At 41.1% G+C, this 66,628-nt stretch overlaps 1 protein-coding gene across 1 annotated transcript; it reads right to left on the bottom strand.

Annotated features, from left to right (window-relative positions):
* Positions 1-6,414: 6,414 nt before the first annotated feature.
* ntmt1 (N-terminal Xaa-Pro-Lys N-methyltransferase 1) lies at positions 6,415-34,636 on the bottom strand. The gene is made up of 5 exons (XM_080742996.1): positions 34,552-34,636; positions 21,022-21,192; positions 15,171-15,290; positions 9,865-10,000; positions 6,415-8,373 (listed from the first exon to the last, which is right to left on the bottom strand). The coding sequence occupies exons 1-5, from the start codon at positions 34,609-34,611 to the stop codon at positions 8,102-8,104; spliced, it is 759 nt and encodes a 252-aa protein (XP_080599122.1). The 5' UTR covers positions 34,612-34,636; the 3' UTR covers positions 6,415-8,101.
* Positions 34,637-66,628: the final 31,992 nt, after the last annotated feature.

Here is a 66,628-nt window from a genome sequence, read left to right as displayed (position 1 = left end):
TTTTTTTGTTTGAAAGCTGTGAGCAATGTGGACACACGTGGTGCATTATCTAGGCATGGGTGTGCATGATCCGTGCACTATGAATTACATGGAAGTCTATGGAGACGAATGGCAGTTAAAGAGTACGAAGGTATTGTTAAATGGCAGCATATGAGTTAATATGTCCAGTTTAATATGGCCAGTTTAATATGGCCAGTTTAATATGGCCAGTTTAATATGGCCAGTTTATGTCCTGTTTAATATGTCCAGTTTAATATGTCCAGTTTAATATGTCCAGTTTAATCCAGTTTAATATGTCCAGTTTAATATGTCCAGTTTAATATGTCCAGTTTATGTCCTGTTTAATATGTCCTGTTTAATATGTCCAGTTTAATATGTCCAGTTTAATATGTCCTGTTTAACACATTCCCCGCCATTTAACAATACCTTCGTACTCTACCATGCCTCCAGTCTCCATAGACTTCCATGTAATTCATAGTGCACGGATCATGCACACCCATGCCTAGATAATGCACCACGTGTGTCCACATTGCTCACAGCTTTCAAACAAAAAAATCCGAATGGAAATCCGTTCAGGCATTCATGAGATAGAAGCCATTATGTTTTCCTAAAATGTAAACAAAGATGGCTGCCATGTTTGATAGATGGGGTTGCTATGGGGGTTAAACATGCAATTTCGCGATTTCTATCATCCTACTACATTTTTTGGGGTCAAATTTTTTTTTGAAAAAAAATAATTTTTGATTTTTTTTTTTTTGATTTTTTTTTCAAAATGGCGGAAATTCTCGGGACTATCGGGCCTGGCAGGGAAAGACATTGAAATAATCTCGGGACTATCGGGCCTGGCATGCAATGAGTTAAAAACTCATACCCTGCCAAACCCGAGGAACCCGAGAATTTCGCGATGTCCCTCCCTGCCACGCCCGAGGAACCCGAGAATTTCCGCCATTTTGAAAAAAAAAAAAAAAAAAAAAATTCAAATTTTTTTTTTTTCCAAAACATGTTTTGGGACCCCAAAAACGTTAGTAGGCATGATAGCGATCGCGAAATTGCTTGTTTAACCCCCATACAACCCCCATACAACTCAGGTAGCAGACCTCCAAGCTCACAACAGTGTAAAACATAATGGCTGCTATCTCATGAATGCCTGAACGGATTTCCATTCGGATTTTTTTGTTTGAAAGCTGTGAGCAATGTGGACACATGTGGTGTATTATCTAGGCATGGGTGTGCATGATCCGTGCACTATGAATTACATGGAAGTCTATGGAGACGAATGGCAGTTAAAGAGTACGAAGGTATTGTTAAATGGCAGCATATGAGTTAATATGTCCTGTTTAATATGTCCAGTTTAATATGTCCAGTTTAATATGTCCAGTTTAATATGTCCAGTTTATGTCCAGTTTAATATGTCCTGTTTAATATGTCCAGTTTAATATGTCCTGTTTAATATGTCCAGTTTAATATGTCCAGTTTAATATGTCCAGTTTAATATGTCCAGTTTATGTCCAGTTTAATATGTCCTGTTTAATATGTCCAGTTTAATATGTCCTGTTTAATATGTCCAGTTTAATATGTCCAGTTTAATATGTCCAGTTTATGTCCAGTTTAATATGTCCAGTTTAATATGTCCAGTTTAATATGTCCTGTTTAATATGTCCAGTTTATGTCCAGTTTAATATGTCCTGTTTAATATGTCCTGTTTAATATGTCCAGTTTAATATGTCCAGTTTAATATGTCCAGTTTAATATGTCCAGTTTATGTCCAGTTTAATATGTCCAGTTTAATATGTCCAGTTTAATATGTCCAGTTTAATATGTCCTGTTTAATATGTCCTGTTTAATATGTCCTGTTTAATATGTCCTGTTTATGTCCAGTTTAATATGTCCTGTTTAATATGTCCAGTTTAATATGTCCAGTTTAATATGTCCAGTTTAATATGTCCTGTTTAATATGTCCAGTTTAATATGTCCAGTTTATGTCCTGTTTAATATGTCCTGTTTAATATGTCCAGTTTAATATGTCCAGTTTAATATGTCCTGTTTAATATGTCCAGTTTAATATGTCCAGTTTAATATGTCCAGTTTATGTCCTGTTTAATATGTCCAGTTTAATATGTCCAGTTTAATATGCCCAGTTTAATATGTCCTGTTTAATATGTCCAGTTTATGTCCAGTTTAATATGTCCTGTTTAATATGTCCAGTTTAATATGTCCAGTTTAATATGTCCTGTTTAATATGTCCAGTTTATGTCCAGTTTAATATGTCCTGTTTAATATGTCCTGTTTAATATGTCCAGTTTAATATGTCCAGTTTAATATGTCCTGTTTAATATGTCCAGTTTAATATGTCCAGTTTAATATGTCCAGTTTAATATGTCCAGTTTATGTCCAGTTTAATATGTCCAGTTTAATATGTCCAGTTTAATATGTCCTGTTTAATATGTCCAGTTTATGTCCAGTTTAATATGTCCTGTTTAATATGTCCAGTTTAATATGTCCAGTTTAATATGTCCTGTTTAATATGTCCAGTTTAATATGTCCAGTTTAATATGTCCCGTTTAATATGTCCAGTTTAATATATCCTGTTTAATATGTCCAGTTTAATATGTCCTGTTTAATATGTCCAGTTTATGTCCAGTTTAATATGTCCAGTTTAATATGTCCTGTTTAATATGTCCTGTTTAATATGTCCAGTTTATGTCCAAACATGAAAGGTTTGTTCAAATTTTCAGGGGATTTTGAAAACTATATTTTTGGAATCAGAAAATCCATGAATCCATTTGCAAAATCCACAGGGGAATTTTTGTCAGCTGCTGAAAGTTTGTGTCTCATTCACTTAATATTCTATAAAAATAAAATAAAACATCTTTAAGTAGCATGTGAGGGGTGAAACTAGGGTTTTTTTAATGATTCTGAATCCATTTGTTTTGCATGAAAAACATTCCTTGGGCTAAAAACGGACGATGAGTTTCGTGGGGGCTGTTTTTAACCCAAGGAATGTTTTTCATGCAAAACAAATGCTTGCATTGGATTCAGAATCATTAAAAAACCCTAGTTTGACCCCTCACATGCTACTTAAAGCAGATTTTTTAGGGGGTATTTTTTTCCTTTATAGTATAGTGTATAGTAAGTGAATGAGACAAACTTTCAGCAGCTGTCTAGGGATTTTGCAAATGGAATCATGGATTTTCTGATTTGTTCTGTTTCCAAAAATATATAGTTTTCATAATCCCCCGAAAAAGTTAACGAAATTACACAAGCGACTTGACTAAATTTGGGACTTGGGGATTATGGTGGGTTTCTATTGTTTTAGAGATTCTTATTTCAGTGGTTGGGGGCATGCATACAAGTGGCTAAATATTACATTTTACACAGAATAAGCCCATTCCCAAGATACAACGCAACCTTTCATGGTTGGATGTGACTTATGGGAGCTAGAAGTGTTACTGTAAATAGCAATAAAGAAACTGCTGGCTTATTGTGTCTAAAAATACATGTGTAGCCACTTGTACGCATGCCCCCATGCGTATGCATGCCGCACATTTTAGCACGGTAAACGCAATAAAACAATAGAACGAAGCAAATGAGAACATTTTAACACTCACTTTTTCTTTTCTCTAATTACAATCTAAAATATGAACCCTTAAAAAAACAAAGTTGTCCTTTAAGCAAACAACTAGAAAACACAAAACAGACACATTTCCATCTATGAAGCCAAACCTTATTGAACAAAACATAAAAAAGGTAATTCCATTGTCTTACCAATAAATGATTTGTATTTGTACATGAATGCCCTGAAGTGATAAAACCTGTAAAAATACACCGTTAAAAACACCAGAGGAGAGGTGATAAAATACACTGTTAAAAACACCATGGAGGTGATAAAATACACTGTTAAAAACACCATGGAGGTGATAAAATACACTGTTAAAAACACCATGGAGGTGATAAAATACACTGTTAAAAACACCATGGAGGTAATAAAATACACAGTTAAAAACACCATGGAGGTGATAAAATACACTGTTAAAAACACCATGGAGTTGATAAAATACACTGTTAAAAACACCATGGAGGTGATAAAATACACTGTTAAAAACACCATGGAGGTGATCAAATACACTGTTAAAAACACCATGGAGGTGATAAAATACACTGTTAAAAACACCATGGAGGTAATAAAATATACTGTCAAAAACACCATGGAGGTAATAAAATACACTGTTAAAAACACCATGGAGGTGATAAAATACACTGTTAAAAACACCATGGAGTTGATAAAATACACTGTTAAAAACACCATGGAGGTAATAAAATACACTGTTAAAAACACCATGGAGGTGATAAAATACACTGTTAAAAACACCATGGAGGTGATCAAATACACTGTTAAAAACACCATGGAGGTGATAAAATACACTGTTAAAAACACCATGGAGGTGATAAAATACACTGTTAAAAACACCATAGAGGTAATAAAATACACTGTTAAAAACACCATGGAGGTGATAAAATACACGGTTAAAAACACCATGGAGGTAATAAAATACACTGTTAAAAACACCATGGAGGTGATAAAATACACTGTTAAAAACACCATGGAGGTGATAAAATACACTGTTAAAAACACCATGGAGGTGATAAAATACACTGTTAAAAACACCATGGAGGTGATCAAATACACTGTTAAAAACACCATGGAGTTGATAAAATACAGTTAAAAACACCATGGAGGTAATAAAATACACTGTTAAAACACCATGGAGGTGATAAAATACACTGTTAAAAACACCATGGAGGTGATAAAATACACTGTTAACTCATTTAGTGCCACCCCTTTCACCACTAGAGGGCGCCCAGTGGCCATAGAAATCCATGACTTGCCTGAACACTTTCCTTTGTGCATGTACAGGAAGAGGATGAAGTTAGCTTGAAGTTAGCTATTGGCTACCAAGCATTTTAGAAGCCTTATTTTCGTCAACTTAGCCATGATTAAACCTTGCACACCTCATGCATGGGAAAAAAACAGAGAAGAATGAGCTCTAAAAAATCCAATGCAATCCTGGATTGCATTGGAGTGGATTTGTGCAGTTTGTTCACAGCTTTCAAACAAAAAAATCCGATTGGAAATCCGTTCAGGCATTCTTGAGATAATCGCCATTATGTTTTACATGTTATGTAAACAAACATGGCTGCCCTGTATGTTAGATGGGGTTGTATGGGGGTGGAACATGCAAAATCGCGATTGAAATCATGTTCACCAGATTTGATGGGGTCCAAAAAAAAAAAAAAAAAAAAAAAAAAATCAAAACATTTTTTTCAAAAAAAAAAATAATATTTTTTTTTTTTTTTTTTTTTTAAAGCCGAACTTGTTCGGGATCGGCACTCTGCGATACGATAATAAAGCCGAACTAGTTCGGGATTGGCACTCAATGAGTTAAAAACACCATGGAGGTGATCAAATACACTGTTAAAAACACCATGGAGGTGATAAAATACACTGTTAAAAACACCATGGAGGTGATAAAATACACTGTTAAAAACACCATAGAGGTAATAAAATACACTGTTAAAAACACCATGGAGGTGATAAAATACACGGTTAAAAACACCATGGAGGTGATAAAATACACTGTTAAAAACACCATGGAGGTAATAAAATACACTGTTAAAAACACCATGGAGGTGATAAAATACACTGTTAAAAACACCATGGAGGTGATCAAATACACTGTTAAAAACACCATGGAGGTGATAAAATACACTGTTAAAAACACCATGGAGGTGATAAAATACACTGTAAAAACACCAGAGGAGAGGTGATAAACCAAGGTAACTTTATTCGTTCATGTTTACAAAACATTGTTAAAAGCCAACATGTTTGGACCAACTGGTCTCCATCAGAGTGAGTATGATATATAATATAATATAATATAATATAATATAATAATATATAATATAATATAATAATATATAATATAATATAATAATATATAATATATATAATATAATATAATATAATATAATAATATATAATATAATATAATAATATATAATATATATGATATAATATAATATAATATAATCACACAGTTTGATAAAGTATCAACAGAACATGTTTTGATTTGGTAGAAGCTCAGCTCTGGTCCACGATGTTAAAAGTTAAAGCAGCGATACGTCGTTTGACTGGAGAACCAGTGTCCACTTTGGACACAAATAAACATGGCTGCCAAACGTCTTTGACTTCATTACCCAGGAGTCTTTGTAGCATGTCCGGCGAGGACGCGCTGTGATTGGCCAGGCAGACTACAAAGAACCTTAATGGAAACGAGCTTGTTCAGCATTCCTTTGTTTATAGTTTGGCTGATTTCATTCTTATCAAACAATTCAGAACAGGTACACATTATTGCGATTCATTATTTTATGCTTTAACTATTGAAAAATAGCAGATATACAAGCTCACAGGTGCCGCGCTGTGAGCTTGTAGATCTGCTATTTTTGAAAAATTGTGAAAATTAGAATTTTGACCCGATTCTATAAGTGTCTTTTGAATCCTTGTTTCTATGTCAGCAATCTGGCCAGCCATCGTCAAAGAAAAGGTCCTTTTCACTTAACTGGAGCTCAGTTAGTCTGTTCTTGAGAGACTACTATGTCAGTGGTTCTCAAACCTTTGTGTGAAGGACCCCCAAAATTATATTTATTTGGCCACAGACCCCCATCTCAAAATATTTAGTTCCAGGGACCACCCAGAAGCAACATTTGAGTTACAGACGTTTGCTTTGAAAAATACACATTTTCACGACTTTTTCCAAAAAAATTGTAGATCTACAAGCTCGCTATTTTTCACTGGTTAAAGCATTCAATAATTCTAGGCCCCAAATGGGTTAAACAGCAAGAGGTTTTGCATTCATCAGTGAAGCCTGTTCAAATAAATGGACAGAATGCCAGCATCTTTGCCTACGGACCCACAAGGGGCTTATTGAATATTTTACTCAATCGCTGGCCTCGGCATCCACACTTCAAGAAAGAGAAGCCTGGGCTAGCGGCGCCCCTGTAACTGTGGCTCACAACATTTTAATTGTATATAAAATAAATGTAGCCGTTCAGATATCTTATTTGACATCAGTATTGTTCATGTGAACTGGTTGTTTAGGTTTATCCATTATAATGATACAATCGCTATGATTTATCACTGGTTTTCCACCGCGGATCACTTCCTCATTTACTCAAAGCAGAGGCAGCAGGAGTCGTGTCCCCCGCCGCGTTGTGTCCCCCGCCGCGTCCATTCAGAGACACCAGAGAGGGCCTTGTCCATTCTTTTGTTTACAGTTTGGCTGATTTAATTCTTATCAACACAATGCATATCCAACTTAATTTAATTCATATCAAACTTGATTTAATTCATATCAAAATTGATTTAATTCATATTTAATTCATATCAAACTTGATTTAATTCATATCAAAATTGATTTAATTCATATTTAATTCACATCAAACTGGAGTCCTTAAATTTAAAAAGTCTGATGATTAGAGTAACATCGACCTATGACCTTTCACCCATCCATGAGGGCCAGTATGTGGACTTGTAGATATCCTATCTAAGTGCCAGTGTGTGTGTGTGTGTGTGTGTGTGTGTGTGTGTGTGCGTGTGTGTGTGTGTGTGTGTGTGTGGTCTTGTAGATCTATCAGAGGGCAGGCTAGATGGTAGATCTATAGATCTATCTGAGGGCCAGGCTGTGGACTTGTAGATCTCAGAGCCAGGGAGAGTAGACAGAGAGAAAGCTGTAAAGACCTGATTAAAGGCTGTACCAAACTTCTCTCAGTTGATTCTTAGGTATTTTTCCTGTAGAATCCATTTCTGCAATGCATATTATTGTATTATGCGTAATGAATTAGATAATTAGCATATTTGAGTCAAATACATCAATTATGCCATTAATTATGCACAAAAGTGTACATTGCAGAAATGTATTCTACAGGAAAGAATACATAAGAATCAACTGAGAGAAGTTTGGTACACCCTTTAATCAGGTCTTTACAGCTTTTTCCCCGTCTAGTGGACTTGTAGATCTCAGAGCCAGAGTGTGTACTTGTAGATCTATAAAACATCCGTAGCCCTCAGAGCCAGAGTGTGGACCTGGTAGATCTCTTTGGGGAAGTCTTTCTGCTGCTCCTCGTAAACGATGCGTAGCCCCGCATCGTGCACCAGGGACCGCACGATGTCCAAGTCCCGGCAGACGCTGCTGTCCGTGTCGTCGGGGACCACGCCCTCGAAGGCCACGTTGTCCTTGACGACCACCACGCCGTTGGGACGCAGCGCCGCGCCGCACCGACGCAGGAACGCCACCAGGTGGTCGTTGGTCAGGTGACCTGGGGGGGGGGGGGGGGGGAGGGGTTACAGTTTACAATGCTAGTTTAGTTTGTTAGCATTGTTAACACTGGAGACGCCCGGTAAACCAGGAAATACAGATATGGGCGTTTCCTGCAACATTTAGTCAAATATTAGACAAATATTCCACAATCTCCGAATGCTATATAGAGTTTGGAACGGCAGCTCCCGAACGGCGAGTATCGGAAGTAGCCGCTGCTGCACTGAACTGTAGTCCCATTGGAAACATAACAGAAACACACTAGTACAGACAGAGTCATTCTAATGAACTGTAGTCCCATTGGAAACATAACAGAAACACACTAGTACAGACAGAGTCATTCTAATGAACTGTAGTCCCATTGGAAACATAACAGAAACACACTAGCACAGACAGAGTCATTATAATGAACTGTAGTCCCATTGGAAACATAACAGAAACACACTAGCACAGACAGTCATTCTAATGAACTGTAGTCCCATTGGAAACATAACAGAAACACACTAGCACAGACAGTCATTATAATGAACTGTAGTCCCATTGGAAACATAACAGAAACACACTAGCACAGACAGTCATTCTAATGAACTGTAGTCCCATTGGAAACATAACAGAAACACACTAGCACAGACAGTCATTATAATGAACTGTAGTCCCATTGGAAACATAACAGAAACACACTAGCACAGACAGTCATTATAATGAACTGTAGTCCCATTGGAAACATAACAGAAACACACTAGCACAGACAGTCATTATAATGAACTGTAGTCCCATTGGAAACATAAGAGAAGCACACTAGCACAGACAGTCATTATAATGAACTGTAGTCCCATTGGAAACATAACAGAAACACACTAGCACAGACAGAGTCATTCGAGCGGCCTATTCTTGTTATGGGTGTATAGTTTAAGAAAACGTTTGAAAACATCATGGAGGTAACACCAATAACACCAAAGAAAGACGAAATAACGCCCCCAGAAATATTGAAAGGGGACATAACGCTTCCAGTAGGACATGTTATTGCTACTGCACCAAGGGAGCGGTTGCGTCACATCCGCTTTATCTCGCACTCATCATTTCTATTCCGGTTTGCCAGACTGTATGCCGGGAGCATTTGGCCAAATCACGGAGGCAACAGTCTGGCCACGCGAGACTATGCAACATTTAACGTGGGAGTGGAAGGAGATCACGCCTACTTCCTGTTAAACCGGATCCCGTTATTTTACAGCAGATGCAAAACAAAGCGATTATTAATTACATTTAATTTAACCACTCATTGTGGAGGTGAACTGTTCCTTTAGCCTAAGGCTCCAGTGTGTGGACCACTCATTGTGGAGGTGAACTGTCCCTTTTGCCTAAGGCTCCAGTGTGAGGACCACTCATTGTGGAGGTGAACTGTCCCTTTAGCCTAAGGCTCCAGTGTGAGGACCACTCATTGTGGAGGTGAACTGTCCCTTTAGCCTAAGGCTCCAGTGTGAGGACCACTCACCGATGACCCACTGTACCCAGATGACGTCGTATCGCCCCGGCTCGGGGACGAAGTCCTGCAGACCCTGGCAGAAGTAGTTTCCCACACGCCGGGAGTCCTCTGGACCGAGGTAGGAAGGAGCCTGGTCCAAGAACTCCTGAAGAGAAGATGTATTATCATTATTACTACTACTAATAATACTACTACTACTAATAATACTACTACTACTAATAATACTACTACTACTATTAACTACTACTACTACTACTAGGAGTCCTCTGGACCGAGGTAGGAAGGAGCCTGGTCCAAGAACTCCTGAAGAGAAGATGTATTATCATTATTACTACTACTAATAATACTACTACTATTAATAATACTACTACTACTATTAACTACTACTACTACTACTACTACTAGGAGTCCTCTGGACCGAGGTAGGACGGAGCCTGGTCCAATAACTCCTGAAGAGAAGATGTATTATCATTATTACTACTACTAATAATACTACTACTACTAATAATACTACTACTACTAATAATACTACTACTACTATTAACTACTACTACTAGGAGTCCTCTGGACCGAGGTAGGAAGGAGCCTGGTCCAAGAACTCCTGAAGAGAAGATGTATTATCATTATTACTACTACTAATAATACTACTACTATTAATAATACTACTACTACTATTAACTACTACTACTACTACTACTACTAGGAGTCCTCTGGACCGAGGTAGGACGGAGCCTGGTCCAAGAACTCCTGAAGAGAAGATGTATTATCATTATTACTACTACTACTAATAATACTACTACTACTACTAATAATACTACTACTACTAATAATACTACTACTACTATTAACTACTACTACTACTAGGAGTCCTCTGGACCGAGGTAGGAAGGAGCCTGGTCCAAGAACTCCTGAAGAGATGTATTATTATTATTATTACTACTACTACTACTACTACTACTACTACTACTACTACTACTACTACTACTACTACTACTACTATTATTAACTACTACTACTACTATTATTAACTACTACTACTACTACTACTACTAGGAGTCCTCTGGACCGAGGTAGGAAGGAGCCTGGTCCAAGAACTCCTGAAGAAGAGATGTATTATTATTATTACTACTACAACTACTACTACTACTACTACTAGGAGTCCTCTGGACCGAGGTAGGAAGGAGCCTGGTCCAAGAACTCCTGAAGAAGAGATGTATTATTATTATTACTACTACTACTACTACTACTACTACTACTACTACTACTACTACTACTACTAACTACTACTACTACTACTAGGAGTCCTCTGGACCGAGGTAGGAAGGAGCCTGGTCCAAGAACTCCTGAAGAAGAGATGTATTATTACTACTACTACTACTACTACTATTACTACTACTACTATTACTACTACTACTACTACTAGTACTACTACTACTATTATTATTACTACTACTACTACTATTACTACTACTACTACTACTATTACTACGACTACTATTACTACTACTAATACTACTACTACTAATACTAATACTACTATTACCAGTAAGACTCCCTAATCGGGAGATAAGCGACCGTAGGTCACTTATCTCCACAAATAGGGCAAAAATTAGTTTTTCCAAAATCTTCCTGATCCATGTTGATGACATGAGTGTAGACATACTGTGTAGTGATTTTCGTGATTTTAGGGCAAAATCTGTAGGAGCAGTGTCCAAAAATGTCTTTTTAAAAATCGGCCTGGAGGTGGCGCTATATGGGACAGATTCATGTTGATGGGATCAGTGTAGACATACTGTGTACCGATTTGCGTGATTTTAGGGCAAACATTTTAGGAGCAGTGTCCAAAAATGTGTTTTGCAAGAATCTGCCTCATGGTGGCGCTAGAAGAGGGCCATGTGAGAAATGAGGGGTGGGGTCTCCGCGCCGCCAAGGCGGACGAATAGGTACCGGCCCCGGCTGTCCCGGTCGCTCCTAGCCGGAGTTACGGCATTTTATGTGAGCTGCAGTGTAGGGGGTCCTCCACTGGGGGCGCCACCACTTTTGCATCCGTTCTGGAGCACCAGGAGTCGGTGGTCCCCGGGAATTCCCCGTGAGCAGCCCCGTTGGGGTGGTCATTTGGTCAGTTTAGCACATTTGGTCATTTTTTACATCTGGGGGTCCCCCAGGGACCTGGGGGTCCCTGGAGCTCCGGGGGTCCTTGGATGTTGTAGTTTGGCAGGTAAGGAGTGTGTGTGCAAAATTTGGCATGGATCGGGGCAACGGTTGCGGAGATATGAGCAGGGCAAGAGTGTGACGTGTGACTGACGGACTGACTGACTGACTCACTCACGGACAGCCTGTGGAGGTTTGGATAGTACCAGTAAGACTCCCTAATCGGGAGATAAGCGACCGTAGGTCACTTATCTCCACAAATAGGGCAAAAATGTGTTTTTCCAAAATCTTCCTGATCCATGTTGATGACATGAGTGTAGACATACTGTGTAGTGATTTTCGTGATTTTAGGGCAAAATCTGTAGGAGCAGTGTCCAAAAATGTCTTTTTAAAAATCGGCCTGGAGGTGGCGCTATATGGGACAGATTCGCCCCGTTGTCGGCGGCGAGAGACACCCCGGTGGAGGGTTGGCGTGAGTCGGCCACCCTGCGGGAGTGCGGGGGTCTCACGCCGCTGACCACGGGGTGACCGCAGCGGAGGTGAGATCAGCCAGGGAGGTGAGTCAGCCAGGGCGGCTGACTCACTACTACTACTACTACTACTACTACTACTACTACTACTACTACTAACTACTACTACTACTACTAGGAGTCCTCTGGACCGAGGTAGGAAGGAGCCTGGTCCAAGAACTCCTGAAGAAGAGATGTATTATTACTACTACTACTACTACTACTATTACTACTACTACTATTACTACTACTACTACTACTAGTACTACTACTACTATCAATTTTTAGTGCACGGATCGTGCACGCCCATGCACCATATATGCATCATATGTGTAGTACTTTTTAACAGCTTTCAAACTAAAAAATCCGCTTGGAAATCCGTTCAGGCATTCATGAGATAGAAGCCTTCAAAGTCAGACAAAACAAACACTGCCATCTTCCTAAATTTCTAGTGCACGGATCAATTTTTAGTGCACGGATCGTGCACGCCCATGCCTAGATCATGCACCATATGTGTAGTACTTTTTAACAGCTTTCAAACAAAAAAATCCGCTTGGAAATCCGTTCAGGCATTCATGAGATACAAGCCTTCAAAGTCAGACAAAACAGCCATTTTTGACATTTTGAAAGATGTGTTTGTTATGGGGCTAAACATGCAATTTCGCAATTGCGATCATGCCTAATACATTTGAGGCATTTTTAGAAATTTTTTTATAAAAAAAAAATTTGAAAAAAAAAAAAAAAAAAAAAAAAAAAAAGGTTTTTTTTTCAAAATGGCTTCCAACTCGGGAAACTCGGGCTGTGGCAGCCTGGGAGTACTGTAATAACTAGTGAAACTCGTGCCTTGGCAGTCAATGAGTTAATATAGAAACTATTTACTGTATTATTATTATTACTATATTAAAATAAACGATTTACTATATTATTAATATAGTAAATAGTTTCTTTTAATAATATTCTTAAAGAAACGTGTTATTTTCCTGTGTTCAATAAGAATTAATAATCCATGTCGTTGTAGTATTCTAAAAACGACTGGGCACCGGTGGCTGTGTTGGGTGGCGAAAACAGCCGATCTACAAGCCCACAAAGCGTTGCGCTTGCTTGCGTTGTGAGCTTGTAGGTCTGCTGTTTTCAGCACCTCCAAGGCCCGCCTCCTCCATGATTCTATTGGATGCTATGAACCTTTCTAATCCGCCTCCAGCTCCTCCAATGCCCGCCTCCTCCAATGCCCGCCTCCTACTGAGTACTGCAATCAAACTCTTATGGAGAAATGAGGGGTGGGGTCTCCGCGCCGCCAAGGCGGACGAATGGGTACCGGCCCCGGCTGTCCCGGTCGCTCCTAGCCGGAGTTACGGCATTTTATGTGAGCTGCAGTGTAGGGGGTCCTCCACTGGGGGCGCCACCACTTTTGCATCCGTTCTGGAGCACCAGGAGTCGGTGGTCCCCGGGAATTCCCCGTGAGCAGCCCCGTTGGGGTGGTCATTTGGTCAGTTTAGCACATTTGGTCATTTTTTACATCTGGGGGTCCCCCAGGGACCTGGGGGTCCCTGGAGCTCCGGGGGTCCTTGGAGGTTGTAGTTTGGCAGGTAAGGAGTGTGTGTGCAAAATTTGGCATGGATCGGGGCAACGGTTGCGGAGATATGAGCAGGGCAAGAGTGTGACGTGTGACGTGTGACAGACAGACGGACTGACAGACAGACGGACTGACGGACTGACGGACTGACTCACAGTTTGTGCAGGTTTTGATAGTAAGTGCGACCTACGGTCGCAACTACTATTACCAGTAAGACTCCCTAATCGGGAGATAAGCGACCGTAGGTCACTTATCTCCACAAATAGGGCAAAAATTTGTTTTTCCAAAATCTTCCTGATCCATGTTGATGACATGAGTGTAGACATAGTGGTTTTCGTGATTTTAGGGCAAAATCTGTAGGAGCAGTGTCCAAAAATGTCTTTTTAAAAATCGGCCTGGAGGTGGCGCTATATGGGACAGATTCATGTTGATGGGATCAGTGTAGACATACTGTGTACCGATTTGCGTGATTTTAGGGCAAACATTTTAGGAGCAGTGTCCAAAAATGTGTTTTGCAAGAATCGGCCTCATGGTGGCGCTAGAAGAGGGCCATGTGAGAAATGAGGGGTGGGGTCTCCGCGCCGCCAAGGCGGACGAATAGGTACCGGCCCCGGCTGTCCCGGTCGCTCCTAGCCGGAGTTACGGCATTTTATGTGAGCTGCAGTGTAGGGGGTCCTCCACTGGGGGCGCCACCACTTTTGCATCCGTTCTGGAGCACCAGGAGTCGGTGGTCCCCGGGAATTCCCCGTGAGCAGCCCCGTTGGGGTGGTCATTTGGTCAGTTTAGCACATTTGGTAATTTTTTACATCTGGGGGTCCCCCAGGGACCTGGGGGTCCCTGGAGCTCCGGGGGTCCTTGGAGGTTGTAGTTTGGCAGGTAAGGAGTGTGTGTGCAAAATTTGGCATGGATCGGGGCAACGGTTGCGGAGATATGAGCAGGGCAAGAGTGTGACGTGTGACGTGTGACTGACGGACTGACTGACTGACTGACTCACTCACGGACAGCCTGTGGAGGTTTGGATAGTATAAGTAACTGCGACCTACGGTCGCAACTACTACTACTACTACTACTAGTAAGACTACCTTGGTGACGTCTACCAGGTCCACGGTGGAGAAGAGAGGCAGCAGCAGACGCTTGGTGATACGACCGATGCCCGCTCCGCAGTCCAGGGCACATCCAGTCCCTGTTTTACCTTCTCCTTCCTGTGGTTAGAGGATATAAAGGACAGTTAGAGAAGTCCGCTCCGCAGTCCAGTCACTGTTTTACCTTCTCCTTCCTGTGGTTAGAGGATATAAAGGACAGTTAGAGAAGTCCGCTCCGCAGTCCAGTCACTGTTTTACCTTCTCCTTCCTGTGGTTAGCACTTGGGTGACTGAACTGAAAAAACTACCCCTCCGCCTGCATTTACCGTTCATTTAGACCGTTAGATTTTCTCCCTTTTGGCCGAGCTGCGCAACACCTCCTCCCCCTGCTGCCGGTGGGGGTTCTATTGTCTTCCAAATGTGAATTAGCATTTCAATTGACCTCTCAAAATACGACGGGACAACAAGCTCACCAAAGCCACACAGTTTGTGAGCTTATATAATTAAACATTTGTTTGGCAAAGCTTTCATATATGTCCCGACTTTATTATTATTATTACTAGAAATTGATATAAGTTAGTTAATTATAAAGAGAACGTTGATCAGTAGGCTCACTAGAGCGAAGCCGTGGCGAGCGAAGCCGTGGCCCAACACAAAGTTAACAAAGAAATTACATAAACAAGGGAAATAACAAATAAAGAATGGTCTAAACACAACTTATAAAGCAACGAAAATAATAAGCTAAATAAGAGGAAACGAAAAATACAATAACTTAGCCAAACAGAACCTTTCCGAAGCGTTCAGAACTCAACAAAAACTCAACACATCTTAAAAATAAATAAATAAATAAATCCCGTCCTGTCCCACTCCTGTACAAGGACTCCTCATACCTGGAGTTGTTGTCTTATGTCTTTCTCTGCTTTACTGTAGCCTACTCACTACTCAAGACACAAGTTCATAGGACTACTCTTCTCGGACCACGAAAACTTTAAAGGTAGAAATGTATTTTATTCACGGCTTTTATGCGCAACTCTATTGTTGCGCTGACGGCGCCTGGTTTGTGCTGCGTCAGCCTGCGTGCATCTCTTAGTTTTCACTTGAGTTGAGAAACAAACCACTTCAATATGATGGACGTTATGTAACATTTTGTCAACAATCTCTGCACCTTTGGAGTAATATAAAAGTTCACTTTGAGTCTTTGACACTTATTTATATCCATCGCGCTGTTCAACTCTGCACAACGCGGCACAACGCGTTGCAGCGTGATGCGATCTATAGGCCTATATAGAGAGAAAGAGAGAGAGAGAGATAATTCACATTCTCTTCACTCTGTAAAATGTTCACGTAGTGTTTTTTGCTTAGGCATGTACAATAAAAAGCAAATGATTATCCATTAGAAATTAAACGTGCAGGACACAAGTGTCGGGTGCCTATACTGTTTGATCGCACCCATGTCACCGTGACATGCGTGCCGTCTAAAAGCCGTCTCCACTCGGACAGAACAGGCGCAGCGTGTGCGCAGCGTGTGCCGTGTGTAGGCATATCTATACAAGATATTAATTTTGGCCGATAACTTATAGATCACCCAGTTGTTCTTTATATGTATTATTAGCTGAAATGATGCTTAGCTTTTAGAAACACGCTGTGCAGTGGCAGCAGCGTCGCACTTCTCCCGGTCAGCAAGAGCATCATCTCCCCGCAAATGATTGCTCATGCACGGCTAAAATAATAATAGGCCTACATTATATACACCATAGCGATTCTCATAATTAATATTATATTACTATTTATGAAATAAAACATTTCCAGGTAGTGGTTTTAATGTCTTTGCTAAGCTGACAGTGAAATGCAAATGATCCATTACCTTGAACAAAGGCGCACAACGGGAGCGCTAAACGTGTGCATTCTCTTAGGAGGGGGAGAACTGGGGGAGAGCGGTCTATTCTGCCGATAATTACCGTCAGAGTGGTATAATTGTATTTTATTTCATAATTAGGAAACGTTTCAGAAGGGAAAAAAAAAACGAGAACATATATCTTGAGTATTTAGGAAAAGTCATGGAAGGGGACATTTCTGAGACCTTCACAGGGAGAGTTATTGCACTTTGAAATCTCAAAATCGGCCTAAAGGACCGGTTAGTCACCCGTGTGTTAGAGGATATAAAGGACAGTTAGAGAAGTCCGCTCCGCAGTCCAGTCTCTGTTTTACCTTCTCCTTCCTGTGGTTAGAGGATATAAAGGACAGTTAGAGAAGTCCGCTCCGCAGTCCAGTCTCTGTTTTACCTTCTCCTTCCTGTGGTTAGAGGATATAAAGGACAGTTAGAGAAGTCCGCTCCGCAGTCCAGTCCCTGTTTTACCTTCTCCTTCCTGTGGTTAGAGGATATAAAGGACAGTTAGAGAAGTCCGCTCCGCAGTCCAGTCTCTGTTTTACCTTCTTCTTCCTGTGGTTAGAGGATATAAAGGACAGTTAGAGAAGTCCGCTCCGCAGTCCAGTCTCTGTTTTACCTTCTCCTTCCTGTGGTGAGAGGATGTAAAGTCCAGGGCACATCCGGTCCCTGTTTTACCTTCTGTGTGCAAATCTTTGAATATATGTATTTTTTAAGCGGACATTTGTAACTAAAATTTTTGCTTCTGGGGGGTCCCTGGAACTAAATATTTTGAGATGGGGGTCTGTGGCCAAATACATATAATTTTGGGGGTCCTTGACATGAAAAGGTTTGAGCACCACTGACATAAGCCATGTTTCCATAAACTTATTTGAATTAGGGAAGCGAATTATCAGAAATATGCATTAAGACAAAGCGAATTTAGCATGTTTCCATTTGCGGGTGTCATTCGAATTAGCGACGGTCGCAAGAGTTGATCGGGCTGATTTTTTTCAGACCGAACCTGAGCACTGCACCGTCTGCACGTCTGACTGCTGTGACTCGGTCACTGTCTACCTACTGCCCCAAATAACTTTTAAATATATTACAATTGGCGACGAGTCTCTTACGAAATTGGCAAGAGTTCGTCTCAATACATAAAGCTACCGGTTTACCGGGAAAAACGCGGTCGCGTCGCTGCACAGTGCTCATCCTGCGAGTTTCAGCGTCCTCTGGAAGGTCAGGTGGCCGATCTGCAAGCTCACAACGCGGCGCGGAGACGTGGATGCGAGCTGCTGTGAGCTTGTAGATTGGGCACTTCAGGCACGCAACACTGTGTGATGAGGAAGGGTTCGCCACGGATGGCTTGACTCCGGGAGGTGAAAACGGGAGGGATTTACACACGTCCGTGTCACTCCGTGTGTAACAAACAACCGGTTTGTTTTGTGGGCTAACGCTATACCATGGACGTTAAGCGGCAGGGGAAATGGACCTAGAACGTCATAATCTATTCGCATTTATTGTCTGACCCGTTTCCATTCACTTATGCGCATTTAGTTTATTCGATAAAGGATCAAAATCCTCCTCCTCCAAGCGGATAACTTTTTTTGCGGATAATGAAAGTTTATTCGCATTTTGAAGTGTTTCCATAAAAACATTTTGCGAATAAGCCGTTAATGGAAACGCCACTATTGAAACATTAGAAGGATTTGATTTTTTTTTTTGTACAAGACTTGTACAAATCTTCAAGATTTTAAAAAAATAGCAGGTATACAAGCTTGTAGATCTGCTATTTTCCAATAGTTAAAGCTACCAGTAAGACTCCCTAATCGGGAGATAAGCGACCGTAGGTCACTTATCTCCACAAATAGGGCAAACATTTTTTATTCCAAAAACTTCCTGATCCATGTTGATGACATGAGTGTAGACATACTGTGTAGTGATTTTCGTGATTTGAGGGCCAAAACTGTAGGAGCAGTGGCCAAAAATGTGTTTTAAAAATCGGCCTGTAGGTGGCGCTAGAAGAGGGCCATGTGAGAAATGAGGGGTGGGGTGTCCGCGTTGCCTTGGCGGACGAATAGGTACCGGCCCCGGCTCTCCCGGACGCTCCTAGCCCGAGTTACGGCATTTTATGTGAGCTGCAGTGGCAGGGGGTCCTCCACTGGGGGCGCCACCACTTTTGCATCCGTTCTGGAGCACCAGGAGTGGGTGGTCCCCAGGAATTCCCCGTGAGCAGCTCCGTTGGGGTGGTCATTTGGTAATTTTTGCACATGTGCTCATTTTTTACACTTGGGGGTCCCCCAGGGAGCTGGGGGTCCCTGGAGCTCCGGGGGTCCTTGGAGGTTGTAGTTTGGCAGGTAAGGAGTGTGTGTGCAAAATCTGGCATGGATCGGGGCAACGGTTGCAGAGATATGAGCAGGGCAAAAGTGTGACGTGTGAGGTGTGTGTGACTGACTGACGGACGGACGGACGGACGGACTGACGCACAGACACCTCGAGCAGCTTTCTGTAGTAAGTGCGACCTACGGTCGCAATGAAGAACATTCATGGGGGGCCCGCAGTGAATCCTTGTACCCAGGGCCCAGAGGTTGGTGTGACACCCCTGGTTCTGGTTCTAGCCTATCATGTCCAAGAAGACTGTAGATACATGTAGATACTGTAGATACATGTAGATACTGTAGATTATCCTAACCCTAACCCTGGTTCTGGTTCTAGCCTATCATGTCCAAGAAGACTGTAGATACATGTAGATACTGTAGATTATCCTAACCCTAACCCTGGTTCTGGTTCTAGCCTATCATGTCCAAGAAGACATACAGTATCCTTGTTTTTTTATTATTATTAATTCATCATACAAGACAGCAGTAAAGTGTCACCACGGTGTCGCCAAAGAGACCACACATTAAACCGTCAAACCGTTCCAAAGACATCATCTCTCTAAGGGGTCCCTGCTTCATCTCTCTCTCAGCTAAGGGGTCCCTGCTTCATCTCTCTCTCAGCTAAGGGGTCCCTGCTCCATAAGGGTCCCTGCTTCATCTCTCTCTCTCAGCTAAGGGGTCCCTGCTTCATCTCTCTCTCAGCTAAGGGGTCCCTGCTTCATCTCTCTCTCAGCTAAGGGGTCCCTGCTTCATCTCTCTCTCAGCTAAGGGGTCCCTGCTTCATCTCTCTCTCAGCTAAGGGGTCCCTGCTTCATCTCTCTCTCAGCTAAGGGGTCCCTGCTTCATCTCTCTCTCAGCTAAGGGGTCCCTGCTCCAGGCTAACTTACTCCCAGGAACCTCAGTAGGAAGGTCTTGTATCCGTTGAGGGTTAGGGTTAGGTTTAGGGGTGGTTCTAGGATAACTTACCCCCAGGAACCTCTGTAGGGTTAGGGTTAGGGTTAGGGTATCTTACCCCCAGGAACTTCAGTAAGAAGGTCTTGGATCCGTTGAGGTCGATGTTGGAGATGCTGCCGTATTCTCCCAGCATGGTTTAGGTTCTAGGGTTAGGGTTAGGTTCTAGGGTTAGGGTCTAGGGTTAGGGGTGGTTCTAGGTAGGATATCTTACCCCCAGGAACTTCAGTAAGAAGGGCTTGGATCCGTTGAGGTCGATGTTGGAGATGCTGCCGTATTCTCCCAGCATGGTTTAGGTTCTAGGGTTAGGGTTAGGTTCTAGGGTTAGGGTCTAGGGTTAGGGGTGGTTCTAGGTAGGATATCTTACCCCCAGGAACTTCAGTAAGAAGGTCTTGGATCCGTTGAGGTCGATGTTGGAGATGCTGCCGTATCCTCCCAGCATGGTTTAGGGTCTAGGCTTAGGTTCTAGGGTTAGGGTTAGGTTTAGGGGTGGTTCTAGGATAACTTACCCCCAGGAACCTCTGTAGGAAGGTCTTGGATCCGTTGAGGTCGATGTTGGAGATGCTGCCGTATTCTCCCAGCATGGTTTAGGGTCTAGGCTTAGGTTCTAGGGTTAGGGTTAGGGTCTAGGGTTAGGTTCTAGGGTTAGGGTATCTTACCCCCAGGAACTTCTGTAAGAAGGTCTTGGATCCGTTGAGGTCGATGTTGGAGATGCTGCCGTATCCTCCCAGCATGCCGTCCACGGTGGGCGGGACTTCCCTCCAGTAGTCCTCAGCCTGGCTGTAGAACCGCTGCTCACCTCCAGGGGGCGCTGTGTCTGAAGCACTCATCTGGAGAACACACACAACACAACACAACATGTCTGAAGCACTCATCTGGAGAACAAACACAACAAACATCTGGTGACCAAACACAACACAACATCTGGTGACCAAACACAACATCTGGTGACCAAACACAACAAACATCTGGTGACCAAACACAACAAACATCTGGAGAACAAACACAACACACATCTGGTGAACAACACAACAAACATCTGGAAAACAAACACAACACAACATCTGGTGACCAAACACAACAAACATCTGATTCAAGATTCAAGATTCAATAACTTTATTGCCATGTCAACAAGTTGATAGGAATTTGTCTTTGTTCACTCTCAAACATAAAACAAGGACAGTGCACAAACTGCACATAGACGGACATCCATAAACACACAAGAGTAAACAACAGGGAACAATCCCCAGCAGCAGTTTAAAGTGCTGTATACATAAACAGTATAATTATGTTTAAAGTGCTATATACATACAGTATATATGTTTAAAGTGCTATATACATACAGTATATATGTTTAAAGTGCTATATACATACAGTATATATGTTTAAAGTGCTATATACATACAGTATATATGTTTAAAGTGCTATATACATACGGTATATATGTTTAAAGTGCTATATACATACAGTATATATGTTTAAAGTGCTATATACATACAGTATATATGTTTAAAGTGCTATATTAATACATAGGTATATATGTTTAAAGTGCTATATACATACAGTATATATGTTTAAAGTAAAAATCAGAGGTGTGATATTCCCTGATAACAGACCGCTCTGCTCTATAACAGACCAATAACAGACCACTCTGCTCTATAACAGACCAATAACAGACCGCTCTGCTCTATAACAGACCAATAACAGACCGCTCTGCTCTATAACAGACCAATAACAGACCGCTCTGCTCTATAACAGACCACTGTCTAATCAAAGTCTCAGAGCACCTGCTGCAGTCAGGCTGCACTGTGTGAATCTTGTGCTGTAACCAACATGTCAGCCATGTAAACAAACACACAGCGACATTTACAACTAAACGTTGCTCTCAAGAATGTTTTAAAAATATTTTAAGCGAGAAATAGACAACTTAGTATCAGAAAATGGACTCTATCTAATCAGCACTTCCTTGTTTCCCTTCGGCCTGATAACTCCCCTCGGCTAGTAGAGATGGGATTTATGGCTCTTTGAAGTGAGCCGGATCTCTGGATCCGTTCCTTTCAAAGAGCCGTTCAATAGACAAGATCATTCTACTAGTTATTTATCTCTGGATCCGTTCCTTTCAAAGAGCCGTTCAATAGACTGGATCATTCTACTAGTTATTTATCTCTGGATCCGTTCCTTTCAAAGAGCCGTTCAATAGACTGGATCGTTCTACTATTGTTATTTTGTAGATTTTTATTATAATTACAAATAACTTCAACCCTATAGGCCTACATTTATTTCGGACATATATAGTTACAAACCTGTCATTTGAAAATAGCAGATCTACAAGCTCACGCGACGCATTGTGAGCTTGTAGATCTGCTAGTTTCAAAAGATTTTTCTACATTTTACTCATTGGAAAACCTGTGCAACAGGACATTCTGCACAATGAGTTCGTTCTATTGGTACTTTAATAAGTACATTTTTGATACCAATACTTCTTTACTTTTACTCAAATACATTAACATTGCAAACTTCTACTTGATTGCAGTATTGATATTTTTACTTAAAGGGGAAGACCACCCATTTTCAATATTGAAATATGTCATTAATATAACTTAGAGGAGTTGTGTGGAAATAGAAAAAAAGTTCCCCCCTGTGTTGCCTAGAACTGGAGGATTGATTTTGGGGTTTGTATTGTAAAGTACAATGTGTGATGTCATCAAGTTGTACTTTACAATACAAACCACAAAATCAATCCTCCAGTTCTAGGCAACACAGAAGGGGGGGAACTTTTTTTCTATTTCCACACAACTCCTCTAAGGTATATTAATGACATATTTCAATATTGAAAATGGGTGGTCTTCCCCTTTAAGTAAAGAAATGTAGTACTTTTCCCACCACTGTTCATTAGAAAGGAACTGCTCCCTACTGTGATTCAATCAACCAAATCCTATCGTTCATTTCAAAGTGCCGTTCAAAAGACTCGAGTCCCACCTCTATCGGCTAGCGCCTCGGGGAGGTATATTAATGACATATTTCAATATTGAAAATGGGTGGTCTTCCCCTTTAAGTAAAGAAATGTAGTACTTTTCCCACCACTGTTCATTAGAAAGGAACTGCTCCCTACTGTGATTCAATCAACCAAATCCTATCGTTCATTTCAAAGTGCCGTTCAAAAGACTCGAGTCCCACCTCTATCGGCTAGCGCCTCGGGGAGCTATCAGGCCGTCGGTCTGTTATTTATCGTCATTCACCGCGGAGCCATTCATTATCCCTTACTTAGACAACAAGAAGCCAGAAATGTCTTTATTTCTATTTACAGTAACACTACCAGACCCCATAAGTCTTTACAGTAACACTACCAGACCCCATAAGTCACATCTGGCCATGAAAGACTGCAGTGCATCTTGGGAATGGGCTTGGGCTTATTGTGTCTAAAAAGACACGTTTAGCTGCTTGTACGCATGCCCCCCCCCCCCCCCCCCCCCCCCCCCCCCCCAAATGAACACAGCATTGTTAAAATGGCTAAAACGATAGCAAGCAGAAAATGAAAACATTTTAACACTCATATTTTCTTTCTCTAATTACAAGCTCACAGCGTGGCACCGAGTGCCGCGCTGCCAGCTTGTAGATCGTAGATAAGTCGTGGATAAGTCGTGAAAATGTGTGCAAATCTTGTTGAATGTATGTATTTTTTTAAGCAAACATTTGTAACTCAAATTTTGCTTCTGGGGGGTCCCTGACTCCCTGGAGCTAAATATTTGGAGATGGGGGTCCGTGGACAATATTCAAAGACTTGCACAAATATTCACGAATGTTAAAAAATAGCAGATCTACAAGCTCGCAGCGCGGCACAGTGTGAGCTTGTATATCTGCTATTATTCAATATTTAAAGCACACAATAATGCGTAATAATGCGTTCCAATGCAGTCTAAATGTGTTAAACCCCCTCCCCTATGAAGAACATTCATGGGGGGGCCCGCAGTGAATGCTTGCACCCTTGATACAAAACATTCTACTGCTGTGACATCATAACGATCCTCTAATAAACAGCATCCATTAGAGCACTGTGACATCATAATGATCCTCCAATAAACAGCATCCATTAGAGCACTGTGACATCATAATGATCCTCCAATAAACAGCATCCGTTAGAGCACTGTGACATCATAATGATCCTCCAATAAACAGCATCCATTAGAGCACTGTGACATCATAACGATCCTCCAATAAACAGCATCCATTAGAGCACTGTGACATCATAATGATCCTCCAATAAACAGCATCCATTAGACTCTAATGGATGCTGTTTATTGGAGGATCATTATGATGTCACAGGGGGGTCGCCAAAAAATTTGGGGGGGTCGCCAGATTTTTTGGTAAAAAAAAAAAAAAAAAAAAAAAAAAAGTTGAAAAAAAAAGAAAAAAAAGAAAAAGAAAAATGCCTGGAAAACATTTTTATAAAAACATTTCATAGCGAAAAATCGACAAAGTGGAATGGATGTGTGTGTGACAGTGTGTCCTTGGCCTGGCTATGTATACATGCATTGTGTGTAGCAGCACGTGATCCTCCTCCTCCCTTAACCCGGAAACTCACTAATCTCAATTTAACTGGACAGCCACGCACATGAGCGAAATGCACCCAGGTAGAAAATAGATAAAACATTGTATGACCACGATATAAAAGCACTGGCAGCTTCTTTTGAAGTGGCACATCTTGTGGCCAAACAAAAAAAAACCATACACAATCGCAGAAGAGCTCATCCGCCCAGCAGCCCAGGCAATGGCAAGGCATATGCATGGAGACGCAATAGCAAAATCATTTGAGACCATCCCGTTGTCAGATGACACTATGTGCAGGCGTATTGGTGAAATGGCAAATGACATTAAATGTCAGGTCACTGAGCGAATGAAGAAAAGTGGGTCGTTTTCACTGCAGATGGACGAATCAACGGACGTTGCCAACTGCGCCAATTTGCTTGTCTTTGCAAGGTACAGCCACGAAGGAAAAATAAATGAAGAGCTGCTGTTTTGCGTGTCCCTGGAGGGGACGTGCACGGGACAGGACATCTTTAATGCAGTGGACAGTAAACTGCGCGAAGAGGGACTAAGTTGGAAACACTGCAAATCTGTGTGCACAGATGGAGCTGGTGCTATGCAGGGATCAAGAAAGGGATTAAAAGCCAAAGTTAGGGAGGTGGCGCCCCATATTAAATTCACCCATTGTATGATTCACCGCGAATCACTGGCGAGTAAGCCCCTAACCCCAGAGCTGCAGGAGGTGCTACAAACGGCAGTTAAAATAGTAAATTTTATCAAATCCCGCCCTTTACAGTCCAGATTATTTGCAACACTTTGCCAAGAAATGGGATCTGAGCATGAAACCCTACTTTTCCACACAGAGGTGAGGTGGCTCTCACGGGGCAGAGTACTGACCAGACTGTTTGAACTGCGTGAGGAGGTGCGGGTGTTTTTAACAGAGCATCAGTCTCCCCTTGCTGCCCACTTGAGTGACCCTCGCTGGGTTTGTGCCCTGGCATACTTGGCTGGAATATTTGATAAACTCAACACACTAAACCTGTCGCTCCAAGGCTCAAACAATAACATTCTCAATATTTCTGATAAGATCGCTGGGTTTCAGAGGAAGCTGGAACGCTGGGCAACGCGAGTCAATGAGGGTAATATTGACATGTTTCCAGAGCTCGAGGATTTCATGGATAATTATGACATAAATAGAGACATCATAAACGGAGATATCATCTCTCATCTGAGAGGTTTGACTGACTGTTTCCGCAAATATTTCCCAACAGATGACGCTCCAGAAAGATATGATTGGATACGCTATCCCTTTACCGAGTCCACGGGCGCACACTTGTCATCAGAACTGCAGGACGCGCTGTTGGACCTTTCAGCCGATAGGACATTGCAGATCAAGTTCAAATCATCCACACTGGAGGAATTCTGGCTATCTAAAACTGTGGCTGCGCAATATACTGAACTGTCAAAAGCAGCAATGGATGTTCTGATTCATTTTCCGTCCACTTACCTATGTGAAAAGACGTTCTCATGCGCTCACATATATAAAATCAAAATACAGATCACGACTCACCAGAGTTGAAGATGATCTCCGTGTTGCTGTGAGCAATATTGAGCCTAGATTAGCACTTCTCTGTTCAAAGAAACAAGCGCAGCCATCCACTAACCTCAAAAGGTAGGCATATGCCAAAACAATTCATAAATTGTTCATAAAAAAAAAGTGCTGTCAAGATGTTATGCCGGTTACATTTAATAGTGTGGATGGAAACGAAGGTGAGTTCACATATAGATGTAGGCCTATTTGTTTCCCTTTTTGTTTTCTTTTTTGCTGGACAGTTTAATGTAAAATGTTAAGAGCATATGAATGCAGCTGTCAGTGCTGTCAGATACGGTTACATTATATTGTTTGGAAACCAGTGCATAGTCTCCCATATTTGTTTCCCCTTTGTTTGCTGGACAGTTTCATGTAACGTTACGAGCATAATTAATGCAGCCGTCAGATCCAGTTAAATAATATATTGTTTCTACCTTTTTTTTTTGCTTTTATTGCTGGACAGTTTCATGTGGCTAAAAACGTTAAGAGCATAATTAATGCAGCAATAAGAAAATAAATGCGTCATTATTCATATCACGTGTCAGTGTTGTTTTCTCTGCATAACTTTAAGACGTAGCCTAGTAGTGAAAACAGCCGATCTACGAGCTCACAATGCGGCGCGGTGAGGCGGGGCGGGGGGGGGGGGGGGGGGGGGGGGGGGTCCGTAAGGGCCGGGGGTCGCGAGTCAAAATGTGATTATTTTGGGGGTCGCGGCCAGAAAAGGTTGAGGACCCCTGCATTAGAGCACTGTGACATCATAATGATCCTCCAATAAACAGTATCCATTAGAGCACTGTGACATCATAATGATCCTCCAATAAACAGCATCCATTAGAGCACTGTGACATCATAATGATCCTCCAATAAACAGCATCCATTAGAGCACTGTGACATCATAACGATCCTCCAATAAACAGCATCCATTAGAGCACTGTGACATCATAACGATCCTCCAATAAACAGCATCCATTAGAGCACTGTGACATCATAATGATCCTCCAATAAACAGCATCCATTAGAGCACTGTGACATCATAATGATCCTCCAATAAACAGCATCCATTAGAGCACTGCTTCCCAAACAGTGGGGCGGGACCCAATTCACTCTTTGTCAAGTCCCACCCCATGTCGCTCTGTTAACAGGTGGGACAACAAAGCCAGGGAATAATATTTTTATAATGGAAGTGAATGAAAAAAAAATAATTAATAATTCTGCCCATTTAAAATACATGTACCAATCGAATCTCTTAGTTACATCGATATCGTTCATGTGAACTAGTTTGTTGAAGTTTATTCATTATACTCATCGAAATCGCTATGACCGCGCAGCGCCGTACCGCACCGTGACCTTACCGCGCATCACCGCACAATGCAGTGTCTAGCAGGAGACTTCTATGCAAGACTAGTAATTTTATCATTTCAACAAATATTCACTGTGTATTCACTCCATTTTGTTCCAAAATGTTCCTATTTATCATGACAAAGCAAAAAATAAAATATAAATGGCTGACCAAATGGTCAATTGTGGGTCACGATCCCAGTAAAAATGTACTATTTTCTTTTCCTAAAAATCTTTTGAAATGTATTATTTTATTTTAAGAAATAAAATCATTTTGAAGAATTTTATAAAAACAAGCAAACACATCTAAGAGATTCCATAAAATAAAACAATAATTAAGAAGCAGTGAAAATAGCCCAGCTGCAAGCTCTCAACGTGGCACGCCGTGAGCTTGTAGATCTGCTGTTTTCACTAGTTTACGTCTAATTTCTCTTTTTCTCTCGAACTAAAAAGGTTTGCGAACGTTCGATCCTGGGCTTTGAGCAAGACTCTCTGAACCCCTAAACTGCTCCTGATGAGCAGGTTGGTGCCAAGCAGGGTTTCCTCTGACATCGATGGGTGGATGTGTGTGTGTGTGTGTGTGTGTGTGTGTGTGTGTGTGTGTGTGTGTGTGTGTGTGTGTAGGTCTTGAGGTGACAGTTCAGTATAATGTATAATCCTAACATTAAAGGAGCTATAGTCAACTTTTTCTTGAAAAACGGATGCTACAATATAAATGTTTCGAAAATATTTTATAAAAAAATACGCTTCAAATATGTGTTTCTATTCAAAAATGACTACAAAAAGCGTAAAATAATGATAAAATAATAATTTTGGCCATTGTCAGACCGACACTTTGTTCACATTCTAGTCTATAGACTAGGATGTAAAAAAAAGTGTCGGCCCGACAATGAAAAAGTTGACTATAGCTCCTTTAATCCCAACTTGAATGTTTTTCTAAAGGTAAAAAAGTCTAAAAATATTCTCTCAACCATGAAAGGAAAAGAAACTTCCTCACATTTGGTCCTGACAACTGTAGACCGCACACACACCCCAAGCTGTCAGCTGTCATGTCAATCACATCACCCAAAGGATCCTAAATTAGCAGCACACACACACACACACACACACACACACACACACACACACACACACACACACACACACACACACACACACACACACACACACACACACACACACACACACACACACACACACACACACACACACACACACACACACACACACACAGTGGTTCTCAACCTTTTCAGGCTGTGACCCCCAAAATAATCATATTTTAATTGGGGACCCCCCACCCTGAGTTAAAGGCATTACATTTTTTATGGTTCTATTGTGATGCTTGTAGATCTGCTATTTTCACAATTTCTGCCTCTAATATTTGACAATTTGTCCAGTGTTTAATTTGTAATTTTAGAGGTGTTAAAAAGTCCTTAAATTGTCACTTTAGAAATGTGCAGATACCCTCTATACCGGGGATGGGCAACTTTGATGATGGTGAGGACCACTATATTTCCACCTTCACTCCAGAGGACCACATTGCATATTGCTACGTCCTACTTTGTCCTTCTAGTAACTCATACAAAGAAGCAAAACATAGCAGATCTAAAGCTCAAAACGAATCACAGATCAGCTATTTTTTGCTTCTTTTGAATTGGAATCCTGAATTATTATTATTTTTTATTGGAATCCTGAAATCTAACATTTTGATTTAATTTCAAACGCATTTAGTTATATACTCATGTTAACTTTATGAACTTAAATATAAATACATTGGACATAAAAAAAATGATTTTAATACTACTATACTAGTCATTAAGATACTAATATAGACTGACGGAATTAAAGCAGGTCATGTTTTGAATTGTAACAGCTGAAATCAATGACATATTCAGTATTCTGATATTAACCTGTGGGCCGCATTAAGTGCCAGTTGCCCATGTATGCTACACTTAGACTTTATGTTGGTTTGTTTACTGTTGAGAGAGAAAACAATGTTGCACACAGAGTTAATCATCTGGGTTGTTCCCGGATGACTGGGCTCTCCTAGTCTCAGGCAGAGATGTATTGCAGGTTGAAAAGGCCCTTAACTGTGAACTAAACATGATCTGCACCTGCTGCTCAATGACAACAGACTTGGTAAAACTGAATGTATCCTCTTTGGATCCAGTCAGAAACTCAGCAAAGTTGAGAACTTCACAATTAAAGTAGGTGACACTGTGATAACAAGAAAATAAAAACACATCTGCTACCTGGGTTGCATCCTGGAGGCTAACCTATCCAGTGAAAAAATTACTACCAAGGTAATCAATAAAGTCAACCGACAAATTTGTTTCTTGCAAAGGGTTGCCCCGCTGATCAATATTAAAACACGAAAGACTCCAAGTGATGCCCTTATTGGGCCTCTCCTTGAGTTCTCGTCTGGTATCGCGACGCCCCAGCTGCCTTAAAGTTAAAGCTCCAAACAGTAGGGATGGGTATCGTTCACCTTTTAATCGATACGATACCTTTTTCGATACCTGGAAATCGATACAATACCATTTTCGATACCATTTTCGATACTTTTTATTTATTATTATTATCCCACAACCTAATTAGGATCGCCCCAAAAAATAGTGTGTTTTTCCCTTGGTGTTTCCATCTGTAACTCCACGCTCAGCAGTTGTTCAATTGTCTAAAAAACATAATACAAAAATCAATAACGCATGTACCTTGCCCAACATCAACTTTATCACCTTCAGATGTGTCTCTACTTCTCATATAATGCCAAAATGTTTAATTTTTTTTTGCCATATATTGCACGAGCCGGAGTTGACCGACGACGCGATTTGCGTCACAAATGGGCGTAAACAAACGCTGCCTGCAAGCAGAGATGGAGCGAGGGGGAGGGGAGGGGGGCAGTTGAGAGAGAGCAACGCACAGTATAAAATATATGATAGGAATAGCGTGCTTTACAGGTTGGAAACGGTCGCATTTCCCTCGGAAACACTTCGGAACACGGGACTGTAATCATCATGTGTATAACCCGAGAGCACCTGTTAGGACCCGTACTGTGTGTGACGTGTGTGTACTTTCTGCTTTTTATGCAAACTATAAAGCAAGCAAGCAATCAATCGTGTGTGTGTGTGCGCTGGCGTGCGCCGCTGCACTATGATCAGGATACGGAACGAAGTGGAGTTGTGTTTAACGTGCGTGCTGTGCTGTGTTTAGGCTGACCTGGGATCAGATTCAGGTCCGTTATTACTATTAGCCGCGAGGCAGCGACATCTCACAGCTGTAACTGTCAGATGATAATGCTGGCAAGATCAGATTTACAGCAGGGAAAAAAGAGCTTGGTGCGTAATGCATGCGTGTGCGTGATGCGTAGCAGCTTCTGCTTTCGGTTCGCTTTTTTGGACCCGTGAAGACCTCTACTCAGAACGGCTTTGAGAGGGAGAGGGTTAGAGGGGTAGAGGGGCGGCTGATTCGAAGTATAACAGCAACATCCGTGGATGCTGAGTTGCAAAACTACTCAAATGTTTTTACTTAGGTAAAAGTACTCTCCCTCCCATGGCCTACTCGATCCTATACTATCCTAAGCTATGAACAATAAGATGTGTGTAGACATTACCTAAAACAAACAACATGTGTGTAGAAGTCACATAAACATCCTACTGTGTCCCCTGCTGGCAGGGACAGTGTAGTGCAGACATTTAAGATACACGTCGCACAGCAGCTCCGTAACGTTACGTGTTTGTGCACAGATATACATTTCTCTCTCTCTCAAACAATAAAGTAACAGAGAGAGGGGGCCACCAGAGAGAGAGAGAGAGAGAGAGAGAGAGAGCAAAGTAACAACACACTATATATTAAATTTCCTCTGTCTGTCTGTTCGTTTGTCTTTTTGCTGATATTGCCAGAAACACTGCTACTTTAAAACAGTTCTGTGTCTTCAATGACTATGATCAAATATGAGCGCCCGTTAGGGCGCGATTTCTAGATATGAGCGGCCGCGCCAGCGGCCGCGAATTTCTAGTTATTATAATTATTATTTGCCTTTTTCTATGGGCTATTTTATAGAAGTTGGATCATTGTCATAATAAACATTATAGGCTATTCTCGGCTATTTTCACAGTAACGAGCGTAGCCTACTAAAGCAGTCATTAAACTTTCAGTAGCCCAACTGTTACAGACGCGACAGCCGAGGGGTGCAGTCAAAAGTATCGAAACAAGGTATCGTTCGTTTTTACGTGAACCGATACTCGATAGTATCGAGTCAGTGAATCGATACCATTAAAAGTATCGCAGACAATACCCAACCCTACCAAACAGCCCAGAACAAACCAATTAGGGTCCTGCTTGGTCTTCCTCCTCAGGCCCACCTTACTGATCATCACCACGAAAGCGTGGGGTGGCTCAAAGTAGCTGACAGAGTACAGCATCTTGCAATGGGCCTGGTGTACAAGATACACTACACCTCCAAGATACCCATGTACCTGACTACTGGTCTACAAGATACACTACACCACTAAGATACCCATGTACCTGACTACATACTGGTCTACAAGATACACTACACCACTAAGATACCCATGTACCTGACTAAATACTGGTCTACAAGATACACTACACCACTAAGATACCCATGTACCTGACTAAATACTGGTCTACAAGATACACTACACCACTAAGATACCCATGTACCTGACTAAATACTGGTGTACAAGATACACTACACCTCCAAGATACCCATGTACCTGACTAAATACTGGTCTACAAGATACACTACACCACTAAGATACCCATGTACCTGACTAAATACTGGTGTACAAGATACACTACACCACTAAGATACCCATGTACCTGACTAAATACGGGTCTACAAGATACACTACACCACTAAGATACCCATGTACCTGACTAAATACTTCCTAAAGGTCAAGGATGTCCACGATCACAACACCAGAGGCAGCTCAACCAGTCATGTTCAACCCAGATTTAACACTAAACAAGGCTCTAATTCGTTCTCCTGCTATACTACCAACATATGGAACGCCCTCCCACCTCCTTCAAAATTGGTCTGAAAAGTCACCTTCAAATGGTTGCTACTCGAAACTCGTAAATAGACTAAGCCCATTCCTACCTCCCCTTTTCCTTTGTAAATACTGTATCTGTTATTTCTCTTTATTACTATTATTGCTTTTTCCCCTTGTTATTTTAATTGCTTTTTTATTTCACCCCCTTTTGTTACTGACAATTCCCTAAGCAAATTACTGTGTTCTATCAGTCTGTCATTCAATGTTATGAGATACATAAAGTACTGTGTTCTATTCAATTTTATATGAGATACATAAAGCACTGTGTTCTATTCAATGTTATATGAGATACATAAAGGACTGTGTTCTATTCAATGTTATATGAGATACATAAAGTACTGTGTTCTATTCAATGTTATATGAGATACATAAAGTACTGTGTTCTATTCAATGTTATATGAGATACATAAAGTACTGTGTTCTATTCAATGTTATATGAGATACATAAAGTACTGTGTTCTATTCAATGTTATATGAGATACATAAAGTACTGTGTTCTATTCAATGTTATATGAGATACATAAAGTACTGTGTTCTATTCAATGTTATATGAGATACATAAAGTACTGTGTTCTATTCAATGTTATGAGATACATAAAGCACTGTTCTATTCAATGTTATATGATATACATAAAGTACTGTGTTCTATTCAATGTTATATGAGATACATAAAGTACTGTGTTCTATTCAATGTTATATGAGATACATAAAGTACTGTGTTCTATTCAATGTTATATGAGATACATAAAGCACTGTGTTCTATTCAATGTTATATGAGATACATAAAGTACTGTGTTCTATTCAATGTTATATGAGATACATAAAGTACTGTGTTCTATTCAATGTTATATGAGATACATAAAGTACTGTTCTATTCAATGTTATATGAGATACATAAAGTGGTTCCCGTGTAAATAAGCTGTGAGGCTTACTAGGATCTCCTTTTAGTTGACCTTGTACCAGTGAACTGTACTGTCATGAAACTGTATTTTTTCCTATGCAAGCTGACAATACATTCTTCAATCAATCAATCAAGCCTACTTTTTACTTTTAGTACTTTAAGTATATTTTGATGCAGAGACTTTTTGTACTTTTAGTAAGACAAGAGTGTTTCTCCATATCAGTATCGATACTTTTACTTTACATAACAGTATTGATACTTTTACTCATAGCTGTATCGATACTTTTACTCCTGTGGAAATAAGCCTCGGCTTTCTAGGATCTCCTTTTAGTAGACCTTGTACCAGTGATTTGTGCTGTCATGAAACTGTACTTTTTTTCTTATGCAAACTGCTAATAAACTCTTCAATCAATCAATCCTCTAAATAACAGTATTGATACTTTTACTTAATGTAGACCTATAAATATCCCCTCCACACACACACACACACACACACACACACACACATGCATGGCAGAGAAAACAACAGCCGTGGTGCTTCGATGAGCTTGTAGATCTGTTCTGTCTCTTTGTATTGTATTGTATTGTATTGTATTGTATTGTATTGTATTGTATTGTATCGTATTAACAGTTCCAGTGATAATAAATCAGACCATGTGTTGACTTGGAACACGTTGTTATGATCATCATCACACTGCTTTCTAATGACACACATCCATATAAGGTAATAACAACAGTAGTGTATGGTCTTTTAGCTCACCTTTAGAGTAGATCTCACAGCCCTCCTCCTGCTAGACGAGCAAACACGTTGTTGAAACATTGAAGTCTGGATACATGGTGACCGACGTCATTTCCTTATTTGGTTACGTTGGTCGGCGAAGGGGCGGAGTCAGACGTTCTTTTTTTGTTTATTTGTTTTAAATAAATCTTTATTGAAACGGTCAAGGAGACACGCAGCGATGTACAAACACGAACACATTTAGGTTATTAATAGTTTTATATTATTTAAAAAAAAAAAAAACATATAGGTCTATATTTACAATATTTTGACACTGAAGGACAGTTCCTGTAGCTTTGTTTAAGCATTTAGATTTATGTATATTGGAATTTGGCTTGCCTAGAATAATTATCACATTCATTAACATCAAGTAATTATTATTATTAATTAGTATTTATAATTATTACTGTTATTTACTACTATTGTTGAACCAAACGTCCTGGGTTTAGGCTCAGTGGGGGTGGATTCTCTTTACAGTGTATTGCATATCCGGTGTAGAACGGATACGGAAACGGTCAGTGTGCAAGTGTAGAAAGTGACATGGATCTTTTCCGACGCCGGGGGAAAAAGGCCTGTGATTGGCTAGGCTTGATCACGTGGCATTGATTGATTGATTGAAGACTTTATTAGAAGTTTGCATAGGAAAAGGTACAGTTTCATGACGGTACAGTTCACTGGTACAAGGTCTACTAAAAGGAGATCCATGAAAAGACTAAGCTTATTTCCACTGGAAACCATTGAAGTATCTCATATAACATTGAATGACAGACAAATAGAACACAGTACTATGCAGTAGATATGTAAAGAAAAACAAAAAAAATACAGTAAGTCTAAAATAAACAGTATACAACACTGCTTACGCCACACCACAGTCAGTTCCCTATAGAACTCGGTTACCCCTGCCCTGCTGCGTGATTATGGATCCAACTGGGAAAGATGGATAACCACGCCCCGGACTCATTTTTGAAGCTTGTGATTGGCTGAACCGGACGTAGGGAGCGCTCCGTTGTAGTCACTTGGACCGCGCGAGGTGCACCAAAACCCAATTATCATGGCGTTTATCGTGCGCTTGCCCAGGCCAATATAACGATTGCATTCACCACGGCTTCGTAACTCGCGCGGCGCTCCGCCGGCCACGCGGCCCTGGCCCGCTCTTCGCGGCCACTCGCGCCTGCGGCGCTCGGGGGCGAAGAGCAGGACCAAGGTCCGCTGGCCTTCGCGCCGCTTGCAATGTCGTGGACAATAACTGAAAACGAGCGCTCTATGCCGTTTCCATCCATCTTTCCCAGTTGGATCCATAATCATGCTGCCCTGCTTGCTCGCTCACCTTCATTAAAGCGGATCATATTTCTGTGTAACACCAGGACGCAGACGCACACACAATTCAATTCAAAGGAGCTTTATTGGCATGAGAAAACATACGTTTACATGGCCAACGTAAGCAAAACTATAATAAAACAGTTGAAACAGGGAACATATATTGATTGATTGATTGATTGATTGATTGATTGATTGATTGATTGATTGAAGACTTTATTGTCAGTTTGCATAGGAAAAGGTACAGTTTCATGACGGTACAGTTCACTGGTACAAGGTCTACTAAAAGGAGATCCTAGAAAAGACTAAGCTTATTTCCACAGGAAACCATTAAAGTATCTCATATAACATTGAATGACAGACGAATAGAACACAGTACTATCCAGTAGATATGTAAATAAAATAAAATGAGAGAACAAAAAAGAAAAAGAAAACAGTAAGTCTAAAGAAACAGTAAGTATAAGAAGGGGCAGGGGAGGGTAGGGTTGGGTTAGTTTTTTTCTATTTAAATAAAACCATTGTTAGAAAATGGAAATAAGGCATTTAATGTATTTATTCTGTAATAATAATAATAATACATAATGAGCATTCATGATGCAGCGCATCCTGGAGAGAATGTTGAAATGTAATATTTATTCTGCACATTTTTACACCATTGGAAAACATTAAGAATGTTTGTGTCCTCCTACAAAAACCATATTAAAACAAAACAAATATTTTTACCCCCATCTTTTTTCCATTTTCATACACTTTTGAGAAAGCTCCAGGGAGCCACTAGGGCGGCGCTAAAAGCCACATGCGGCTTTAGAGCCGTGGGTTGCTGTAGCGCTTTGGAGTCCAGACGTGACCGGACGCCGTGTGGTCGGAAAAATTCCCACACGGACGCACGGACGGCACCGAACGGTGCGCGAGTATTCCTACCATAGGAGACGCGTGTGCATAAATTAGAAAGCGCGGCCTGTGATTGGCTGGAGCGGAGTTCTGGAGCGCTCGGCTGTGGTCACTTGGACTGCGCGGGCGGGTGTGAATGCGTTTATCGTGGGCTTGCCCAGCTTACGGCCTGGGCATAAATATAACGATTGCATTCACCACGGCTTCGTAACTCGCGCGGCCGGCCCTGGCCTTCGCGCCGCTTGCAATGTCGTGGACAATAAAACGAGCGCTCCTTCCGCACGCGTCTCCTACGGTAGGAATAATAGCGAACGGCGCACGACCGTGTAAACGCGTGCATTCCCCCCGCGAGAGCCGCGACAACCCCCCACCCCGCAAATCCGCGATAACTACAAGCTGTACTATAATCAGTGGCTACTACTTTGTATAACAGGTTTTTAGTGGTGAATGTGTGAGCGTCTCAAGCCCCCTCTATTCTACTTTAACACCAGGGGTGGGCTGGGCATCTGGCATACAGGGCATTTGCCCGGTGGGCTGGTAGGCTAGGGGGCTGGGGGGGGCTGGTGTAAAAAAGAAAAAGAAAATCGTCCTAATTCTGCCCTGCAAGCATTGTTTCAGAGTCTCAGTTTGGTGTCTGTGTCATGCTCTAGTATATAACATACAGTAGCCTATAGACAACATTCCTGGCCGATTGCAGGAGGGACGCCCCGCCCCCAAGTCGAAAGGGAACTTCCGGGTTCTCTCTGTCAGGCATGCATATAAACGTGTTGCCAAGTCAATTTATTTACCTAAACTATCTTGTTTTTTTTGCTTATTTATATTGCAAGAGTTGGCTTGTTTGGCTTATTTCTCTCACAAATTTTGGCAACACTGCCCAGCGCTGCAGTAAAAGATTATGACAATGAACTGAAAGGGTTAAACCAACGGAGGTTTTTTTTTCAGCTGTCAGATGGTGCGGTGACTGCGGTCATGGTCTCTTGATATGCAAGCGCACCGCTATCTTCGATGTTTTTATTCTATCTACACCAGTTAATAGTATTGATGACATCCTTAACATATCCTAAACTCAGCAAACTCCCCAGAGAAGCAGCACGACTCACAACAACAACAACAACAACAACAAGGTAAAACTCTCATGCTAGCTAATTAGCCTTGTTAGCTACGATCTTTTACTGTATGGGGACTACTCTTGTTACAACTAAGTACAAGTTATTTTCACTTGTGACAACACAACATTGATTATAATTGAAATACAAGCTCTTCGCTGTTGTGTTGTATCTGTGAATGCAATTGTTTTCTGTCTTTCAGACCTGTACTGTACGTCCAGGACCAATGAAGCCAGATGTGAGGGTCTCCTCATCATATTTATTGCAATAAAATATTTATACACACTTTTCTTTGACTTGTCCATGCCTTTTTTTTTTAACTGTTGAGGGTTTCAAATGTTGTACTGTATATTGTGTTATTGAGATAAGGAATGTTCCCAATGATGCTTTGAAGGAATGCTTTTAAACACTTGTCATTTTCAATTAATCCAGTTTGTTTTTGTATCTATTAAAGCCAAATGTATTCATTGTTTTGACGTGACAGTTTAGGATTTAATGATTAAATGAGCATTAAATATGAATGGATATTTATATTGCCTTGATTAGGATTAAATCGATGATTTACAGTGATATAGTGAAATGAACACAGCATAGGATGCACATAATAGGTGGGCTAATGTGTATTATGTCTATTCTGGAGTGGGTTGAGTTGTTGACAGGCCTATTTGTAAAAACATTAATGCATATCACACAACACAAGCCAACTGTGACTTCATCCCAGAACAGAGGAGAATGGAGATGACAACGTTTGACATGATCAACCAGCGTTCTGAAGGGAAAAGGTTTGCTAGCTAGAAATCATACAACATTCGCTTCCATGAAATACTGATTAGGTTCAATGCTTGCTTTCAAATACACAAATCTGTTTATTTGTAGGCCTATATCAATTCAATTCAAAGGAGCTTTATTGGCATGAGAAGACATGTTTATATTGCCAAAGCAAGTGTCAAATAAAATAAAAACAGTTTAAAATGGCGAACATATAATATGACATGCAGTTGGAGGGAGTACAGCATTGTGTAAAAAGCTATGTCGCATTGTGACATTTTATATATATATATACAGGGTATAAAGCTTTTGAAACAATTTAAATAGCGTTATTTTTTAAGAAGTTTGCATATGAAAAAAGGTAGTTTCATGACAGTACACTAGTACAAGGTCAACTAAAAGCATACGCCCAAGAAAGCCTATGGCAATTGTTTCAATTGAGATCTCTTTTTTTTTTCCTCCAACTCATAACATTGAATGATGGCAGAACAGGTGTGTATCGTCACAACTCATTTATTTATCAGCAGAGTGGATGAGTGTTGCCATTAAGTGACATTGTTAACATAAGTTACAAAGTAAAATTACAAAGTAAAACAATCCCGTCTCATTAGTTAAGAGGAGAATCAGATCAGATGAACGTAAACAGGAAATCGCGCTACGATCAAGCCCAAAAAAGGGCTTCCGGTCGGAAGTAGGGGGCGTGGCCAGGCATGTTGTCTATAGTCTACTGTATATTGAGCAATCAAATACAACTTGTTTGTCCAATTCTCAGATCAATATGCTTATTTTCCATTTATTAGCTAACTAGCCAAAGTTCTGACATTTTGGCACTAAATCATGTTCATACTCCGCTTGTTGGTGGTGAGAACTGTACGCTAACTTATACAATGTATGGATTGTGTGGTTGTGTAGTTATCATTTATGCAATCTGGGAACCCATCGTCAATGAAGAAAGTGCGACACCTATCGGTCTGTCTCTCTTCCTTAGCGTTCTCTGAGGCTGTCTCGAGAGATTATCATTTATGTTGTCTGTAAAAGTTGTGGTATTAAACGCTTGTGTATTTATATGTGCCGCCCTCGACCGGTAGAGTATCTTCGGGCTAACCACTGCACAGGTTGCAACCTAATTTGAATATCTTGAATATCGTTACCATGGATTTAATCAATCCTGTTACTGTAGCCCTTCTATTAAATCATTTTGGGGATGTTGATGTTGATGTTGATCAAAATAAATGGGTTGAACAAGTCATATTTCACAATGGTTTGTAAAGCAGGTTTTAACTTGCATGGTAATTGCGACCGTCAGGGAGCAGTTTACTATGAAAACCTCCACCGGCCGTCCGTCGGTCGGTCACACGTCACACCTTTGCCCTGCTCATATCTCCGCATCAGTATATAGGGCTTGTTTGTTTATTGTATGACATCACGCCACATCATCAGCTGTGGACTCTGTGATGTCATCGTATCGCATCAGTATATAGGGCTTGTTTGTTTATTGTATGACATCACGCCACATCATCAGCTGTGGACTCTGTGATGTCATCGTATCTCCATATATGGCCATCTCCGTATATGGAGATATAAGTCGTCCATGCCCAAGTATGGGCTGGTGAGGTCAGACTTTGTGTGATGCGTAGGTTATCTCCATATATGGAGATTCAACATTCCAGGCAATGCTCTCTTCCCTGGTGAGAATTGCCCCTTTATATAGGGCTTGTTTGTGTATTGTATGACATCACGCCACATCATTAGCTGTGGACTCTGTGATGTCATCGTATCTCCATATATGGCCATCTCCGTATATGGAGATATAAGTCGTCCATGCCCAAGTATGGGCTGGTGAGGTCAGACTCTGTGTGATGCGTAGTTTATCTCCATATATGGAGATTCAACATTCCAGGTGTAACTATGGCTACCCGTATGACGTGAGAGGTGGAGGTTGTGATATTTGTGGAGATAAGCGACCAACGGTCGCTTATCTCCCGATTAGGGAGTCTTACTGGTTAGTTAGATCAGTGCATAAATGAGTGGATATTCAGGTTTTGTAGCAATGTGTTGTCAGGCTTGTCTTTCAGCAAGGCTGGACTGGGATATAATATTGGCAAATATTTAACAGTGACATTTATTTTATTTATCCCAAGGGTGATCTAGCGATCAGTTAGTTGTATCTGGGGGTTTCCAAAGTGGGTGACGGGGCACCCTGGGGTGACGGGGCACCCTTGGGGTGACGGGGCACCCTGGGGTGACGGGGCACCCTGGGGTGCCGTGATGGCAGTCCAGGGGTGTCGCGAGATAATTGTCTCCACCAGCCGAAGGCAGGGGGAGAGTATGTTTTTGCCCCTGTCCGTCCGTCCGTGCGTCCCTCCAGTTTGTTACCAGCTAATCTCCGGCGCCGTTGGCCCGGTCACTGTCAAAATGAGCACATTTCTCAAATGGCCTTGTTCTAGCACCACCATGAGGCCGATGTTTGCAAAACACATTTCTGTACACTACTCTTAGAGATTTTGTCCACAAATCCTACAAATCGGTAGACAGCATCTCTACAGTCATGTGATCGACACGGATCTGTCCGATTTTCCATATTCCATCCTGATTGGCTACAATTGGCTTCCAAAATGTACAAGATTGCTCTGTTTTGAACAAGATGCCTCAAATCATGAACACAGTGTGCAATCTCTGTGAAATTTGCCATATTTGCCTTTTATAGCGCCACCAGGAGGACAACTTGTGTAAAACACATTCTTTCCTATTACTCCATCAAATGTTCTCCAACAATCATGCAAATCAGTACACAGTATCTTTATAGTCATGTGATCAAGTCCGATCCGTCTGATATTTCATATTCCATCCTGATTGGCTAATATTGGCTCCAAAGTTTGCCGGATTGCTCAGTTTTTGAACAAAATGCCTCAAATCATCAACGCAGCTTGCGATTAGCGTGAAATTTGCCACACATATTCCCACTAGCCTACGTCAAGGAACAAATGCTATACCCTTTTCACATTGGCCAGTTATAGCGCCACCAGCAGGTAGACTTTAGCAAAACACATTTTTGGAACAAAATGCCTCATATCATCCATGCAGCGTCCGACTGCCTTGAAAGGTCTAAGATTGGTGAAGAACACATGCCAGCGAGGCAGAGGCAGAGAGGAATGTAGAGAGGTATGTAGAGTTATGTGGAGAGGTTTTGGACAGAGATAATTATGGTATGAGGTAACAGTCAGACACATTGTTTTCTCCACCTTTGACCTTCTCTTGGAGAGGTGAAGCTGCAGCCGTGCTGGGAGTGAAAATGATGAAGCCTCAGATGAAGATAATATTTATAGGAGCCCTGAGACAAAAGGTTTAGGAAGCCCTGATCTATGCACTTAAACCTTGTTGTTTTGTCAGCTGTCAGTCAGTGAGGATTAAACCCTACAGCATCCATATCCATATTCTTGAACCCTAGCAGCCAAAAATAGCAGATCTACAAGCTCACAAGAGTAGGGATGGAGCCCTAAACAAGGGTAGCTCGATAACCTGATAACACATTTATTGATTCCCAGGTATCAATAAGCTTTAGGCTTATCAAGCTTGTTATCCAGCATAGCGGCCCATGATGTCATGTTTAAACAATCAATACAAGACATTATTACAGTACTATTCATAATATAAAGCCATTTAACACTTATTGCACACTAATGAATGATTTTTTTTTTATGATATTTAATAATATGTGTTACTTTTGTCAATTATCATCTTCATAGATGTTGGTCAGCAACAAACTCACAGTCACAACAACTGGCCAATAGAAAAGATATCAGAATGTGTCGTCTCATATCTTTGCACAAAATATCATAAAAGGCTCAACAGTGGGCTGATAAAAGCCTGGATCAATAAGCAGGATCGATAAGGTGATCGTTATCAATACTAATTAACCAGCTCCATCCCTAGTTGTGAGCTTGTAGATCTGCTATTTTTGGCAACAAGCTTTGGAGGGGGAGAAGAGCAGAGAGTGAAAGGTCAAGTTTATTAAGTATTGACGGTTCAAGTGGTTAAAAATCGGAAAACACAAATTGACATGAATCCAAAATACACTGATGATTGTGCTGTCAAACAATGAAACTATATGGAATCTATGGACAGGTTGTGGGGGTCCCTGCTTCATCTCTCTCTCAACTAAGGGGTCCCTGCTTCATCTCTCTCTCAACTAAGGGGTCCCTGCTTCATCTCTCTCTCAGCTAAGGGGTCCCTGCTTCATCTCTCTCTCAGCTAAGGGGTCCCTGCTTCATCTCTCTCTCAGCTAAGGGGTCCCTGCTTCATCTCTCTCTCAGCTAAGGGGTCCCTGCTTCATCTCTCTCTCAGCTAAGGGGTCCCTGCTTCATCTCTCTCTCAGCTAAGGGGTCCTTGGTCTGAAAACATTGAAGACCCCTGGACTATACCATATAATCTAGATTAATTATTATTATTGTTATTTTGTATTATTCCTTACATTTGGTTATATTTTTGTTAAGCTACTGTTAAGTTTTTAACAGTTTTCTTTTTGTACTGTAAAGCGTATTAATGTGTTGTAATGTAATAGATGTGTGTGGACCCCTGGAAGAGTAGCTAATGGGGATCCAAATCAACAATACCAAATTTAATATAAGTACCAGCCCAACAAAGTGACATGGCTTCATTTCAGCTGACTATTATCCTCTTAACTACCTCTGATATGATATATACAGCTGAGTATTATCCTCTTAACTACCTCTGATATTATATATACAGCTGAGTATTATCCTACCTCATGATTTATTGCAACTGTAATATGTTAATGTTCTCTTTAAACTTTGTGAATAAAACCTTATTTTGTAACGTCATCATTTCATCAATAAAGGTGTATTCAGTGATAATGAAAGTGACCGGGGGTCATCTTGTCCCTTACTGGCCTTACAGCGTGGAAATGTTTAGTTCTTTATAGATCTTTTACACCATTATAATGTTCTCGTTTTGATCATTAGACCCAATCACTGAATATCGCTAGGCCTACGTCTCCAGCTTCAGGATATGTATGATACTGATTTACTACCAGACTGTGGCATTTTATGAGTTCAGTAGTTTACAATCTAGGCATTTAGCAGACGTTCTTAATTCAGAGCTACTGTGGTTCTCAAATACTTTTATTTTGACCATCATAACTAAACATCATAACATAACTATGGCCATACTCTACCCTGATTGGTCGAGGACTGGCTGGCCACCTCTGAAACCCGAATCTAGCTATGCTCGTAACACGGGCCATGGTGGAAGTCCTTATATGGTCAGCACACATTCTAGTGAGGAGAATGAATGGAAAATGTACCAATTATATTTTTATTATTTAAATGAAATACAATCACTGAATATACCTTTAATAATACCATGACAATCGTTGTGTTCACTGAGGTTTGTCCTTACGGATGGACATGTAGCTGTTTTCAGTTTGTTTCATTAAAGTGTTTAGACCAGTCATGTAGTGTGGTCACAATGTCATTGTCTATTCCAGGGGTTCCCAAACCTTTTTGTCTCAGGTCACCCCATGAATATTGTTTTAATCCAAGGCACCCCTACATTATAATTTTCACTCCCAGCACCTTATATTTATAGCATATCGTCGTTGTCGGGTGGAAACCTTGTATGTCCAAAACCGTTCTTTTTGTATTTACTCACTAGTTTTGTGCGACAGTCTTGTATGATGAAGCAGGGCTTTGCTTTACCAAAAGACGTACACATTTGAAACTTGGAGATACAAGGTTTCTGCCTGACAGTGACGATATTTTAGTGATTATGTTGCGAGGAAAACGTTGAGATAACAGCCATTTCGGTTAGAACTGACTGAAAATAAAATTATACTAAATATTTTTTCAAGTGTCCAAATACATTCCAAGATATTATCAAATGATCTCGCGGCACCCCTGGACTGCCGTCACAGCACCCCAGGGTGCCCCGTCATCCCAGGGTGCCCCGTCACCCCAGGGTGCTCCGTCACCCCAGGGTGCCCCGTCACCCCAGGGTGACCCGTCACCCACTTTGAAAACCCCTGCTCTAATCGTCCAAAACAGGAGCGTCACTTTTAGCTGGCGGCCCTTGGACTTTAGTCGTTATGCTAAGTGGCCCCCGGGCCCGGGGAGCAACCCTGGTCTAAAGGAATCTAGAAGAACCTGATAGATCTCTTCTTCTCTCTCCCTATAAAGATGCTTGAGTTCAGGACACTGTGACCACTGACTCTCTGCACACCAAGAGCAGAGCTTCATCACCTGACAGGTAAGAACACACAATACTAACTATGATCTGCTATGAGTTAGATTTAAAACACATGACAACACACAATACTAACTATGATCTGCTATGAGTTAGATTTAAAACACATGACAACACACAATACTAACTATGATCTGCAATGAGTTAGATTTAAAACACATGACAACACACAATACTAACTATGATCTGCAATGAGTTAGATTTAAAACACATGACAACAGAAAATACTAACTATGATCTGCAGGGATTTGAAACAAATTAAATGTAGCTTTTTATCATTTATTTTTAACCCCCTGTGGGCATCTGATGGGTTTGTCTTATTTTGTTGTATTTGAAAGAAAACATAATTAAAGGACAACTTTAGTTTTTTACAACAAGGGTTCATATTTTAGATTGTAATTAAAGAATATAAAAGATGAGAGTTACAATGATTTCATTTACTTCTTTCTATTGTTTTAGAGATTCTTATTTCAGTGGTTGGGGGCATGCGTACAAGTGGCTAAATATGTAATTTTACACAGAATAAGCCCATTCCCAAGATACAACGCAACCTTTCATGGTTGGATGTGACTTATGGGGGCTAGAAGTGTTACTGTAAATATCAATAAAGAAACTACTGGCTTATTGTGTCTAAAAAGACATATTTAGCCACTTGTACGCATGCCCCCATGCGTACACATGCCTCACATTTTAGCACGGTAAACGCGATAAAACAATAGAACGAAGCAAATGAAAACATTTTAACACTCACTTTTTCTTTTCTCTAATTACAATCTAAAATATGAACCCTTGTTGTAAAAAAACAAAGTTGTCCTTTAAATGCAGTGAAATTAACGGGAGAGAAATGGACTTTGAGCCATGATTTTAAGAATGATTTTGACCCAGAAGAGAAATTAGAAGTTTGCCCGGGATCCAAACTAATGAAGATAGCAGATCTACAAGCTCACAACGTGTTGGTTCTTGCTGCATTGTATTCACTACTTCTTAAAACGTTTGTTTTCTAATTCATGGAATTTATTTCCTTTTTATTTAATTTCTTTACTGAAAATAATAATGGCTGAATTTGTTTTTAAGTTGTGAAGAATTCTGCTTTTTTTTAAATGTTTTGAAATCATAATAATTGATAAGTAAATGTAGAGATAAGGGGACCCATAGAAATGTATCCGTGGCCCACATATGGGTCGTGAGCCAGTGTTTGGGAACCAGTGTACTATAGATTGAGGAGGACATTTTAATGATAATTCTGTTGTTTTCATGAACATAAAATATTACTGTAAACACAAAGAGCTTTATTAGCCTTTAATGTACTAGTAGTCCTTCTGGAGGGAGAACCAAATGGACCCTTTAAACTGTTAGTTCACCTATTTTTGACATAAAGCTGTGTGAAATACTTGCCATTAAAACAGTGGTTAATGTATTAATTGATTACCAGAGTCCCGTGGTCAGAGTTCTGGTCAGTTTTAGATGAATATTAAGTAGTTCCAATTGAAAATAGATTAATCCACAAAACTAGCGTCATTTGTATTGTTGGCCTATTTCTACCCTATAGAGCGAGGTTTCGTTCTGATCAGCTGACTGCAAAGCACCTTGTTTGGGGAAAATACGTTGCAGCGGCGTAGTGATACTGGACACAAAAAATAGTACCATGTGACAGAGGGGTCAAAGTTGAACGAAAGTTGATCTATTTGGTAGAAATAGGTCAACAATACAAATGACGCTAGTTTTGTGGATTCATCTATTTTTAATGATTGGGCCATGAGCCCCTGCCAAATCACCAGAACTACTTTATATTCATCTAAAACTGACCAGAACTCTGACCACGGGACTGTGGTAATCAATTAATACATTTGTAACCACTATTTTAATGGCAAGTATTTCACACAGCTTTATGTCAAAAATAGGTGAAGCATATTGTAAAATGGCTGTGTATGAGTTAAGGTCTGTAACTCTAAGAGTGTACAAATGGAACCAAATGGACCCTTACGTGTGCCACCTTCAGGCCGATTTTTTAAAACACATTTTTGGACACTGCTCCTACAGATTTTGCCCTAAAATCACGCAAATCGGTACACAGTATGTCTACACTCATGTCATCAACATGGATCTGTCCCATATAGCGCCACCATCAGGCCAATTTTTTCAAACACATTTCTGGACACTGCTCCTACACCTTTTGGCCTAAAATCACGCTGTGACCTGACGGTCGCTTATCTCCCGATTAGGGAGTCTTACTGGTTATACATGCTGTATGGATTTGCTTTCACTGGTCTACACGAGTCTCTATGTGATGTGATTGCGACCGTCAGGGAGCAGTTTACTATGAAAACCTCCACCGGCCGTCCGTCCGTCGGTCACACGTCACACGTCACACCTTTGCCCTGCTCATATCTCCGCATCAGTATGACATCACACCACATGTGTACACAAACCTTTGTGTACGTTGCTGTGGCAACAGTCTGTTGTTGCTGGTCTGTTAGTGTACGTTAACAACCACCTTAGCAACCATGGTTTTACCCTAGCAACCAACTGTTTACCCTAGCAACCAACTGTTTACCATAGCAACCATGTTTTTTTACCCTAGCAACCAACTGTTTACCATAGCAACCAGATACGCAGAGCAGGAATCTCCATATATGGGCATAAACAGGTGACATCACACTGATGTCAGATACTCAGAGCAGGGATTTCTCCATAATATATGGGCATAAAAGGGATTCTTTTAGGGATCTCCATATATGGGCATAAAAGGGATTCTGTTAGGGATCTCCATATATGGGCATACAAGGGATTCTGTTAGGGATCTCCATATATGGGCATAAAAGGGATTCTGTTAGGGATCTCCATATATGGGCATAAAAGGGATTCTGTTAGGGATCTCCATATATGGGCATAAAAGGGATTCTGTTAGGGATCTCCATATATGGGCATAAAAGGGATTCTGTTAGCTGTTAGTGATCTCCATATATGGGCATAAAAGGGATGCTGTTAGGGATCTCCATATATGGGCATAAAAGGGATTCTGTTAGGGATCTCCATATATGGGCATGAAAGGGATTCTGTTAGGGATCTCCATATATGGGCATAAAAGGGATTGTATCCCAGATGATGCCCTGTTAGGAGAACCACACTAACAGAATCCATATATGGTCCTACCGACAGCTGCTATAAGCCAACCCTGGCGATAAGGTCTGAGTCGAAGAAATGCTTCTTTCCTGGCAAGAATTGCCCCTTTATACTGTAGGGCTCGTTTGTGTATTGTATGACATCACGCCACATCATCGGCTGAGGACTGTGTGATGTCATCATATCTCCATATATGGAGACATAAGTTGCTCATGCCCAAATATGGGCTGGTGAGGTCAGACTTAGTGTGATGCGTAGGTTATCTCCATATATGGAGATTCAACTTCAATGAGTAACCATGGCAAACTGTCAACTGCCCGTATGTCTTGATAATTGGTAAAACAAACTTTTGGCCTATTTGTGGAGATAAGCGACCAACGGTCGCTTATCTCCCGATTAGGGAGTCTTACTGCTATTAATTGCGACCGTCAGGGAGCAGTTTACTATGAAAACCTCCACCGGCCGTCCGTCCGTCGGTCACACGTCACACCTTTGCCCTGCTCATATCTCCGCATCAGTATGACATCACACCACATGTGTACACAAACCTTTGTGTACGTTGCTGTGGCAACAGTCTGTTGTTGCTGGTCTGTTAGTGTACGTTAGCAACCACCTTAGCAACCATGGTTTTACCCTAGCAACCAACTGTTTACCCTAGCAACCAACTGTTTACCATAGCAACCATGTTTTTTTACCCTAGCAACCAACTGTTTACCATAGCAACCAGATACGCAGAGCAGGGATCTCCATATATGGGCATAAACAGGTGACATCACACTGATGTCAGATACTCAGAGCAGGGATTTCTCCATAATATATGGGCATAAAAGGGATTCTGTTAGGGATCTCCATATATGGGCATAAAAGGGATTCTGTTAGGGATCTCCATATATGGGCATACAAGGGATTCTGTTAGGGATCTCCATATATGGGCATAAAAGGGATTCTGTTAGGGATCTCCATATATGGGCATAAAAGGGATTCTGTTAGGGATCTCCATATATGGGCATAAAAGGGATTCTGTTAGGGATCTCCATATATGGGCATAAAAGGGATTCTGTTAGCTGTTAGTGATCTCCATATATGGGCATAAAAGGGATGCTGTTAGGGATCTCCATATATGGGCATAAAAGGGATTCTGTTAGGGATCTCCATATATGGGCATGAAAGGGATTCTGTTAGGGATCTCCATATATGGGCATAAAAGGGATTGTATCCCAGATGATGCCCTGTTAGGAGATCCACACTAACAGAATCCATATATGGTCCTACCGACAGCTGCTATAAGCCAACCCTGGCGATAAGGTCTGAGTCGAAGAAATGCTTCTTTCCTGGTATCAAAACCTCCACCGGCCGTCCGTCCGTCCGTCCGTCCGTCCGTCACACGTCACACCTTTGCCCTGCTCATATCTCCGCATCAGTATGACATCACACTGCTGACATCAGTATGACATCACACCGTACACAAATGACCCTTATATAAGACCGGCAAGAAACAGTGGTCTAAAACAGTGGTTGCTATGGTAACCAGTTGGTTGCTAAGGTAAAAAAACATGGTTGCTATGGTAAACAGTTGGTTGCTAGGGTAAACAGTTGGTTGCTAGGGTAAGAAAACATGGTTGCTATGGTAAACAATTGGTTGCTAGGGTAAACAGTTGGTTGCTAGGGTAAGAAAAACATGGTTGCTGTGGTAAACAGTTGGTTGCTAGGGTAAACAGTTGGTTGCTAAGGTAAAAAACATGGTTGCTATGGTAAACAGTTGGTTAGTAGGGTAAACAGTTGGTTGCTAGGGTAAAAAACCATGGTTGCTATGGTAAACAGTTGGTTGCTAAGGTAAAAAAACATGGTTGCTATGTGTGCCGTCAGGGTCATTTGTGTACGGTGTGATGTCATACTGATGTCAGCAGTGTGACAGGAGATAAGCGACCAACGGTTGCTTATCTCCCGATTAGGGAGTCTTACTGGTGAATAGAACTAAGGAACACTTTCTTACAACAAGGGTTCATATTTTATTGCGACCGTCAGGTCGCACTTACTATCAAAACCTCCACCGCCTGTCTGTCAGTCAGTTCGTCAGTCTGTCACGTCACGTCACGTCACACTTTTGCCCTGCTCATATCTCCGCAACCGTTGCCCCGATCCATGCCAAATTTTGCACACACACTCCTTGCCTGCCAAACCACAACGTCCCATCAATTCTCACATGGCCCTCTTCTGGTGCCACCATGAGGCCGATTCTTGCAAAACACATTTTTGGACACTGCTCCTACACATTTTGCCCTAAAATCACGTTGCGACCTGACGGTCGCTTATCTCCCGATTAGGGAGTCTTACTGGTATAGTAATTAGAGAAAAGAAAAGATGAGTGTTAAACGTTTCCATTTACTTCTTTCTATTGTTTTAGTGATTTTAACTATTTTGATTTGCATGGTTGGGGGCATGCATGCAAGTGTCCAAATATGTGTATTTTTATCCACAATAAGCCCATTCCCAAGATGCACCGCAATCGTTCATGGGCAGATGTGACTTTTGGGGGCTGGTGTAAATAGCAACAAAGAAATTGCCAGCTTAGTGTGTCTGAAAATACATAATTTAGCCACTTGTATGCATGCCTCCAACCACTGAAATGAAAATACTAAAATGGTAAAAACAATAGAAAGCACACTGATCTTTTCTTTTCTCTAATTACAATCTAAAATATTGTAACGACCCTGCAAGAGATCAGGCCGTAACTCGCTCCGCCATGCGGGCTAGCCTTCTTGGCGTTGCGGGTTGCTTCCTCGTCTGCTGCTGAGTGGGGGACCGGGGTTCACGTCCCGGTTGGAGCGAACTGCCTCACTCAGTCTGCTAAACGTTACAATATGAACCCTTGTTGTAAAAAACAAAGTTGTCCTTTAATGTTCAGCTTGTGTTCTCCACTTCCAAAGCATTAAGAGAATGAAATTAAAAGCTGACATGTTATCATCATGTGTTTGTAGGAATCCATCATGGATATGTCACTTAAGGAAAGTATCCTGGACGCTCTGGAGGCTCTGGATCAGCAGGCATTTGACAAGTTCAAGTGGTTTCTGCAACAACCTGTTGTTGCAGGGCTATGGCCGCTGACAAAGAGAGCTCTGGAGAATGTGAAGATCACGGACATCGTCGACCTGATCGTTGAACGTTTCCCTGGTAAAGAAAACATCATCATGGCCACCATTCTGCCGAAGGTCAACAGGCATGATCTGGCGCCCAGGTTTAGAGACACACCAACAGGTAAGAAGAGAGGATGGATAATGTTAATGTGGTAACACTGTCTATGCATCCCATGTCTATAATAGCTTTTAGTCCAGGATAAACTGTCAGGCCCTTCTCTGACCTTCAGGGTTGGTGGCAGGTGGAAAATATAATCTCGAACTCCTTAAAAAGTTTAACTCTTTAGAGACTAATACATATACTGTATGTAAGTTTACTGTCCATGCTCCAAGTGTAAAGAGAAGCAATCGTTTTGGTCATGTGATCTTCATCATCAGCATTTTGACATTCAGCTGTAATATTTATATTATTATAACAATGATTATAAAGCATTATTAAATGATTAAGTTTTACAACCGTGAGAACAAACATGGGATGAATATGATGTGTTATCAAAATGTCTGCCAATGCCAAGTAATTATTGTAGCATTATAATACTTGACTTTATAATGTGTAGAGTTAGTTATTTATATTTACTTCAATACAACAATATTACAATAAATACAAGAACATATATAAAGAAGATATGATTATTTGACTGTTTTGTGTTTAATCTAAACGTATGTTCTTTCTGTATGTTCTGACAGGAACAGGCCCCAGTGCTGAAAACACACTTCTTGGTGAGAAATTGATTATTAAAAACCTGCATAAAAGTCTGTAGTTTATTTGTTCTGTTCAGTCAAGTTGATGATATCTTGTGTCTACTTTTAATTTGATTTACTTGTTCTGTTGATGGTTTATCAAAATGTACAAATATCTGTCATTGCAGCTCAGCAGATGCGTGTTCTGGAGGCTGAATTAGAGAAACTAAAGACTGCGTCATCAAACCAACAGACTGGTGAGTAAAATGTAATGTTTTTAATAGTAATCTGATGAATAGTTGTTTTAATCTTTTAATCTATGTGTCTATGATTTGCTTGTTCTGTTGAAGTTTCATCAAAATGTACAAATATCTGTCATTGCAGCCCAGCAGCTGCCGCCTCCAGCAGCGACTGTGGTTGAAGCTCCGCCTCCAGCAGCGACTCCTGTTGCAGCTTCTCCTGCTGCAGCTTCACCTCCAAGCAGAGACACATTCTTGAAACGTGAGTACATGTTGGCTTAGTGTCTGTGTGTGTGTGTGTGTGTGTGTGTGTGTGTGTGTGTGTGTGTGTGTGTGTGTGTGTGTGTGTGTGTGTGTGTGTGTGTGTGTGCTTGTAGTCATGTCTGCATTGGTGTGAAATTGGAACATATTTGAAGAAGTTATGGACATTTTAAACTTGTTGCACCATAAAACACAAAGGTCTTAAAAAGCCCTCTGAAAACTAGAAACATTTTCACACCTCTGCTAGCCAGAAATGGGAGGGACAATGGGAGGGTCAATAGGTACTAAACCACACCCCTAATCACTCCCCCAACGCTAAACCACCCCCACAAGTTAGCTGTCAACGACCTGAATTAGATAAACTAAATAAACTAAGTACATTTAAGTAATGTATTTAAGTACAATTTTAGGTATTTGTACTTTAAATTTGTACTACTAAAATGTCTACTTTTACTACTCCTCCACTGACCACTACATCTCAGAGACAAATATTGTACTTTTACTCCACTACTATTATTTAAAAACTTTAGTTACTAGATTTACATTATTATTATTGCAAAACATAGCCTACATTATACCCACTTCAAATTAGCAGATCTACAAGCTTCATAATGCGTCGCATTGTGAAGCTTGTAGATCTGCTATTTTCAAATGGTCGAATTGTTTTCATTTTACGCCCTCAAGAGTTAAATTATTGTTTACCATCGGCATTACTTAAAGGACAACTTTAGTTTTTTTACAACAAGGGTTCATATTTTAGATTGTGGTTAAAGAATATAAAAGATGAGCGTTAAAATTATTTCATTTACTTCTTTCTATTGTTTTAGAGATTCTTATTTCAGTGGTTGGGGGCATGCGTACAAGTGGCTAAATATGTCATTTTACACAGAATAAGCCTATTCCCAAGATACAACGCAACCTTTCATGGTTGGATGTGACTTATGGGGGCTAGAAGTGTTACTGTAAATAGCAGTAAAGAAACTGCTGGCTTATTGTGTCTAAAAAGACATATTTAGCAACTTGTACGCATGCCCCCATGCGTACGCATGCCCCACATTTTAGCACGGTAAACGTGATAAAACAATAGAGCGAAGCAAATGAAAACATTTTAACACTCACTTTTTCTTTTCTCTAATTACAATCTAAAATATGAACCCTTGTTGTAAAAAAACTAAGTTTAACTTTAATTTGCAAGAAGTCAACACAATTAGATAATGTAGAAAACGTGTTCTTTTGATTAACATTAAACCATTATAAAGCACAACAATTACATTAGAAAAACACAAGCCTGTTTTGGTTTCTATTTACGTACAAGGCTTATATCCGGTCTAAAGCCACACACTGTATCCGCTACTTTTCACATACACATACATACACGCACGTGAAATGTTTCCGTATCCTTTCAACACCGGATGTTGATGTCCTTAACAGTGCAGTGTCCACATGCACCGCGTTTTAGTTCTGTGACACTAAAATGACACATAACGTCTATATCTAACCACAAACATTGGTTTCAGGCTGGCTAACATTATAGTCACTGATTATAAGTACCATTTCCTTGTAGCGATCCCAGGAAATGGCAAGCATAACGCTCTCTCTGTGTTAACGGCAAGACAGTAGCTTCGAGACACACTAGCTAGCAGCCTCTAGTCTGTAGTAAAAATATAGCCCTGCCGTTCACGAGTGCTTCTTACCTTTTGTGAACATTCTCTCCAAAAAGTAACGGTCCTATACACTTCTCTCATCTGTTTACTTCTAAAGCGTGGAAGAAAATTGAAGCAGTGTGTTGAAATAAAGAGATCATATCGCTCATTTTGTCAGCCGGTCCCATGTGTTTTAGACATTCCGGACTGGTCACGTGGTATAGACACGACGAATTAATAGGGGGGAAAATAATGCACCGGCTGACAAAATGGGCGATATAAACTCTTTATTTCAACACGTTGCTTTGATTTTCTTCCACGCTTGAGAAGTAAACAGATAAGAGAAGGGTATAGGACCTTTACTTCTTGGACAGAATGTTCACAAAAGGTAAGAAGTGTTAGTGAACGTCAGAGCTTTATTTTTACTACAGACGAGAGGCTGAGCTGTGAGATACGCCAGCGTTAGCTTCGCACAAGCAGCGACTCAGTGCGACGGGCGAGCGACTCAGATCACGATGTAGGCTAAACATCAAAAAATAAAACCTTCCAGAATACTGTCTTCTGCATGCAAACCGTTAACATTAGCGAGATGAAGTTAGTCACCGTGTAGTGTGTTTACAACCAGATAGCACGCTGCTCACACTAAAAACTCATGGGTCATTTCTTGACCCAAATCATGGGTCATTTGTGTTAGGTCACATTTCTGGGTCATTTCTCAGAGCCACAACCCTTCCTTGAGTTATTGGGATATTATTTTGACCCAATTCCAGGGTTGTTCGAGTTAGGTAATATTTATCTGGGGGTGACCCGTTTTTGGGGTTAGTGGTAACCCCTATACTTGGGTCAGTTGTCTAGCTTTGGGCCAATCAGGGGACAGGCACCATAAACCTGTTTGCAAAGCATGCTGGGAAAAGCATTTTTCTAGGTTTCCAGAGACATTTTCTAAGCTGTTGGGAGCTAAAAATGCTAAATATGTCATATCCATGTGTCTGTCTCGGCAAGCTGTCTGTCATATGTCTGAATTTGATTTGTCAATATTTGAGCCTAAACCCTAACCGTAAGTGCTTGGCTGCTAGCTTAGGGTTGAGCTCCCTCCCCAACAGCTTGTCTGAAAGAGAAGAACTCATAGTAATTCTGAGATTATTTTTGTGTATCTTCTCTAAACTATTCTGACTATAGTATTATCAACATTGTTGCATAATATATTGTATGCACTTTTATGTTGATATTACCAATCTTCGAACAAATCATCTGAGAAGAAACCCTGAAACATTTCTGATGTTATGTTAATGACAGATAATATTGACATTGTCATTCTAAAGACCATGCATATGTAGGTTGTATTCATTTAGCCCACTCAACCCCAAAACTTGGGTCATATTGACTACAATCTTGGGTCATTTTAAACAAATAATTTGGTTATTTATTTGACCCAATTTATGGGTCAATATTCATAACCAAATTTCTTGAGTTAAAATAACCAAACCTGGCATTGGTCCCTATTTGACCCGTGAGTTGGATCAAAAATGACCCAAGTTGAGTTGTTTTTGACCCAGCAGTTTTTAGAGTGTGTATGGGTGGGGGGGGGGGGGGGGGGGGGGGGGTCCCTGCTTCATCTGTCTCTCAGTTAAGGTGAGGGGGGGGGGGGGTCCCTGCTTCATCTGTCTCTCAGTTAAGGTGGGGGGTCCCTGCTTCATCTGTCTCTCAGTTAAGGTGGGGGGGGGGGGGTCCCTGCTTCATCTGTCTCTCAGTTAAGGGGGGGGGGTCCCTGCTTCATCTGCCTCTCAGTTAAGGTGAGGGGGGGGGGTCCCTGCTTCATCTGTCTCTCAGTTAAGGTGGGGGGTCCCTGCTTCATCTGTCTCTCAGTTAAGGTGGGGGGGGGGTCCCTGCTTCATCTGTCTCTCAGTTAAGGTGGGGGGGGGGGGGGGTCCCTGCTTCATCTGTCTCTCAGTTAAGGAGGGGGGGTGGGTCCCTGCTTCATCTGTCTCTCAGTTAAGGTGGGGGGGGGTCCCTGCTTCATCTGTCTCTCAGTTAAGGTGGGGGGGGGTCCCTGCTTCATCTGTCTCTCAGTTAAGGTGGGGGGGGGTCCCTGCTTCATCTGTCTCTCAGTTAAGGTGGGGGGGGGTACCCTGCTTCATCTGTCTCTCAGTTAAGGTGGGGGGGGGGTCCCTGCTTCATCTGTCTCTCAGTTAAGGTGGGGGGGGGTCCCTGCTTCATCTGTCTCTCAGTTAAGGAGGGGGGGTCCCTGCTCCATCTGTCTCTCAGTTAAGGTGGGGGGGGGGTCCCTGCTTCATCTGTCTCTCAGTTAAGGTGGGGGGGGGGGTCCCTGCTTCATCTGTCTCTCAGTTAAGGTGGGGGGGTCCCTGCTTCATCTGTCTCTCAGTTAAGGTGGGGGGGGGGGGGGGTACCCTGCTTCATCTGTCTCTCAGTTAAGGTGGGGGGGGGGTTCCTGCTTCATCTGTCTCTCAGTTAAGGAGGGGGGGGGGTCCCTGCTTCATCTGTCTCTCAGATAAGGGGGGGTCCCTGCTTCATCTGTCTCTCAGATAAGGGGGGGTCCCTGCTTCATCTGTCTCTCAGTTAAGGTGGGGGGGGGGTTCCTGCTTCATCTGTCTCTCAGTTAAGGAGGGGGGGGGGTCCCTGCTTCATCTGTCTCTCAGTTAAGGAGGGGGGGGGGGTCCCTGCTTCATCTGTCTCTCAGTTAAGGAGGGGGGGGGGGGGGTCCCTGCTTCATCTGTCTCTCAGATAAGGGGGGGTCCCTGCTTCATCTGTCTCTCAGTTAAGGTGGGGGGGGGGTTACTGCTTCATCTGTCTCTCAGTTAAGGAGGGGGGGGGGGGTCCCTGCTTCATCTGTCTCTCAGATAAGGGGGGGTCCCTGCTTCATCTGTCTCTCAGTTAAGGGGGGGGGGGGTGGGGGGGGTCCCACAACACGGGGGGGGGGGGGGGGGGTCCCACAACACCTCACAGTGTGAGGCATTGTGAGCTTGTAGATCGTCTATTTTCAGCTAATGAATGTGGATGCTAGGGTTCAAGTGGTTAATGTTAACTGTGAGGACCCCCTTGGTGTCCAGGACCCCCTTTTGAAGACCCCTGACTCAAACTGAATAGTGAAAATAGCAGATCTACATAATCATCATGATATCCCACATTGTGAGCTTGTAGATCAGATAGCTTTCACATTTTTTGTAATATGTTGTTTATTATTATTATTATTATTTGAAATTGTTTAACCCTTTAAACCCCAGCAGCCATATTATGGGGAAAGCTTTGGTTAATAATAATAATAATAATAAACTTTATTTATATAGCACCTTTCATACAGCGACTGCAGCTCAAAGTGCTTCACATATACAAAAACAACATCACAATTGCTTCACAAAGAAGTAGAAAAGCAGTAAAAACAATACATTAAGGCAAGGCATGGCAATAATAATAATATAACTAACAATAAAAAATGACAAGAGAATATAATCATGAAGACAGAATGAATGAGTGGAACAGTTAGGATAGAAGAAATAAAAAATGGTGGGCAAAAACAGCACAAAGTTAACTAAAAGCTATGGTAAATAAATGAGTCTTAAGCTGTTTTTTAAAAATGTCCACAGAGGTAGCTTGTCTTAGGTGAAGAGGGAGCCCATTCCAGGCCGTCGGGCCATAGAAACAAAATGCTGCTTGGCCGTATTTTTTTACTTTAATTTTTCTTATGTCTGGGACATCGAGGAGGTCAGCAGTAGAGGACCTGAGGGGGCGAGCAGGAACATGTCTCGGTAGAAAGTCTAAAAGGTACGGAGGAGCCAAACCATGAAGGGCTTTATAAACGAGTAAAAGAATTTTAAAATTTATCCTAAAACTGACTGGGAGCCAGTGTAGTGAGATCAAAACTGGAGTTATATGTTCCCATCTCCTAGTTTTAGTTAAAACCCTGGCCGCCGCATTTTGGACCAGCTGCAGTTTGTCAGTGGTTTTCTTTGGGAGGCCGGAGAAGAGTGCATTACAATAGTCAAGCCTAGAGAACACAAAAGCGTGGACTAATGTTTTAGCGTCATCCAATGACAAGAAGGCTCTAATGCGTGCAATATTTCGCAGATGAAAAAAAAGCGGTCTTGGTTACCTGACTGATGTGAGCGTCGAAACTCAGTTCAGAGTCAATGATAACCCCTAGGTTCTTGACTGCGTTTTTCCTTACTATAGTCTGATCGCCAAGTCTATTTGAGATCAAAGTTCTTTGCTCGTCAGAGCCAATGATGAGAATTTCATTTTTATCCTCATTTAATTTTAGAAAATTCTCAGACATCCAGCATTTGATGCTGGCCAGACAGGACAGCAGTGGGTCAAGAGCACTGGGGTCATCTGGTGCAATGGAGACATAAAGCTGAGTATCATCAGCATAAAAATGATAGTTCACATTATGGTTGGAGATAAGTTCTCCCAGCGGAAGTAAATATAAAGAAAATAATAAAGGGCCTAGAATTGAACCCTGGGGAATACCAGAGCATATGTTGTGTTTGTTCGAGTTGAAATTTGCTAGATTAACAAAGTAGCTTCTGTCAGTCAGGTAAGAGTAAAACCAAGACAAGGCTGTGCCTGACAGACCTACCCAGTGCTCGAGACGATGTAGTAGAATAGAGTGATCCAGAATAGAAAGAGCAGATCTACAAGCTCATGTTGGTGTATATTACATAATAACACACAGTCATCAGGTAGAAAGTGTTTCATTAGTTGTGATATTTTATCATGTGTTTTTCTCTCAGATGCCTCTCCTCTGTCATTGGACCCAAACACAGTGAGCAGAGTCCTCATCCTGTCAGAGGACAACATGAAGGTGACTGATGCAGACCAATACCAATATATACCTGAACACCCTGAGAGATTTACCTGTTACCCTAATGTGTTGAGCAGAGAGAGTCTGTCTGCACGCTCTTACTTTGAAGTAGAATGGAGAGGAGAGAGTGTTGAGATAGCAGTCAGTTATAAAGACATCAACAGGAAGGAGGGGGGTCTATCATGCTTTGGATGGAATGATAAGTCCTGGATGTTACGTTGCCTGGGTTCTGATGGTGCACCCTACGCGTTCTTTCACAACAGCATTGGTAGAGCAGTGTCAGGACCTGCTCCCTCCACAGGGGGGAACAGGTTTGGGGTTTTCTTAGACCACCCAGCAGGCGTTCTGTGCTTTTACTGTGTAGATGTTGGTAGAAACTCAATGAGTCTCTTTCACACAGAGAGAACCACCTTCACACGACCTCTCTATGCAGGGATATATGTTCATGAAGGTACAGCAGCAGAGGTGTGTAAGATCTGGTAAACATGTTTAAACTCTTAAACCCTCTGTACTACAGCTGACCGGGGTTCCCCAGGGCTCTGTACTTGCCCACAAGCTCACACCGCGCCGCACTGCGACACGTTGTGAGCTTGTAGATTTGCTATTTTCATAGCTCAGAGCACAACCAAACATAAAATGTCTTGTCTTTTAGTTCTACAGGATCTCTTCTCCACTTGTCTCTCCCTGACATTTTAGTCTAGTTTTTATTTGTTGACTAAATTGTCATAATATTTAGTCATAGTTTTAGTCATCTTAGTTTTTATTTAGTTTTCATCAGTGAAAAAAGGAAGTCGACGAACATTCTTCATCATAGTTTTAGTCGAAAAATCAACTCACGGCGCGTCTCGCTGTGAGCTTGTTTCTGTGTGATGTTCTCCCCAGCACAAGGACGCTAGGGTTCATGTGGTTACTTTCACCCTGGTGTTCCTGGTTTATACCAATAAAAACAAACACAAATAAATACATAAATAAACAAACAGGAATAAATAAATAATACTTCAAAATAAATGTAGCAGATCTACAAGCTCACATTGTGTTGCAACGTCTTAAACTCATTTTCATAAATGATTATTAATAGATCTGCAGTGTTAGGGTGACCATACGTCCTCTTTTGCCCGGACATGTCCTCTTTTAGGGGGCTGTCCGGCCGGTCCGGGGGGGTTTTATAAATTCCTTCAAATGTCCGGGGTTTCGCGCATATCACAGTTTAAGCACGGACATTTACAATGCACGTTCAATGGTTCTTTTGGAAACACACTGTGAGAGGCGCTAACCCCGGAACGTGTATTATTCATACTACTCTCTGCCTGCGATGGTTACACCCCGCCATTCCGAAACACCGCCATTCCGAACATTGACTTCTAACCCTAACCCTACCCCTAACCCTAACCCTAACCCTAACCCTTACCCTTACCCTAACCCTAACCCTAACCCTAACTAACCCTAACCCTACCCCTAACCCTACCCCTAACCCTAACCCTAACCCTAACCCTAACCCTAACCCTAGTCAATGTTCGGAATGGCGGTGTTTCGGAATGGCGGTTTGACACCGCCTGGGATCCCTCCCTCCCTCAGCCTGTCGCTTTCAGATCAGAGGCAGAGCAGAGCAGAGCTCTGCAGCAGATCGCGCAGCGCAGAGCCAAACGAACTGCAAACAAACGCTATTAATGCTCACTCCCTCAGCAACTGTGTTTACATTGGTGAAGGAATCTTGCCTGCTATTCCCTCAATCCTGGTCTAAAAATGACAGGAGACGGCTCTACGGATGCGTATCGGCGAGGCGAAGGTGCTCGCGACGACCGCGGCTTTCAATCACTGATGAAATGCACAAAAAGTGCGAGTGACCAACATTGAGAAGCAGAGCGTTCTGTCAGCAAAGCTGGTAGTCTTCTGTGTCCATTTAGGCATTTACAATTATAAAAGTTCTGCTTCAAGCCCATAACACTGCAAAGTAGCTTACAAGACAGTCTGTGCGAGGTGAGAGCTCTTCTGCTAACTAAATTGACAGAATCTTTTCTACAACCTTGTAAAGCAGAAGATACGGCGGTTTGAATAATGGGCTACCTCTGTTTTATTTAGTTACAAAGCTGAACGTTCATACAGGAGCCAAAAGGCATACTTTATCAGTGGATCTCTAGATTTGTAAAGGGTCCAATTGGAACCCCCTCAAAATTGAATACATAATAGGTTATTAGTGGTATAGGGCATAATTGAGCGGTAAACTAGTAATAGAAAAAAAAATGGGGGAAAAATTATTATATATATATATATATATATATATATATATATATATATATATATATATATATATGCCGGGTAGAGTGTCCTCTTTTTGGATTTTCAGAATATGGTCACCCTATGCAGTGTGAGCTTGTAGATCTGCTATTTTCACAATACTTATCTGTGGAACCAAAATTTAAGTAGTTATAAAACACACACACACACGCACACGCGCACACACACGCACGCACGCACGCACGCACGCACGCACGCACGCACGCACGCACGCACGCACGCGTCACAAGGGGGGGTAGTGGGACTGAGTTACCAGGGCCCAAGGCGGAGGGGCCTTAATTATTTTATACTTTAGCTATTGAAAAATAGCTGATATACAAGCTCACAGCACGGCACCGAGTGCCACGCTGTGAGCTTGTAGATCTGCTATTTTTGAAAAGTCGTGAAAATGGGTGCAAATCTTTGAATATATGTATTATTAAGCAAACGTTTGTAACAAAAATTTTGCTTCTGTGGGGAAGGGGGGGAGGGGGGGTCCCTGGGGTGGTCCCTGGAACTAAATATTTTGAGATGGGGGTCCGTGGCCAAATACATATCATTTTGGGGGTCCTTCACATGAAAAAAGTTTGAGCGCCACTGACATAGAAACATACCGATAGGTTTTTTGTTTTGTTTTGTTTTTGTTTTTTTAACTTAGGATTTGAAATATTCAAAGACTTGCACAAACTCTTAAAAAAATATGTATATATAAAAAAGGGTTACAAGCTCACAGCGTGACACTCGGTGCCGCGCTGTGAGCTTGTAGAGCTGCTATTTTTCAATAGTTAAAGCACAAAATAACGCGTAATAATGCGTTCCCAGTCTAAATGAGTTAAACCCATAGAGCAGGGGTTTTCAAAGTGGGTGACGGGGCACCCTGGCATGGGTGACGGGGCACCCTGGGGTGACGGGGCAACCTGGGTGACGGGGCACCCTGGGGTGACGGGGCACCTTGGGGTGACGGGGCACCCTGGGGTGACACGACGGCAGTCCAGGGGTACCGCGAGATCATTTGATAATATTCTGAATTTATTTGGACACTTGAAACATTATTTAGTATCCTTTTAAACTTGAAGTACAAAGTTATTTTTAGTCATTATCTCAACATTTTCTTCGCAACATAATCACTAAAATATCATCACTGTCGGGCAGAAACCTCGTATCTCCAAGTTTCAAATGTGTTCGTCTTTTGGTAAAGCAAAGCCCTGCTTCATCATACAAGACTGTCGCACAAAACTAGTGAAAACAGCCGATCTACAAGCACACAACATGTGCTTGTAGATCTGCTGTTTTCACTAGTTTAGTACATTTTATAGATGATAAATACAAAACGAACGGTTTTGGACATACAAGGTTTCCACCCGACAACGACGATATGCTATAAATATAAGGTGCTGGGAGTGAACATTATAATGTAGGGGTGCCTCGGATTAAAACAATATTTATGGGGTGACCTGAGACAAAAAGGTTTGGGAACCCCTGCCATAGAGTATATACAGTATATATAAACTCAACACAAAAAGAAAGGAAACATATTAATAATTAATTATATCTCCCCTTTAATAATACCAAATTGTATTGTGTTTTATATCATTGTTATCGTTGATTTGTCACCTTTACAACGAGGTACAGCTTGTAAGCATCGGGCATTCGAGGCATGAGCTACACAGCCAAACGTTTGGGTAGCGCCGACACATTTTTGGCAAAAATGGCTTTCAATGCAAAATTTGCCAACATTCGGTCCATTATTTCCCCCCTTTAATTATGCCGCTGTTATCGTTGATTTGTCACCTTTACATCGAGGTACAGCTTGTAAGGATCTGGCATTCGTGGAATGAGCAACACAGCCAAACACCAAAAGAACAGTATTGCAGGCCTGCCAGGCCATTTTGACCATTTCTGGAGGGACGCTACCCAAACGTTTGGTTGTGTTGCTCATTCCACGAATGCCAGATCCTTACAAGCTGTACCTCGTTGTAAAGGTGACAAATCAACGATAACAATGATATAAAACACAATACATTTTGGTATTATTAAAGGGGAGATATAATTAGGGCCCGAGCACACACAGTGTGTGAGGACCCTATTGTATTTGCAAAGATTATTATTATTCTTCCGCCGAATGAATCGTGTTTTTGAGCCGCAAAACGTACTCCAAAAGTTGCGCAACTTTGCACACACATCACAAGTGGCGAAAAATTTCGTATTTTAAAAAAATCAAAAGGGGGCGTGGCCTAATGGCTCAATAGCGCCCCCTACAAAACTTTGTGCCTCAAGCCCCACTATACGGTTTCACCTACACGTACGAAAATCGGTACACACCTGTATCATGTCCGGACTCACAAAAAAGTCTCTTGGCGCCACTTCCGAAACCAAACTGGAAGTCAGCCATTTTGACTAATTAGTGGCGTTTTGGCGCATTTTTGGCCGTTTTCACGGGTCGCACTTTAACGAACTCCTCCTAGGGGGTTAATCGGATCAACTTCAAGTTCGCTCGGCATACTCAAGACACCTTAACAATGAAAAGTTATCAAAATCGTGAGTTTTCGTAAAACGGCGTGCCCGTGGCGAAGGGTCAAACTTCCTTCACCAAACAGGAAGTGCCCCCTCTTCTGATTGGTCCATACTTGATTGTTCCTTTTTTTGGCTGTTACTCTTCAACCGTTTATCGTACAGAGTTGTGGCTGGTATCATATGACTTGATTAAGAGTCCTTAACCTTAATTGACGCTTCCTTCGCCAAACAGGAAGTGCCCTTCACCAAACAGGAAGTGCCTCTATAACTCATGAACCGTTTGTCGTACAGACTTGCGGCTGGTGTCATAATTTTTTTTTTCTCAAAATTTTTTTTTTCTCAAATTTTTTTTTTCTCAAACTTTTTTTTTCGCAATTTTTTTTTTCTCAAAAAATTTTTTTTCTCAAAAATTTTTTTTTCTCAAATTTTTTTTTCTCAAATTTTTTTTTCTCAAAAAATTTTTTTTTCTCAAATTTTTTTTTCTCAAAAATCTTTTTTATCAATTTTTTTTTCTCAAAAAAATTTTTTTCTCAATTTTTTTTTCTCAAAAATCTTTTTTCTCAAATTTTTTTTTCTCAAAAAATTTTTTTGAGAAAAACTTTAAACTATCGTTAAAGTGCGACCCGTGATAACGGCCAAAAATGCGCCAAAACGCCACTAATTAGTCGAAATGGTTGACTTCCTGTTTGGTTTCTGATTGGCTGCTGGCCTTGTGACGTGGGTAGAGCTGCGAGGGCCCGGTCATTGCTGCTTGCAGCTTTAATTAATTATTATTTTTTGTGCTGAGTTTTATATAATAGAGAGCGGACAGCCCCGCCCCCAGCAGTTCATTTCAATGCAAGTTGCTCAGTGGCGTTTTGAAGCATGCGGAAGTAGCTGAATTCTGGTGCATTGTGGGTGAATCCAGGTGCATTCTGGGGGAAATTGGCACATAATTAGAGGCCAGAATGTGTTACGTCGAGACGTAATGACGTCACAAACGCCACAAACGTCACGAACGTCCATTGAACCCCATGGCAGACCCCAGCGACGCTCTTTTGCTCGTGCATCTATTTTTCACACCGCATGCAGTTCCAGCTTTGGCCAGTAGGGCTTCAATATGTACAAGCTGGTTAAACCCCCTCCCCCTATGAAGAACATTCATGGGGGGAATGTTCTTCACATAACATAAAATTAACCAACCAATACAACCAATTAACATAAATATGTATAAATCTGGAGACAGAATCAATCAATCAATTAATCAACCTTTATTTGTCACATACAATTTAAAAACAAGTTCTAAAAAGCAGTGAAATGTCTGGTTAGCTCAGTGATAGTAATCAATAAAAAGACAGAATGACCTAGGGGTCCTCAGAGTTACTACAGGGGGTCCTCAGAGTTACTACAGGGGGTCCTCAGAGTTACTACAGGGGGTCCTCCAACTCTTTGTGTGATAGGATGTGTTGTTAATTCAGCAGACCAAGTACAGAGCCACAGGTCAAAGTTCACTGAGTATTGAGGGCTTTAAATGTAACATTGAACCCATGAACATGAATCTACCAGATTGATAGAAGATATGAATATAAATCCATGCACGGCCGTGCATGGTCTGCTTGTGCACAAGGCACAAGTTGGCACCTCGACAGAGTGCAGTTTAGTTTCGTTTTTCCTTTTGCTTTTTTACTTCTATGTTTTCATTTGAGTTCTGATTCCATTTTAAAACGGGGTTTGCTAGTCTAGTTTAATTTAGTCTAGTCTAGTTTAGTTTAGTTTAGTCTGTTTAGTTTAAATTAGTTTAGTTTAGTTTAGTCTAGTCTAGTTTAGTTTAGTCTGGTTTAGATTAGTCTGGTTTATTTTAAATTAGTCTAGTTTAGATTAGTCTGGTTTATTTTAAATTAGTCTAGTTTAGATTTAGTTTGATGAAATGTGTGATCCCAGCCAGTCTTTGCTACTGATCACCTGATGTGAATTTACTGATCAAAGTAAATGTGTTTCATTTTGATTATTGTTTTCTCATAAATAATGTGTTTCATTTTGATGATTGTTTTCTCATAAATAATGTGTTTCATTTTCATTATTGTTTTCTCATAAATAATTCCTTTGTGTTTCTGAACTTCTGTGATGTTTACATTCAGATGTTTATCTTTCTTTCTTTTTTCTATTTTTCATTTCATGTTTTCAGTTCAGTTTTTATTAGTTTTTAAAGTGAGTTTTTGTTATCCTGGTAAACTGACTCCTCCTCCTTCTGATTCCAACGGAGAGTCTGGTTTACCAGGCCAGGGTTTCGATAGTTTACTTTACTTTAGTTTAATTAAGTCTAGTCTAGTTTAGTTTAGTTTAGTTTAGTTTAGTCTAGTTTAGTTTAGTCTAGTCTAGTTAAGCTTAATTTAGTCTAGTTAAGTTTAATTAAGTTTAGTTTAGTTTAGAATAGTTTAGTTTAATTACGTTTAGTTTAGTGTAGTTTAGTTTAGTTTAGTTTTCATTTTGTGAAAATGTTTTATTCTGATTTAGTTTTTATGATTTCAGTTTTAATTGTAATGTATTGGTGGTCGGGGACGAGAGTCAAAAACCAAAAAAATAATAAAATGAATCGAATAAAATATCAGACCAGGCTCGTTGGACATCTTTCTTTCGGTGTTGACAAAATGTTGTGTTGATAAACATTGTATCTAGTAATAATAATAAACTTACACATGTAACGCCTCAATGTCATTACTGTGACATCACATTGTTGACTGTCACCCTCCATATGACCAAGACAGCCATATATGGGCAGTCATTTATATTTATGGAGAGTCCTGATGTCATCAATAGTAAGTAGAGATGATCCCATCAGCTTTTCTGGAGTCTGATCACCCAATACCGATCAATCACCAATCCAAGTGGGCCAATATTATTGTTTTAGTATTAGTATGTGAACGGTCTGTCTATCTGTCTGTCTGTCTGTCTGTCTGTCTGTCTGTCTGTCTGTCTATAACGCCTGGCGCTGTGGTTCTATGGGTTTTTCGCTCTGATATCACTGTGATGTCAGGGGAACCACTCTAAC

This window comes from Nannobrachium achirus (genome assembly GCF_963921795.1).
Source record: "Nannobrachium achirus genome assembly, chromosome: 15".
NCBI lineage: Eukaryota > Metazoa > Chordata > Actinopteri > Myctophiformes > Myctophidae > Nannobrachium > Nannobrachium achirus.
Note: the sequence above shows the minus strand (reverse complement) of the source record. Positions and strands in the feature narration are given on the sequence as shown.

Excerpts from the sequence above, each read along its gene's own strand:
- ntmt1 (XM_080742996.1), bottom strand. The coding sequence starts at position 34,611 with ATGTTTCAACAACGTGTTTGCTCGTCTAGCAGGAGGAGGGCTGTGAGA. Across the intron at positions 15,291-21,021 it reads TCTTACAGAAGTTCCTGGGG|GAAGGAGAAGGTAAAACAGG; the intron begins GTAAGATACCCT and ends CTCTAACCACAG. Across the intron at positions 10,001-15,170 it reads ACCTGGTAGACGTCACCAAG|GAGTTCTTGGACCAGGCTCC; the intron begins GTAGTCTTACTA and ends TCTTCTCTTCAG.